The 66,010-nt window shown below is 37.4% G+C and overlaps 1 protein-coding gene, 2 long non-coding RNA genes and 2 pseudogenes across 4 annotated transcripts; 2 read left to right on the top strand and 3 right to left on the bottom strand.

Annotated features, from left to right (window-relative positions):
- Positions 1-10,541: 10,541 nt before the first annotated feature.
- On the bottom strand, positions 10,542-19,132 carry LOC121260208 (annotated as a pseudogene).
- Positions 19,133-24,331: 5,199 nt separating this feature from the next.
- On the bottom strand, positions 24,332-32,436 carry LOC121259848 (annotated as a pseudogene).
- Positions 25,333-26,335, top strand: LOC121259849. Its single transcript, XR_005939643.1, has 3 exons — positions 25,333-25,504; positions 25,599-25,645; positions 26,307-26,335. It is a non-coding gene; the product is annotated as an uncharacterized LOC121259849 (long non-coding RNA).
- A 17,253-nt stretch (positions 32,437-49,689) lies between the features above and the next one.
- Positions 49,690-52,291, top strand: LOC121260629. Its single transcript, XR_005939758.1, has 3 exons — positions 49,690-49,785; positions 49,900-50,143; positions 51,953-52,291. It is a non-coding gene; the product is annotated as an uncharacterized LOC121260629 (long non-coding RNA).
- Positions 52,292-59,029: 6,738 nt separating this feature from the next.
- Positions 59,030-61,566, bottom strand: LOC121260806 (FCS-Like Zinc finger 8-like). Of its 2 annotated transcripts, none has more exons than XM_041162838.1 (3): positions 60,664-61,566; positions 59,753-60,560; positions 59,030-59,425 (listed from the first exon to the last, which is right to left on the bottom strand). In XM_041162838.1, the coding sequence occupies exons 2-3, from the start codon at positions 60,502-60,504 to the stop codon at positions 59,323-59,325; spliced, it is 855 nt and encodes a 284-aa protein (XP_041018772.1). In that variant the 5' UTR covers positions 60,505-60,560; positions 60,664-61,566; the 3' UTR covers positions 59,030-59,322. The 2 variants fall into 2 exon arrangements, with proteins under 2 accessions (XP_041018772.1, XP_041018771.1); XM_041162837.1 differs by lacking the exon at positions 59,030-59,425 and adding an exon at positions 59,500-59,688 and having other exon boundaries at positions 59,727-60,560; positions 60,664-61,499.
- Positions 61,567-66,010: the final 4,444 nt, after the last annotated feature.

Raw genomic sequence — 66,010 nt, 5'->3', positions numbered from 1 at the left:
TAAATAAGTTAGAATTTAATATCTTAGTCGTGGATATTAATGGATTTGAGAAATGATGGTATTTTAGGGTTATGGAAATTTTAGGTATTGAGGAATTAAAATAGGTTAATTTTAGCATTTTTGGTTTAAATATCAAAATATGTGTCCAAATGAAAATTTACGAAATTACGTGATTATTTTAAAGGTGACAAGTAATTTTTGTTCATCATTATTGAGGATATTTTTTGCAAAGCTAAAAAGTCTAGGTAAGCAGAATTCCTATGCTAAATTTGCATAAAAAGAAATGAACCGATGTTAGTTTGTAAAAATGTGCATGTTGTTTTAAAGAGTGTTTGCAAAGTGTTGATTACGGATGCTTTTGCCCCTGTTCTAAAAACCTGCTCTGCTAGGGTTTTGAATCGATTGGTGATATGCCTACCGCCGGGGGCCCCACAGGCTCTTTGGCGTCATCTTTCTGTCGGTCCTTTGCCGACATGGTGGCTCAAACTCCAAAACCCTTACATGAGGTTGTGATTCCTCTACGGCTGTCTCAAATTCTGGATGGTGAAGTTTTCATCAGTTTCGCGAAGGAGGAGCTTGTGAGATCGGCTTCTCCATTTGCTTTTTCCTTAGTTCTCAAGTTCCTACGCCAGCGTCCTTCCTTGGACATCATTCGATCAATGATACGCAACAGATGGGTTTAGAATCCTAATCAGTGGTTTCGGCTATGGCGAAGCCCATATCGGTTTTCTTGAGATTTTCAAATGAAGATGTAACTCCCCCGCTAGGAGTGTCACGTGTTTTTCATAAAATAAATTCGGTAAGAGATCTCATATTTAATAAATGAAATTAGAATTTATTTTGTAGAAAAATATCTAATAAGATGGCTTCCAAAAATATTAAATGAATAGCTGAATAAAATTTATGTCATAAAAGCAATTTTATTCTAGAAGGTCTGAAACTAAATCAACTGCTTCTTTTAATCCTAGTCTGCCTGCTCATGTTCATCATATTCACCTGAGTGGTCAAAAACATAAAATAAACTAAAATGAGTCGAAGACTCTGCAAGAAATCCATCAAAACGTAAACATAATAAACATAAGGTTTTCATGGTAAAAACTTAAAATTCATGACTGTTCGTACTGATGTTTATGTAATGCATGACTGATTTATCTGAATTAACTGACTGATCTGACTGGCTAACACACTTAACCATGTGTGCAAGGTTGTGCATCGGCCCCACGTCTCGCAGCCGCGAGGGGAGCCGCTAATAGTAGTCTGGCATACTATGGTGGACCACGCTTGAGTCTGTGGCTTGCACATTCACTCTGAAACTGAACTGCATTGGTATCATGCATCTGAATGACCATCTGATTAACTGATATGTTCTTATCTTGCACTTGAACTTAAGATAGCTTACGTGTCTTATGCATTTGAGATGCATGACATAATACATACTTAATTATAAATCTAAATCTGAATATGATGCGGAATGACATGATTGTATGCTATGTTGGATGACATGTTTGAATATGACATGAGTGGTACATAAAAAATGGTTGTCAAAGAGCTGGCGCTAATAATAATCTATATAAGTTGAACTATGATGATCCTAATTTGTAATCAAATTACTTACCTCGTTGCACTTCTTCTTGAATATCACTTCATTGCTCGTCATAAAAATCTCAATTCTTAAAATAGGTTTCCTTTTTTAACATAAAAACTCATAACATATTCCTTAATTTTTCTATTTAAAGTATAATATAATAATTTTATTAAAAATCCGACTAAATAGATAAAGGAAATATTAACTAAAATATTAGGCTCAATAGTATACTCTAAAATATATTTCAAATTCTTTAAACACTTTCTTATAAAAATGAGCTTACGACTAATACATTTATTTAATAAAATTAAACTCAATTTGAAATATTAAACCCAACTCAACTACAAATAAAATGAAGTAATAATGTTCATAATTAACATATACTTAAACGTAAGGTTATAAATATAATTATACTTAAAACACTCCTTCAAGATACTATGGGAAGGGATTAAGAAGGACATAGAAGTAATCGCCTTTAACACCTGCACTTAGTATTTTAAAACCTAAAAGCAACTACTATATTCTGTAGAGAAACAAAGGGCAACGGGATAGGCGTCGAGGCAAGGGACTCACCGAGAGGAGGAGGAGCACGTGACAGAGATGGACTGGATGGCAGCTTTGGGTGGTTGGGAGTGAAGGCGGTGTAATTGGAGGCTCCTCTGTGGTGGTGCAACGCCGAGAGAGGGAGAGAGAGTTTTGTCATGCCGAAACACAACTGAGAGAGAGAGGAGGGTGGTGGACTACAGTGAGCTTATTGGAAAGGAGTGGGCTCGACTAGGTATAATCAACCGGTGATTTCTGTGTCGTCCAAGGGGTGCTCCGACGTCCTTGAGGTGGCTGGCGAAAACAACTTGGACTGGCCGCGTCAAGGTGCTCGTATACTAGTGCAAGAGGCTGCAACATGGTGCACATGTGATAGTGCTTGGAGGTCTTCAAAATCATGCATGGTCTGGCAGTGGAGTCACTGTGGTGGTTCTGGTTCCATCGCCGAGTCACAACCCCGTTTTCATTTTTGTTGTTGGTGCTCTATTTGAGGAGTGTAAAACAGGGCTATGTTCGTGCATGTTTTAGGCTCACGATGGTTGACTTTAAGAGCTGCTAGCGGCGGAGGTTTACGCGCATGGTGGGGTGTCAGAGTTCTTCGGCTACAATTCAGATCACGGGTGGCTCACTGGGGTGGTAATCGGTGTTTTCCATGGCATGGGTGTGCTCTATGTTTTGCTTGTCTGCGACAGTGGTTTGTTGTGTAGCAAGGCTGAGACGTGCATGAGGAAGGTCTGTTGTTTTGTGTTGTATTTAATACAGTGGCTTCGTGAGCTTTTATAGAGGGAAAAATGAGGATATATGGTAGGATTTTCTGATATGAGTTAGTCTCCTAATAGGATTTGGATTTATCAATTAGGAGATAAAGATGAGGGCTTGCGAGATAGGAAGAAATAAGGCTTAAAATACAAAACCAATTCCAGTGGCTATTGCAAAAATCGGGTCATAATAAATTACCAATAATAAAATGACAATAATCTTATTAAAATGAACAATGTAAAATCTGATAATAATAATAATAATAATATATTAATAGTTATATGAAAAATACATAAAACTTATCTTATGGCCTAATCTTAAGATCGGGTTGTTACAGAAGAGGACTTTAAGAAAGCTTTTTCCAGGGAAACACTTGATGTTAATGGAGTCCTATTCCGCATGTTCCATTGGTCCTTGGATTACAATGAAGCCAAAGAATCTTCAGTGGTGCCGGTGTGGATTTCGCTGCCAGACCTTCTCCCTAATTTCTACCATGAATCCTTTCTTCAGAATTTAACAATCCTAATCGGAAAATTTGTTCGACGTGATAATTGCATTCGATGTGAAACCCACACTAATGGAGCGCGAGTATGTATTGAAATGGATGCTACAAAAAAAAAAAAAAAAAAAAAAAACCGATTGAGTCATTCTGGATTGGAGTCCCTCATTAACCTGGTAGTAGGCTTCAACAAGTGATCTATGAAAATCTTCCGGCTTATTGTTGTCACTGCCAGGTGCAAGGTCACAACATTCAGAAATGTAAATGGGTGAAACAAAATGGTGCACAATCTGTGCCGGACACAACCAAGGATGGTAAACAATGGATTCGAAGAGAGACGGAGAAAAAGCCTGTTGAGCCTTCCCCTACTTGTATTGAAACATAGTCCCATCCGATGCTTCAAGACCTGTTGATGGTGAGAATCAGCAGGTCCAGATCATTTCTATAGAGGAGATAGAGGAAGATCCTGAACCGATTATTGCTGATATGATTTTTCAGAATGGTGTTCTGAGTACTAATGGCCAAATGAATGAGTCCCCAAAAATTAAGGCTAATGAAGCTTTGCGTGAGGCTAATTTCGACGCTGGAAGGAATTTTTCTGGAGACGCAGTGGTGAGTACGCCTCCACCGACTGATAGCAATGGAATCCATGACATGGGGATTTTATTAATCAATAAGTCAGAACCCGAGACGATGAACACGAATCAAAAGCTTGACATGTAGCATGCCTCTACAGCTTTGACAGCGTCGAAGAATGTTGATGAGGTAGAGTGTGCTAACTTTGTTGAACATGTTTTGACATTGGTCCTTTTTTCTTTTATGGAATTTTCTTCACTTGAAAGTAACAAGGCAAAGGGGGGGGGGGTTGTGGAAATTCTACCTGAGGTTGAGGGTGACTTGGTGCAACTAGTTGAAGACATCATTGTAAAGGGATCTTGTTCAGGAGATGGGAAAGAGAATGATATCCATATATGTGCTGGCTCTGAAAATGATCTGGATGATAAAATAGAACACATAGCAAAAGGAAAAAAATTATGCCTCTGATACTGATAAACAAATCAAAGGTGGGAAAGTTACATAATTCAGGAGCTCTACCAGGTCCCAAAGTAGCCTCCCAAATTTAATCAATGTTAAGTTCCATTTTGTATTGGAATTTAAAAGGTCCTGGCACCTCTATGATGAGGCTTCGTAAGTTGGTCCGTAAATTTAAACCTGGTATGATTGCTATTGCTAAGCCTTTCTTGTCTGATAGTAGAATGTGGAGTCTTCAGCTATCTCTCCATTTGTTGAATGGTATTTCTAATGAATTTGAGAATGGAAAATTATGGGTTCTATGGAAGGAGGCCTCAAATATCAAAGTTCTTCATCAGGGCTCTCAACACATTTTAGTGGAATATTCGAAAGCAGGGAAAGTGATTTGCATTTCGTTTGTATATGCTCGATGTACGCATATAGACCATAGAGAACTTTGGGCTACTTTAGCTACTAATATTCCGAGCGGGTCTTCTTGGCTCATTTCTAGTGATTTCAACATTATTTGGGTGGATTCTGAACGTCAAGGAGATCGACATAGATCACCTTTAGCTATGGAAGAGTTCAATTCTTTTATTGATTCAGTGGGATTATCAGAAATGGGGTCCTCTGGAAATTCTCTTTCATGGTGTAATGGTCAATCTGGCTTGTCACGTAGCTGGGCACGATTAGACAGATCATTACTGAACTCGCCAGCTATTGTGAATTTCCCAAGTGACATGCAATATTTACCCTAGACCAACTTTGATAATGCTCCAATGATAATCTAGATGGAAAAGGTGATGGCTCGATATGGGTTCCCTTCCTTTAAATTCTAACAAATGTGGATTTCACATGAAACTTTTTTTGATTGTGTAAAAAAAGCTTGGAAAGATGATGATATTAATGATAAGGGGTTGTTTAGACTGGTTCAGAAGCTTAAAAAGACTAAGCGTTGTTTGAGTGCATGGAATAAAACATCCTTTGGGCGAATGGACCTTAATATAAATTTACTAGAGGCTCGTATTGAAAATCTTGAGGAAGCCTTACAACACGGGTACTCAGAAGGTGATGAAAGTCATTTATTGATTTCTCGGTTGGAGTTAAATTTATGGCAACAAAGGGAAGCCACTCGGTTAGCTCAACAATGCAAACAAAACTGGTTATCGAATGGTGATCCTAATATACAGTTCTTCCAAAAGAGTCAGAATAACACTATAGTGCATGGATGTCTCTCTGGTATGGTCATCGGCTTACTTCTCCAGAAGACATTCACAACGAGGTTGTGAATTATTTTGCAGATTTTCTTGCTTTTAAACAAGGTGGTCCGCTCTCGGTTTTGTCACATTTGGTAAGCCTGATGTTCTCTAAAAGTGACAATATTGATTTTTGTAAGCTCCCTTCGATCCAAGAAATAAAAGAGACTATTTTCTCTATCCTGGTGGATAGTAGTCTAGGTGCTGATGGATTTGGCTCGGGTTTTTTTCGTTCTTGCTGGAATATTGTTGGTAAAGATGTTGTTGATGCGATTCAATATTTCTTTAAAGGAACATCTCTCCTGAGATACTATTCGGCTACGGCTTTGGTTCTTATTCAAAAGGTAGATCATCCAACGGGTTTTGATAAGTTCAGACCCATTACGTTGTGCACCGTGATATATAAGGTTTGTTCCCAAACTCTGGTTAGACGCCGTTTGCCTCTTCTCTCCAAGTTTATCTCTCTAGAGTAAGGTGCATTTATTCCTGGAAGAAGCATTTTTTATAATATAAGTTTGACTCAAGAAATGATCCACAGTATTAATAAGCCTCATCGGGGGGGCAATATAGTTTTGAAAATTGATATTGGCAAGGCTTATGATAGCATCAATTGTGATTTTCTTTTACATCTTCTTAAACACTTGGGTATCTCGGAAATGGCCTGTGGTCTTATAAATCAATGTGTTCGTTCTCTGTGGTTCTCTGTATTGATGAATGGAGTTTCAAAAGGTTTTTTCCTAGCTGGGTGAGGTTTATGCCAAGGCGATCCAATCTCGCCATATCTCTTTATTATGGTGGAGGAGATTCTCTCCCACATGATTAAGAAAGCCTTTCTAGATGGCAAGATATTACCTTTCTATCACCTCGAAGTACGCCTATTATCTCTCATCTCATTTATGCCAATGACATTGTGATTTTTGCAAATGGGAATAAAGCATCTATGAAGTCGATCTCTGATATTTTAGAGCTCTATGAAGATTGGTCGGGCCAAACAGTGAGTAAAGTTAAATCTTCTATTATTTTTTCCAAGAGGATTTCTCTGCATAGGAGAAGATCTACTCTTAGTGTTACTGGCTTTGTTCAGGGTACATTACTATTCAAGTATCTTGGCATTCCTATTATATCTTGAAGACTTAAGGCTATTCATCTTGATGATCTGGTGTGTAGGAGTCGATGTCGAGTAGGGGGTTGGCAAAATAAGTTTTTGTCTAATGGGGATCGGCTATTACTTATTAAGCATATTCTTACAAGTATTCCCATTCACACTCTCTCCATTATTCATGCTCTTTCGTCAGTTCTAACCATGATTCAAAAATGTATGTCGAATTTCTTCTGGGGTACTAGGGAGGGCAAACCAAAGAAACATTGGTGTTCTTGGCAGAATATTAGCAAGCTTTGTTAAGAGGGAGGGTTAGGTATAAAGGGCCTCAAAGAGGTTTAAAAATCTCTTCATATGAAGTTTGCTTGGAAAGTCATTAAGGAGAACTCCTTGTGGTCGAATTTCTTTCGGGGCAAATACATGAAAGATAATAATATCTCTCTTTTCAACCAGGCGAAAGGAAGTAGATTTTGGAAAAGTATTATGTCTTGCAAGCTAAAGGTTCTAAAAAACTCCAAATGGAAACTAAAGGATGGCAATATTTCCATTTAGAGGGACAATTGGCTTGAAGAGGGCCTGCTTTGTGAAATAGTTCCTATTTCTGATTGTCCAAAGCTTAGAGTGGAGGATTGTAGAGTGGAGGCTGGGTGGGATGTCTCTGTGATTCAAAGATTAATTGGGGAGAGACATTTGGTTGTTATTCTTAGTACACTTTGTAATGCTAAAGCAGGGGAAGACATTTTAGTGTGGACAAGTAATTCTGATGGTAAATTTTCTACTCACAATGCGTGGGACATTCTGAGAGTTCAATCTCCCAAGGTACCGTGGTCGCACTGGGTTTAGAATTCTATTTTACCTCACAATATTTCTATTATTGTTTGGAAGGCTCTCAATTTTTTGTTAAGTGTTGATGATCGGTTGAGAAAGGTGGGCATTCCCATAGCCTCCAAATGTGATTGATGCGTTAATGGCAGCTATGAAGATCAAAACCATGTTTTGGTGGGTGGGGATTTTGCTCGAGAGATATGGAAGAAAGCTGCTGTGATTGTTGGTTTGAATTATGTTCCTTGACAAGATTGGCATAATACTATTTCTATGTGGTTTGGTAAGGCTTCTAAGCGTTCTCAGTTTGGCCAACTTTTGGAAATTATTCCTATGATTATCACTTGGCGACTCTGGCTTCGAAGATGTAAATGTCATATGGAAAGTCTTTACAGTTCGATTAATGTAGTTTGGAGGGAGATTTTATATTGGATTGGACGTGCGGGTGAAAACCTAAAAGCAAGTACGTCCCCAATATCTCATGATGATGAAGTTATTTTACAAAGCCTCAAAATTCCTATTAAACCACCGAAAACAAAACCCATGCACATTGTCAAGTGGCTTACTCCTATTCAAGATCGTGTGAATCTAAATGTGGATGGCAGTTCGTTAGGCAATCCAGGCCGCTCGAGTGCTGGAGGGGTAATTAGAGATCATAGTGGGAAGTTGATTAGATGTTTTGGGAACGTATTGGCCTCGGATCAAGTAACTATGTCGAAAGGATGGGGCTCCTTTTTGGATTACGAACTGTGGAAAGTTTGAATTTAGTTAATGTTGATATTGAGCTTGATTCTATGATTGTTTTCTAGTGGGTGCTGAAATCTCATTGTGGTCTATGGTATTTTGAAGATTTTTGGGAAGAAATTCTTGAGATTCTTGGTACATTGAACTATTCTATTTCTCATGTGTATAGACAAGGTAATGCTCCTCCGAATTTTTTGGCTCGGATGGGTTCAGACGATAATAGTATTATATGGGAGGATTTCTCTTTATTTCCACACTTACTAAAAGGAATGTTGAAGACGGACGAAATGGGTGATTTGCTTAATTATGGTTTTATTGTTTTTCTTATAATATTTTGTTGCTCTTGTTGGATTTTGGTTATAGAGTATAAGGTTTTTTTGTGACACTTGGGCTTTGGGTGGTCTTTTATTCCTATCTTGTAACCCCCCAAGTGTGTTGTTATTACTACGGTTTTCCTCCGCCATAAATGAGTGTTTATGAATAAAATTTGGGGAAGGGTCACTCTTGAACATGTGGCCCTAACTCTTTAAAAAAATGTTGTTTTAAAAAGAAAAGTGAAAAACAACCTCTGTATATGTTTTGCATTCACTTATGAAATATGTATGAAAGAGAAAAGAAATATTTTTGACATGAATAGTATAGACATGAGTAATATTTGACATGTTTATGAAATATACAAAAGAGTGAATATGATATCTGTGAATTTTTGTACATGTGATATGAAAATGACTTGGATCTATTTTTTATCATATGGAAATGATATGAATATGTTCAGCAGTGGTTTGATATGATATGCATCTGAAAAACCTTTGGCATGACTTATCTATTTTTACTCTGATTTTGATTCTAGTTTTGATATGACGATACTAGTTCACGTGACATGGTTGATACCAACATGATATGAGTGCACCCACTTTGGAAATAAAGTGGTCTTTTATGTATTCTTTCCTGTGTGCATACTCGGGACTCTGAGAATGAATAAGAGGAAGTTTCATAATATGATACTGCCTTCTAGTTTGGCCACCGGGGATAGCACAACTCTACCACGGAGGTTAAATATGGTATATAATACCATATAATACGATATGATATAATACGATATGAAAATATGAAGATATTCAGTTATGTTATGCCAATGTGTTTTTGATTATGAACAATTGGTTTTTGAATATGAACAAAGCATTTTTGAATAAGAAAATGATTTTTGAATATGAAAATGGTTTTTGAATATGAAATTATCTTTAAATATGAAAAGCTGGTTTTTGAGTATGAAAAGATTGAAAAGTCGCTCTGATTTTCTGATAACACGTTTATGAGATTTACATATAAAAATAAAATGTTTTGTTTCTGCATACCGAACTTTCTGAAAATGCTCATGTTTACATATTAGTATATGTTCTCTGCTTACTGAGTTGTTGATAACTCACCCCTTATCTCCATAACATTTTTTAAATAATTTTAATGGTATAGCGAGGGGTCAAGACTAAAAATCATGTATAAGGCTACGTGAGTATAGTGGAATAAGTACAAAGATGATACTTTAGTTATCTGAGCATTTTATTCAATATTTCTGTTTTACATTGTCGATTGGGTATCTTGAAAGGTTGAGGTTTATTTTGAGATTTTGTGGTGTTTAAGATTAATCATATTGGAGTAATTGATTTGAAACAATGAGTTGGATGTGTTATTGAAAATTTTGGAGTATATAATTATATGATTGAGACAATATTTTGAGTGACAAATAATAACTCTCTGACCCATCCGAAACCGGTGCATTACAATATATATATAGAAAAATTAAACCAAACAAATCGTGCATGTACACATCTGCATGTCAATTGCGAGCAATATATAGTACTATATATACATATCTTGTATAATATGGATCAGTGGATCCAGTTAAAAAACAGGAAAATTACAGCCGCTTACTTCTTATATTGTATCAGACCTCGAACTTTTACATGATTACATTCAACACAGATATCTAGCGATAGCTAGCTATAGATAGACTCTCTCTCTCTCTCTCTCTATATATATATATGCATGCTCTTCGCGGCCTACAACAATTGAGTAAAACTAAGCTTAAACGATAGAACCAACTTCTTAAAGTGATTACCTCCCAAAAACCCCCAAAACGGAAAAAGGTACTGATACAAAGGGGAAAAAAAAAGACCAATAAGATTAACTCGTATATATACACAAGTAGTGAAGTACACTCGAGTATTAATATTTGTTCTGGTTGAGTCTAGCAACTGAGGCCGTAGACTCGGCTACTCCTCCAGGGGTTGTGCTTATATCACGCTTGTTCCTTATCTCCGCACCAATTACCCCTTCGGCATCTTCTCAAGTGACTGCTTTGTCCCCCGGCAGCCTTGCCGACGCATCCTGCACATATTTATGTATGCATCCAAAAGGTAACAAATTTATAGGCCAAATAAAAAAAGAGAGCTGCTGAATATATTTTAACATGAACCCCCACCAAGAGCACGATAATCAAGACAAGAAAACCGGTACAATTACCCATAGAATATCTGAGAGCCTTGTCTTAGCTTGGTCGGGCATTATTCGAGGGTTTATATCGGCCGCAGATTGCGCCATAGCAGCAACACCACCGGGTTTTACTTCATTTTTGCCGGTTGCTCTCATTTCCGCAGCTTGTATTGCAGCAGCATCGCTTTGCTCAACCGGTTTGTTACCTGCTGAAAGAGCGCTCGCCTCCAGTGCTTCTCCAATGGTTTTCGCATCTTTATGATCTAGAGTTGTTGCTGGAGTCCTGGATGGCACATCCGGGGTAATGTATCGTCCCACCACCTTTCTCAGGATCATATACAAATATATGTTAGGTCCATACCAATACTGCCTAACTAAGAATAGTACACCATTACCAAAACTTAAAAAAAAAAAAAAAAAAAAAAAAAAAAAAAAACCATGTTCTACTATCAATTTCTTAGTGGGAAATAATCCTGTGTCACATGAAATAGTAATTAGTCGCGATAGAAAATTGAGAAAATTAATTAAGCCTGTCCAGCAACTTCCTCGATGATGACACGGGTACCACCTACGTCAATTTCCCTTACGGTGACACCATGGTCTCCGGCAATATCAGTGGCATCGCGGTGGCCGACAGCACCAACTCTCTCGTTCACTACCGCTGCAGATTGCATGACAGTCGCAGGGCCACCCTTTTGGGTGTAACACCCTGGCCCAAAGCTTGCGTTCAATTTTTATCAGATCAATGTTTTATTTTATTTATTTTAAGTTCATTTACCATCAAGACGTAGGTCCAACCTTTTTTTTTTTTTTTTTTGACCCAAAGCCACGTATCTCATTCTCTCCCTCGAAGTCGTTTCTTCCAGCCAACCACCATGCACGTAGGAAAAGCTCAGTAACCGTTGCCATGCACGTCGATTTCCTCCTTTTCCTTTTTCATTCCCCCACGCTATTTCGGTTCCAAATCTCCGTTCTCTCCCTCACATCAGTGTTCCACAACTACTTCCCCAATGCTTTCATTTCCCCTCTACACCGAACCTTCTCTTCCCCATGTCTGTCCTTCCCCTGCACCAACGGTTTCTTTTATCAGCTGTTTCTGTTATGCACGTTAGCTCTCTATTCTCCGTGTGCCTTATTTTTCTCTCAACCTTTTCCCTTCTCACTCATCTTATTTCCTTTCTGATCATATCTCTCATTTTTGTTTTAACCGGCACATTGCTCAGACTTACCTCTCCCTCTCCCTCACATCAGTTTCTCACCCTCGCCCCCAAAGCCCACGGTCCCAGATCATAAGGACAACGCCACTGCTGCAAATCACCAAGCACTGAAGCCCAGCCTCCTGCCAACCAGCCGCCTCCCAACACCTCACTAGACCACCGTTGGAAGCCACCAATCGTGCCTAGCTACAGCAAGATGGGACAGCCCCCACGGCCCAGCCCGTCCGTGTCCTCAAACGGAAACCAACACATGGCATGCTCCTCCACGCCAACAGTGCCATTTCCACCGGGGACCACCATGGGAACAACCGACGGCAAACCCATGAAAACTGAGAGGGTCCACCCCACGGACATGCACCACCCACCGTAAATTTTAAACCAGAAAATGTTTCAAGCACCCAAAAACAGAGTAGCGCCGAGACTGTTTATCCATTCATCCATCGTGCAATAGAAACCACCCCGTCCCCGACCACCTCCACGTCGCCTCCACTTGTAGAGAAGGTACCGCCGACCACCTCCCATCACCCAGTTGCTTTTCCTCTAGGTGAGACCACGACATCTCGTTGCTTTTCCCCCACGGTCTCCTCTCCGATACCTCTTTCTCTCAAAACTTTCTCTCTGATCTTAGTGCAGTGCCGCCGCGTGACCACCTTCGACCGCCGTCCACCTCCCTGCTCTTCGCGTCACGCCTCCTCTCTCGGTGAGTATTGGAATCCTCAGTCGCATATTTTTTTTGGTTTAGAGCATTTCACAACTCAATTTTCCTTTTGTTTTCATAGTTTTTCCCAATAAGCCCATTTCACAAACTTTAGGTTCTAGATTAACCTAAAATTTGTGTTGGTATCTTTTTTTTAATTATATAGATTTTAAAGAAAATAGATAATGTTTTGAATTATATTATTAGTAATATTATTTTTCTAAAATATGAATTTTTGAAGTGATTAGTAAGTTCAAAATTTTATTTTATTTTGAACCCATGTATTATATGAATATTTTCCAAAATACCCCTGGTTATACGTTGGGATTGGTTTTTTTTAATTTACTATGTGAAGGCATGGTTTTAAGTATAAATTTTATTATAGAAGATAATTAGGGTTTTAAAGTATATTACTTTTATTATATTATCTAGTATTAAATTTTATAATTTGATTTCAATAGTAAATAAGTTAGAATTTAATATCTTAGTTGAAGATATTAAGCGGATATTGAGGAATTTGGGAAGTGATGGTATTTTTGGGATTATGAGAATTTTAGGTCTTGAGGTATTAAAATAGGTATTTTAGGTGTAATTACGAAGTAATTGTTTAAATTGCAGATATTCAAGTTACATGAATTTTTCTATAAGTGACAATTGATGTTCGTTTGGCACTATTGTGAGGATTTTCTGAAAAGCTAAAAAGTTCAGGTAAGCAGGGTTCTTATATTAGATTTGCATAAAAAGAAAAATGAACTAAGGTTGGTTTGTAAAATGTGCATGATATGTTTTTAAAAGAAAACGTGAAAACTACCTAAGTATATGTGTTTTGCATTCAATCATGAAAATCTATATGAAAGAGAAAAATGTTTTTTGACATGAATAGTGTGGACATGAGCAATATTTGACATATTTCTGAAATGTACAAAAGAGCGAATATGAAAATTGAGATTTGTATACATGTGATATGAAATATTTTGGTTCTGTTATTGATCATCTGAAAATTCTATAAATGTGTTCGGCACGTGGTTTGATATGATATGGATATAAAAAACCTTTGGCATACTTATTTGTTTTGATTCAGATTCTAAATATGGTTCTAATATGATGATACTAGTTCGCGTGATATGGTTGGTACCAAAATGACATGATATGATATGATAAGAGTGCACCCATTTTGGAAACAAAGTGGTCTTTTAAGTGTTCTTTCTGGTGTGCATACTCGGGACTCCGAGAATGAATAAGGGAAAGTTTCACAATATGATATTGTCTGGTTTGGCCACCAGGAATAGCACAACCCAACCACGATTGTTAAACATGGTATACGATATGATACAATACGATACGATAAGATGAAGATGTTCAGTTATGTTATGCCAAAGTATTTTTTAATATGAAAATGGTCTTTAAATATGAAAATGATATTTGAATATGAATAGTTGGGTTTTGAGTATGAAAAGTCTTTCTGATTTTCTGATAACACATTTTTGAGATCTGCATATGAAAATGAAATGTTTTGTTTCTGCATACCGAACTTTCTAAAAGGCTCATGTTTATATACTAGTATATGTTCTCTACTTACTGAGTTGTTGATAACTCACCCCTTATCTCCATAAATGCTTTTAGATAATTTTGATAGTATAGCTAGGAATCAAGATTAGAAATCATGTATAAGGTTGTTGTGTGTATGGATTTGTAATGGATGAAAGTGGATTGCACAGAATGTAAAATGAAAGTAAAAAGGAAATGTAGACAACCTGTTTGATAAAAGGCAACTGGGATTTTCAGATTGCCAATAGGGTGCTTTGATGGATCCCTTAACCTCCAAAATGAAGAACAATTCTGCAACTAGTGTTTTTCAAGATGATTCCCTACCAGTGCCTTTACAGTTTACATACCCACGCTGCCTAACAAACTGCTCTACTAAGCTTCTTACATATGTCCATATTATAATAGAAAGCAAATACAACATCAAATGAAATGACATTCTAAAAAGACATAAACAACAGTGTTTGTAAAATGCAATGAAACGACAGTCTTCTATGGCAAAACGGCAAGTCTCCTTAATACCAAACTGTGCGTATCCTTCTTTTGTTCAAACGGTGCGTTCCGAGCAAAACATCCAAACGGTGCGTATTGAGTTCTTCATAACCCTTCTTCTATTTTAATTCACTTAGTTCCCGAATGTTCCTTTCCTTACCTCAGAGCTCACCCTTCGTCTTCCACCTCTCTCATTCAAGGAACCCTAACAATCCTCTTCCTTTAGAGCACCTTGCCCACAAGGTGTGGGTAAAGGGCTTGCAGCTTTCACAAAGATTCCCAGCTGTCATCCTCATGGCCAGTACCGACGCATTTGATTAACACCTCTTTGGTGGCGTAATGGCTCGTTTTCTTCAAAAACCTGTCAACAACTTCCTTAGGCTTTGGCAAAATTTCGCTGTGAGTATTAGTGGGTGGAAGGCTTGGCAAAGGGCAAACCTGAGCCCCGAGTTTTTGTTTCAAACATGAAACGTGAAAAATCGAGTGGATCCGTGAGCTTGGGGGCAGATCAAGCATGTAGGCCACTTGGTCAATACGTTGGAGTACATGGAAGGGGCCATAAAACTGCGGAGAGAGCTTCAAATTCTATTGAGCAACCACTAATTTTTGGCGATAAGGTTGTAAATGGAGGTAAGCATAGTCTCCCACTAAAAATTCCCTCTCTGTACATTTTTTATCAGCTTAAAGTTTCATCCTTGATTGGGCTACTGTAAGATTGTGCTTACGTAGAGTCTTAAGTTGTTCTCTTATGCATAGTTGGTTGTCCACTGAAGCATCTGGGGTAGTGCCTAGGATGTAAGTAGTCAGCTTAGGAGGAAAGTAGCTGTAGAGGGCTTCGAATGGTGATACCTTAGTTGCTAAGTGATAAGATATGTTATACTAGTACTGGGCCATGGATAACCACTTAGCCCAAGTCTTAGGCTTAGCCCTTGCGTAGCACCTATGGTATCCTTCTAAGGTTTTGTCCAGGGCCTCTGTTTGGTCATCAGTCTCAGGGTCATATGTTGAGCTATAGTTTAGTGTGGATCCCTGCATTTTGAAGAGAGATTTCCAAAATGAGTTGAGAAATATAGGATCTTTGTCCGAGACTATGGTCTTCGGCATGCCATGATGCTTGAAAACTTCCTGAAAAATTTTTTGAGCCACCATGACTGTAGTATAAGGATGAGAGAGGGCAATAAAATGACCATACTTGGTCAGTTGATCTACCACAACTAGTATAGCAGAAACCCCTTGTGACTTAGGTAATCGTTCCACAAAATCAAGAGAAATGGCTTCCCAAGCTTGCTCAGGTATAGGAATTGGTTAGCCTAGACCAAGATAAGCGATAGTCTCATTTTTATTGGTATGACAGAATGGCCAGCATGAGTCATGTATAAATTTCATAACCTTGCTCTTAAAGGCAGATTGTGAATTATTCTCCCCTTCTTTAATATTAAGCCTTGCTGAATAGAATAACTCTTAGGACGCTCTTGGCCTGAATTAAACTTGGCCAATAATTCCTGTAGGTCCTGAGAAGCTGCATACGTGCCCTTAAGTTCTTCAATCCACAATGGGGTAGGAAAGGTAATAGTTGCCAAGGAGTCTTCCCTAATGTGATCATTTTCATGCCTTCTAGACAAGGCACCTACAACTTTGTTTTCCTTCCCTTGTTTCTAATCAATGGTGAAGTCATACCCTAGGAGTTTTGTAATCCATTTTTGTTGGGCCATCATGCCCACTTTTTGCTCCAATAAGTATTTGAGGGCTTGTTGGTTTGTCTTGACCTTAAAAGTTTGACCCAATAAGTATGGGTGCCACTTATGAACTGCTGTGACTAGAGCTAAAAGCTCTTTGTCATAAGTGGGTAAGTTTAAGGCTCTGCCCTTTAAAGCTTTGTAAAGAAAAGCTATTGGTTGCCCCTGTTGCATAAGTACAGCACCAATGCCTCATTCACTTGCATCACACTCTAAAGTGAAGGTTTGAGAAAAATCTGGAAGCCTTAAAACAGGTGGTGAAGTGACAACCTATTTAAGATCCATAAAAGTCTTGGTAGCCCCTTCTGACAATCAATCCATAGCCTTTAATGAATTTATAGTAGTACTCTGTTAACCCCAGAAAACCTCTTAAGGCTTTAATATTTTTAGGGACTGGCCATTCTAGCAAAGTAGCTAGTTTCTTAGGATCTGCCTTGACCCTCTTACCCATGACAATGTGGCCTAAATATTCAACTCTTGGTACCCCAAATAGACACTTAGATCTCTTAGCAAATAGGCAATGGTTCTGAAGGGTTCTTAAGACCTGTTTTAAGTGGCCAAGATGATCCTCCATGCATTTGTTGTATACTAGTATGTCGTCGAAGAAAACCAATACAAATCTTCTCAGAAATGGTTTCAAAACTGTGTTCATGAGCCGTTGGAAAGTGGAGGGGGCATTGGTATGCCCAAAGGGCATTACCAAAAATTCGTAATGGCCTTCGTGTGTATGAAATGCCGTCTTGGGCACATCTTTAGAAACAACCCGTATTTTATGGTAGCCAGACCTTAGATCTAGTTTAGAGAACACTAGTGAACCATGTAGCTCATCCAGTAATTTATCAATCACTGGAATTGGAAATCTGTCCCTTATAGCCGTTGGTTTAGTGCTCTATAATTAACACAAAGGCGCCAACTCCCATCATGCTTTCTGACCAACAAAACTGGTGATGAAAAGGACTATTGCTAGGTCTAATAACCCTTGGGTGAGTAAAGTAGACACAATTTTTTCAATCTCGATCTTCTGGTAGTTAGGATATCTGTATGGTCGAGTGGAAATAGGATTAGTGCCTTCCTTCAGCACTATTTTGTGGTCATGGGATCTGACAGGTGGAAGTCCCACAGGCTCCTGAAAAACCAAGTGAAACTGGTCCAGTAATTGGGTGATTGCTAGGCAACAACTATTTGTTGGCCTTTCTACTTCCACAACCATTAAATGCAAAAGAAGTCCCTTACCCTTGTGAAATGTACTCACTAATGACTTATCATCATCTTTTGCGAAAGTAACATCATTGGGCTACAACCCATTTAGTTCTACCCCTTTGTGCTCCCACAGAAACTTCATACTTAGACTGGAAAAATCCCAGGTAATAGAGCCTAACCCTTTCAGCTACTGTATCCCTAACACAGCATCACAACCACCTAGGGGTAAAATAAAAAAATGAGAAGCTAAATGTAATTCCCTGGACAGAGGTTAATATGCTGGTACAGCTACCTGGACTTTGTAAAATCTCCCTATTAGCTTCCTTAATCTTGAGTTGACCAGACCCATCCATACATAGGCTATTTTTTGACACAATGGAGAGATCCAGGAAGTTATGTGTGCTTTTCGTATCCACCAAAATTACCACCATGGAGGAGCCAATTTTGCCCTTCAATCTCCTAGTGTTGGGCCAAGAGGTACCCATGAGGGCATTCAATGAAATTTCTGGGTTGGTTTCAGCGTGCAAATTTGGTATATTATCCACTAATTCATGTAAATCATAAAAAACCTCTTCTGTCTTCTCATCAGAATTTTCATCAACAACATGCATAAAGTAAATTTTAGGGAATTTGCAATTGTGTAAAGGGTTCCACTTTTCTTCACAGTGGTAACATAGCCTTTTGCGCCTCTTCTCATCCATTTGTGTGGAATAAACATTTGTTGGCAGAACTGTTGGCAGAATTATTGGCTTATTAGATCTGATGTAATTGGTACTGGTATAACTCCCTTGGCCCCCATGAAAGGTATATGAACTGCTTCATTCTCCCCACTATTTGTTTGGTTTGCTGGAACTAACCAAGAACTCCTCCTAAATCTGTGCGGGGCCATATGCTGCATTCAAGTTGATGGTGTTGAACATGCGAAGAGGGAGTCTGATCTCACCTTTAAACCCACTGAGAATGCAACTCAACTTATGAGCATCAGGTAAACCTTTCAGTTGATTGGAGAGGGCTTCAAACTGGCATTTATAGTCAGCGAGAGAGGAGGTTTGCTTCAACCTTGTGATAGCCTCCATGGGGTCATCATAAGTAGTGGGGGCCAAGCCTCAGTTGGAGGGCCTTAATGAAGGTTTGCCAACATTGAAATTGCCCTGTGTCAGCAGCATCCTGATACCAAACAAGAGCTTCACCATTCATGTGGTATGATGCCATAAGGAGGCGATGAGCAGGAGCTGTTTGATGGAAGTTGAAGTAGCGAGAAGCCTTGAAGATCCAACTTGTCGGATCCTGACCATCAAAATGAGAGAACTCGAGCTTGATACCTCGCTGCATTGGCCTTCTATTGTCATTTTCTGCTTCGGGTGGTGGCTCATGGAAAGCCAACTGGGCTTGTAATTGTGTTTGAGTTCCCATCATTGTTCTGAGTATGTCATTCATTTGCGTCATCTGATCTTTTAATTCATGTATACTCTGGTCATGGTGGTTTAGAATCTCCTGGGTTTGCTTGTTGGAATGTGTATTTTCTGCCATTAGAATCGTAGGCTCTGGATACCAATTGTAAGGGTGTTGTGTGTATGGGTTTGTAGTGGATGAAAATGGATTGCACAGAATGTAAAATGAAAGTAAAAAGGAAATGTTGACAAACTATTTGATAAAAGGCAACTGAGATTTTTAGATTGCTAATAGGATGCTTCGAGGGATCCTTAACCTCCAAAATGAAGAACAATTCTGCAATAATGTTTTTCCAGATGATTCTCTACCAGTGCCTCTACGGTTTACATACCCACACAGCCTAACAAACTGCTCTACTAAGCTTCTTACACGTGTTCTTATTATAACAGAAAGCAAATACAACATCAAATGAAACGACATTAAAAAAAGACATAAACGATAGTGTTTGTAAAATGCAATGAAACGGCAGTCTTCTATGGCAAAACGACAAGTCTCCTTAATTCCAAATGATGTGTATCCTTCTCTTCTTCAAACGGTGCGTTCCGAGCAAAACATCCAAACGGTGCATATTGAGTTCTTTATAACCCTTCTTCTACTTCAATTCACTTAGTTCCCGAATGTTCCTTCCCTTACCTCAGAGTTCACCCTTCATATTCCACCTCTCTCCCTCAAGGAACCCAAACACAATATTTAGGAGTGATCTGTCCCTCTTCTTTAAACCGATTGATGGTGATAATATAAGTTAGATAGGGATAAGTACTTGCTACTATATATTTAGTGGAACCAGAAAACTACACAGCATGCAACTTGCAGATAGATACAGATGCGTCTTTTTTTTTTTTTTTTTTTTGAAACAATCTCATTCATTGATAACGTGATCACTACAAGGATTGAAGATAGTTTGGAGTTTCCTCCATGTCAACTATGCAATCAAATATTGATGCATATTAGGATAAGGACTACCAATACATAAAAATTCATCATCCGTCCATAATTTAAAACAAAAATTACAATAAGAAATATAGTTTTTTGCGGCACTGCAAATCGTTGCAAGTAATGTCATTGCAAAAAATTATTCAGGTACTTTTCTTGCCGCCACTAGGTGGATGCAATAGTGTCTCAAAACATACATTGTGGTAAAAATTTTCCCGATCACAAATTCAATTTAAGTTTGTGTTATGACCTTTCTAATTCCGTGTAATGAAAATGATGTGACATAGTAAAATAAGGAAGATGAATATAGAAGATTGAGATGGAATGGTAATGGAGTCATATGCCTTGGGGTATTCGAGGTCCCCAATTCCTCCCAAAAGAAATAACAAACTGTTTTTGCAATTTTCCAGATTCAAGATGCCCTCCCACTAGGCCTGTAACCCAACCAATCTGGCCTATGTTTGGGCCCGAACCAGCCCGACTTTCAGGCTAACACTAACCAGTCCGACCCAACCCGAGTCGGGTCAACCCTTTATAACAGCTACTAATTAAAAAGCCTCAGTCTGGCTGCATGCATGCCCAACTTTATTGAAAACCGAGTTTTTATCAATATATTTGGCTTGACAAGATCTGGATATCTCTCTCTCTCTCTCTCTCCCTCCCCCCTTAAAATTACTTCAATGCCTCGTAATAATCCCTGACTGCCAGTTGAGAAAAAAGAGAAATGCTTCGGGACCCAAAAAGTGTCCTGAATGACTTTTTATTATTATTATTTAGTGATTAAGAAAGTGTTTTTTAATGATGTTGTGAATTCTTTTATTTTTTTAAAAAATGTTTATGATGATTAAAAAAATACATGAAAAAAAAAAGAAAAATAAATAAGTGAAATGTGCTTTTTGGAACACCTATTTGGGACATATTTTCAGTAAATGTAGTGTTGCTCGAGAAAAAAAGATCCTTGACTGCCATCTCATCACCACAATTTCAAACTACTCTGCATGCAACTGAGAGCTCGAGCTCTAATAATCTTCATTATTGTTCAACAAAAGTCAGTCGTTCAATCCTACCGCCACATCTCCATAAGGTTCCATCTCATTCTTGCCCGAGGTCTGAGAGGTTGACTTTTCCCACTACAGCACTCCATTTCTCTCTGTCACTTCATCGCTACCATTTTCTGCCTAGCAAGATAGAAACAATTAAACAAAGATCAAGGGAGGAGTGAAAGAGACCCTTTTTGTTTTGAGAGAGAGAGAGAGAGAGATAAAAACCAGCGCTGCTTCTACTAGTCCAAGCATGCACCAAAAATGGGTTCCACTACGTTTCTATTCTATGTTAATGTCATCTTTTTTTTAATGAGCCCAACATGGGTTTGTGCAAATCCAGAGCTTAGAGCGCTCATGGACATTAAGGTAGATTTGGACCCACGAAGCCGATACCTATCTTCATGGACCATCGATGGTAACCCATGTGATGGTTCTTTCAAAGGTGTTGCCTGCAATGAGAGAGGTCAAGTGGCTAACATTTCGTTGCTGGGAAATGGGCTCTCTAGCAAGATCTCTCTAGCCATTGCTGGGCTCAGGCACTTAATGGGGTACTTGCATTATAACTCTCTTTACGGAGAGATACCAAGAGAAATAGCAAATTTGACTGGATTGAGTGATTTGTATCTGAATGTAAATAATCTCTGAGGAGATACCTCCTAAGGTCAAAAACATAGCCGATTTACAAGGTTAGTACTGGTGGATTTCAATAAAAATTGAAGACTTCATCATGAACGAACGTAAAGAATCGATGATGAACAGAGGCGACGGCCATGACAATGATCATAGAGAGAAATAGGGAGGGATGGTAGCAAGGGGTGAGTTTTGGAGAGGACCAGAGGGCTGGCGGCTAGGGATTGAAATCCCTTGAGCTGTTAAAACAAAGAAGACGACGATGACGATGATCATAGAAAGAAATGGGGAGGGATGGCAGCAAGGGGGTGAGATTTGGAGAGCGCCAAAGGGTTGGCGGCTAGGGATTGAAATCCTTAAGCTGTTAAAACATGTAGTCGGATAGTTTTTACTTTTAACGGGTTGGACCGCAAGCTAGTTGAAACCGCATTTCTCAATTGGGTCTGGTCGGGACGGATCGGATCATCAGCTTTTTTTTCTGCACAAGCCTACCTCCCACAAGGACTCCCCAGTACATATACTCGGAGCGAGACCTCTAATCGACTCTAACCAAAGTAAGGCCATGGACTAATTTCCTACTGCACTAACTAAGCCCATTGGCCACTAAAGAAATTAATAACTCAAATACAATAAAAAAGTAACAACTAATTTGGAAGCCCATCAAGTCCAGCCCAATTTAATTGGTTTATAACACTTCTCCACCCCTCCCCCCCCGCTGCTGTTAAAGAACCTTGTCCTCAAGGTTGAGATATTGATGCAACTTTATAATATTGGTTCCAATTTAGCATTTCGTACTCCATAACCTGCTTCTTTTCCACCCTTTGACAACAGCTATATTGTCCTCATTGCCATGGAGGGTCATAACATCCTCTCCCTCATGAAAGAACCTTGTCCACAAGGTTAATAGCGATGGCGCAAACATTGATCCTCTCCTCTAAGAACGACTACCTTGCCCTTAAAGCTGAGAGGATCCTCTGAGATAGCTGCAAACATGGATTTTTCTCCCTCAATTATAAGTGCAGGACCAGAGAAATATAGCCCTTCTTTTCTAGTGATAGTCTATAACACCCAATTCCCGTAGTCTAGGAGATGTCACGTGTTTTCATAAAAATATCTCGGCAAGAGATCTCATTTTTCTAATAAAATAAAAACTTACATTTATTTCATAAAAAAATTTATTTAATAAAAACATGCCTCCAAACAATATTAATTAAATAAACTGAATAAAATTTATGTCATAAAAAAATAGTTTATTCTATAAAGTCTAGAATTTAATCAATCGCTTCATCTAAGCCTAGCCCGCTTGCTAGTTCTCATCATCATGCTTACTTGGGATGGTCTAAAAATATAAAAGAAACTAAAGATGAGTTGATAACTCAGTAAGAACCCATCATAACGTAAACATACTTAATATAAGATTTTTTTCATAAAATATTTATGTTGAGAACTTAAAATCATGATAATTCATGTTGATGCTTATGCTATGCATATGATTGATTTATCTGAATTAACTGACTGATCTGATTTATCTGATTGGCCAACACACTTAATCCTGTATGCAAGGTTGTGCACTAACTTCTCCTGCTGCAGTAAAGGAAGCCGACTATGCAATACTCTGGCGTACTACGTGGACCACACTTGAGTCCGTGGCTTGCACGCCCATCCTGAAATCGCATTGGTACCATGCATCTGAATGACTATCTAATTAATTGTTATGAGCTTATTTTACACTTGATCTTATGAAAATTTACGTGTCTTATGTAACGTGAGATACATAATACAAACATAACTATAATATGCGGAATGAAATATGATGAATCACATGCTTGCAAATATCATGACATGCATGTTACGTAAACACTGGTTTCGAAAGAACTAGCTTTAATAACAATATATATAACTAGTTAACGTATGCTAATCCTAATTTATGGTCAAGCTACTTACCTCTTAATGTCGTTTTCAAATTTTTGCTTCATGGCTTGTCACCTATACGAAGTACCATAAAATTTATTCATACTACAGAGAACAATATAACAATTATTCTACCATACTAAATCTAATAATTACTAATTTTATTTAAAAATTATAATATATGCTATCTAATTCTATACCTAATAGTGGAAAATATTGGATTCCTAACTAAACTTAAAAATTCTTAAAACTCTTGAAAACTATTAATATAATCTAATTTTATTTAATAATTGATAAGATAGTTTTAACTTTAGTAAAAACATGTGTCATTCAGAGTCCAATTTCAACAAGTTTACGTGAAGTAGAACCCCACCTAAAGGACATCACATGCTCTCAATTTAGAAGGGCAATAACGTAATGTCACAATGATTTAAAAGTGGGGAGTGGCTGGCAGCAGGACTTTGTGTATTTATACCTTTTACACCATCCAATTACAAGGTGACACGTAAGAGTTCTTTTAAAAGTGGAATAGAATTGATTATAGTGAATTCGTAGAACTTTTGGTAGGACCGATGCCTTTTTCCCCTCTTTAGTATTTTCACTTTTCACCCATCTCTCTCCCTCTCTCCTTCGAAGCACCTGATGATAAATTGGACCCCGATTCTACCAAAGCTCAAATCCTCAAACCACAAGCAACCAGGTTACATAGTATAAAAGATGGTTATATTTATTACTCAACAAACATGAGATGAGAGAAATTTGATGAGAAATTATGCTGAACTGAAACAAGTTGGTGGAAGAATCAATAACCCTAGTAATCATTACGAATTTCATCATCAAACTTTTTCTTCAGCTCAGGATGTAATACCCTGTATTTTTTTAACGTATTTATTTATTTTATTTGGAAGATTTTTTTTATATAATTAATTTAAATATTATTGTTCTTGTTTTAAAAATTTATCGAATTTTTCTCGTTGGATTTATTTTATAATTTTTAAGTTGTAAAATTTATTTGGATGTACTTTGGTGTTATTATTTAATGTTTGTTTTTAAATTTGCATTTTGCTTTAATGAATAATTTTATTGTTGGAATTTAATTGTTATTGTTTTATTTTATTTTTTTCTTTTTCTTTTTCTTTTCTGTTTTTTTTTCTCCCACGCACGGCACTACACGGTGCACGTCTATCTCTTTTCTTTCTCTAGGGTTTTCTTAGCACCCGTATATTTTCACACTTACACCCTAGACCTTCGAAACTACCCTGTGCCGTCGCTACCACCAGCCTCCAGAGTTCACCATCGTGCAGCCCCTCCTAGTTCGACGTCAACTTCCATCTCCACGCACGTAAAACTGACGCCACCGTTAGCGTCCTTCACCTAGGCTCAATGCCTCTCTGTGCGCCATCGTGTCCGTCTCGGCCTCAGCCGCAGCAGCATGCCGTTACCGTGAGAGCGTCCCGCTCATACAAGGAGGTCAGGAACCGCGGGAAACCATTGCACCACGTGAGACGCTGAGCAAGCGGGTCGCACGGCAAGAGACTCGCCTGTGCACGGCCAAAAGCCATCCTGCATCTTCACGGTTTTATCCAACCGACTCCTGGAAAACCGCAGCCTCCCAAGGAAGTCAAGTCGCCGCTTGCTCCTCCTCAACGCTGCCATGTGCTTCCACCGTGACCCAGCCGTGAACCCGTAGCCTTCGATAGCCATCCCGCAGCCTCTGTTTTTCACTCCCGAAACAGAGGATGGTTCTCCTCCTACCGTGAGCCATTGCAACCTTTAACCACCGTGAGCTTCTTCACGTTGCGGCTCCAGAAACCGACGGCAAAGTTTTCCGTCACCCCAGGTATCGCCCTCTCTGTTTTCTGTCTCTCACGTTGGTTTACTCTCCCGTAAGCTCTCTCTCACCGTGCATCTTTCTCTCTCTCTTTCTCGTCCAGTGCATAGCCACCGAGTGCACCACCTCCCGTCGCACTTCACCATCTCGGTGAGTCCCTGCAGCCGCTGCATGTTTTTCGTTTATTCTGTTGTTTGTTTATCGTCTGTTTTACGTATAGGGTGCTTATATATATATATTTATATATATATATGTGTGTGTGTGTGTGTGTGTGTGTATTTATAAGTAAAGTTTTAACTTGGGCACTTACTAGTTTTAACCTAATATATATTAGGAAAGTTCACGGTTTGAGTTTCGGCTGAGAAGAAATTTTTGTGTGTTGAGTTTATATTTAATTAGGATTTTGTTTTCAGTTTTAATAAATATTATATTGTATTTTCATGATATTGTTAGTTAAAGTAAGTAAATCTATTTTTCATAAGAAGTGAGTTTTTCATGAATTATTTTAGGAAAAGTTTAGTAATCAATGTATTCTTTTTATTTATAAAATATTGTTGGTATTTTAGATATTTTGAATATTAATTTTTGTTGAGTTCTATAAGTATCATAATTATTTTTCGATAAATTTTCTTCTCCAGTACAATTTCGATTAAGTGAATATTGTTGGTATTAGAAAATGTTGGTATTTTAGGTATTATGAGAATTTTAAGTTTTGAGGTTCTTAAAATAGGTTCTTTTAGCATTTTTAAGTTTTAATATCGAAATACGTGGTTGATTGGAAATTTATGGAAGTTATGTGATTATTTTATAGGTGACGATTAATATTTGTTCTGTATTTTTTAGGAAAGTTCTGAAAAGCTAAGAAGTCCAGGTAAGCGGGGCTCCTATGCTAGACTTTGCATTAAAATAAAATGAACTAAGGTCCTTCTTGGAAAATGTGCATGTTTGGTTATGAAAAGAAATCTGAAAACAACCTCAGATATTTGTTCTGCATTACTCATAAGATTCTGTTTAAGAAGAAAGTATTTTCTGTCATGACTGGTGTAGACATGAGCTTATTTCTGATATTCTGTTTCTGAACTTTGAAAAAGAGAGCGAATATGAAATTTTGTGCATAAAGTATGTTTTTTGATCTGATTCTATTCTGCTTTGTACTCTGTTATGATGTGGCATCTGAAAAACCTTTGGCATGACTTTCTGACTCTGATTTTGACTCTGATATGGTGATTCTGATTCTGTTTTGCTCTGATATCTGGCCCTGTCACGGGATATAATAGTGACCTCTGGCCCTGTCACGGGAGATAATAGTGACCTCTGGCCCGCCACGGGATATAATAGTGGTTTTCTGTTCTGAGTGCAATCACTTTGGTAACACGGTGATTTATGTTCTGCTTGGCTTTCCGCAGGATGCACAACCCTACCACGGGGGTTAAACATGGTCTCTGTTCTGATATGATATGATATGATAAGACGAAATTGTTCAGTCGTGTTATGCCAAAGGAGTCTTTGAACATGAAAAGTTGGTTTCTGAATATGAAATATTTGAGAAGTCGCTCTGATTTTCTGATAAAATGTATTTGTTTGAGATTTGCATATTGATACTGAAATGTTTTGTTTCTGCATTCCGAACTCTATGAAAATGCTCATGTTTACACACTAGTATATGTCCTCTGCTTACTGAGTTGTTGATAACTCGCCCCTTATCTCCATTCATTTTTCAGATGATTTTTTAATAGACCAGCTAAGGATCAGGATTATGGAGTATCGGTGAGATGATTTTTAAGCGTGGATTACTCATAGAAGATTTTTGAGAAGTGGCGGATTTTATTAAGAGACTTTGTAGTATTCTGATGACGTTATATTTTAGAGTTTATAAATTTGTTGATTATCAGGTTATATGAGTTAACTCTCCGGACCCTCGAGGACGGGGCGTTACAGTTGGTATCAGAGCCAGGTTTGAATTCTGTATACTATAAACCTTGGAGGTTTAGATATCTGTGGGTTTAGGAAGAAACTTCAAATTTGAGGTGTAGAAATCCTAGGACTAAGGGATGATGAAATTTGTATTTAAGGTTTTAGAATCTTTTAGGCTTTTAGGCTTATATTCTAGGAAATTTGAGGTATTAAACTTTGTAAATTTCAAGAACCGATCTTCAGGACGTTTAAGGTCTTAGATCCTTTCGGTTTTTAATGGAATGTAGAAAATGATTTTGATAAGATTTAAGGGTTAGATTTTATAGGCGTAAATAAGCTTGATCAAAGGCCAAATTTGAAGTTCCGTAGACTCTGATATATGAGGTCTTGAAATTTTGGACTTTAGGAAATAAATTTTTGAATTGGGGTTTAGAATTCTACGAACTACAAGTAATAGATTATTGATTCGTGATTTATAGCTTAAGTAGTAGTTATATTTTTCGCGCAGTTATTACTTTATTATTTTCTTCCTTTGAAGTGTTTAACCATGGATGAGTCTTCCAGGATGGCTGCTCGACGTAATGTTCGAAGTCTTGGGGGCTTGAATGCAGGAAATGAAGAGGACGGATGCACCATAGAGCAGTTCAATCAGATGCACCCTCCCACTTTTGATGGTCGTGGCGACCCGACCTTAGCTGAGGATTGGATCCAGGACATTAAGGAGATACTCTGTGTCTTGAATTGTACTGACAGACAGAAAGTATTATACTCTGCCTTCAAGCTGACCGGTGAGGCTAAACGATGGTGGATATCAGAGAGAACCATCAGGGAAGCTGATGGGAGGGGAGTGGTTAGCTGGCTCCACTTCAAGCAGATTTTCTTTGATCGTTTCTTCCTAAGATCGATTAGAGACACTAGGGCCAAGGACTTTGCTGACTTAGTGCAAGGTACTATGACGGTGCACCAGTATGCGGCCAGATATATTGAACTATCACGCTTTGCCTTATATCTTATACCCGATGAGGAGAAGAAGACCCGAATATTTGAGGAGGGACTGAATAACAATATTTATGAGCGAGTTGTTACCTTTCAGATCCAAAACTTCTCAGAATTAGTATATAAGGCCACAATAGTCGAGCAAGGCCTCAAGAGGAGAGTTGAACTTCAGGAGCAGAGGAAGGGGCCGATGCCGTTGGGGTTTCCCTCGAACGAGAATCAAGGACCATGGAAGAGGATGAAGCTAGTGAACAAACCAAGCCAGAGATAGGTGCAGGACAATAACTCCTGCAAGTCATGCAACGTAGTACACTTTGGAGATTGTAGAAGGAGAACTGGACGGTGTTTTCGATGTGGGAAGCACAGCCACCTCGTCAAAGATTGTCCAAAGCAACCAGATGGGAGTATGAACCCCAAACTGCCTCAGAGGACTGATTTCACAGCACGAGGCAGGAATCAACACAAAGCAATGTAGGCTCGAATTCAACTCCTTAGAGTGCGCAGCGGATGCGTGACTAACCCTTTGGAGGTAGCAGCAGTTAGCTAAGCAAATTTCGAGGACGAAATTTTTTTTTTAAGGGGGGGAGGATGTAATACCCCGTATTTTTTTAGCGTATTTATTTATTTTATGTGGAAGACTTTTTTTATATAATTAATTTAAATATTATTGTTCTTGTTTTAAAAATTTATCGAATTTTTCTCGTTGGATTTACTTTATAATTTTTAAGTTGTAAAATTTATTTGGATGTGCTTTGGTGTTATTATTTAATGTTTGTTTTTAAATTTGCGTTTTGCTTTAATTTTATTGTTGGACTTTAATTGTTATTGTTTTATTTTATTTTTTTCTTTTTCTTTTTCTTTTCTATTTTTTTTCTCCCACGCACGGCACTACACGGTGCACGTCTATCTCTTTTCTTTCTCTAGGGTTTTCTTAGCACCTGTATATTTTCACACTTACACCCTAGACCTTCGAAACTACCTTGTGCCGTCGCTGCCACCAGCCTCCAGAGTTCACCATCGTGCAGCCCCGCCAAGTTCGACGTCAACTTCCATCTCCACGCACGTAAAACCGACGCCACCGTTAGTGTCCTTCACCTAGGCTCAACGCCTCTCTGTGCGCCATCGTGTCCGTCTCGGCCTCAGCCGCAACAGCATGCCATTACCATGAGAGCGTCCCGCTCATACAAGGAGGTCAGCAACCGCGGGAAACCATTGCACCACGTGAGACGCTGAGCAAGCGGATCGCACGGCAAGAGACTCGCCCGCGCACGGCCAAAAGCCATCCTGCATCTTCACGGTTTTATCCAACCGACTCCTAGAAAACCGCAGCCTCCCAAGGAAGTCAAGTCGCCGCTTGCTCCTCCTCAACGCTGCCATGCGCCGCCACCGTGACCCAGCCGTGAACCCGTAGCCTTCGATAGCCATCCCCGCAGCCTCTGTTTTTCACTCCCGAAACAGAGGATGGTTCTCCTCCTACCGTGAGCCATTGCAACCTTTAACCACCGTGAGCTTCTTCACGTTGTGGCTCCAGAAACCGCCGGTGAAGTTTTCCGTCACCCCAGGTCCGCCTCTTGCCGCCCCGCCGCACGGTATCTCCCTCTCTGTTTTCTGTCTCTCACGTTGGTTTACTCTCCTGTAAGCTCTCTCTCACCGTGCATCTCTCTCTCTCTTTCTCATCCAGTGCATAGCCACCGAGTGCACCACCTCCCGTCACACTTCACCATCTCGGTGAGTCCCTGCCGGCGCTGCATGTTTTTCGTTTATTCTGTTGTTTGTTTATCGTCTGTTTTACGTATAGGGTGCTTATATATATATTTATATATATATATATGTGTGTGTGTGTGTGTGTGTGTGTGTGTGTGTATTTATAAGTAAAGTTTTAACTTGGGCACTTACTAGTTTTAACCTAATATATATTAGGAAAGTTCACGGTTTGAGTTTCGGCTGAGAAGAAATTTTTGTGTTGAGTTTATATTTAATTAGGATTTTGTTTTCAGTTTTAATAAATATTATATTGTATTTTGATGATATTGTTTGTTAAAGTAAGTAAATCTATTTTTCATAAGAGGTGAGATTTTCATGAATTATTTTAGGAAAAGTTTAGTAATCAATGTATTCTTTTTATTTATAAAATATTGTTGGTATTTTAGATATTTTGAATATTAATTTTTATTGAGTTCTATAAGTATCATAATACTCTTTCGATAAATTTCTTCTCCAGTACGATTTTGATTAAGTGAATATTGTTGGTATTAGAAAATGTTGGTATTTTAGGTATTATGAGAATTTTAGGTTTTGAGATTCTTAAAATAGGTTCTTTTAGCATTTTTAAGTTTTAATATCGAAATACATGGTTGATTGGAAATTTATGAAAGTTACGTGATTATTTTATAGGTGACGATTAATATTTGTTCTGTATTTTTTAGGAAAGTTCTGAAAAGTTAAGAAGTTCTCGTAAGCGGGGTTCCTATGCTAGACTTTGCATTAAAATAAAATGAAGGTCCTTCTTGGAAAATGTGCATGTTTGGTTATGAAAAGAAATCTGAAAACAACCTCAGATATTTGTTCTGCATTACTCATAAGATTTTGTTTAAGAAGAAAGTATTTTCTGTCATGACTGGTGTAGACATGAGCTTATTTCTGATATTCTGTTTCTGAACTTTGAAAAAGAGAGCGAATATGAAATTTTGTGCATAAAGTATGTTTTGTGATCTGATTCTGTTTTGTTTTGTACTCTGTTATGATGTGGCATCTGAAAAACCTTTGGCATGACTTTCTGACTCTGATTCTGACACTGATATGGTGATTCTGATTCTATTTTGCTCTGATATCTGGCCCTGTCACGAGATATAATAGTGACCTCTGGCCCTGTCACGGGATATAATAGTGACCTCTGGCCCGCCACAGGATATAATAGTGGTTTTCTGTTCTGAGTGCAATGGCTTTGGTAACACGGTGATTTATGTTCTGCTTGGCTTTCCGCAGGATGCACAATCCTACCACGGGGGTTAAACATGGTCTCTGTTCTGATATGATATGATATGATATGATAAGACGAAGTTGTTCAATCATATTGTGCCAAAGGAGTCTTTGAACATGAAAAGTTGGTTTCTGAATATGAAATATTTGAGAAGTCACTCTGATTTTCTGATAAAACATATTTGTTTGAGATTTGCATATTGGTACTGAAATATTTTGTTTCTGCATTCCGAACTTTGTGAAAATGCTCATGTTTACACTCTAGTATATGTCCTCTGCTTACTGAGTTGTTGATAACTCACTCCTTATCTCCATTCATTTTTCAGATGATTTTTGAATAGACCAGCTAAGGATCAGGATTATGGAGTATCGGTGAGATGATTTTTAAGCATAGTGGATTACTCATAGAAGATTTTTGAGAAGTGGCGGATTTTATTAGGAGACTTTGTAGTATTCTGATGACGTTATATTTTGGAGTCTATAAATTTGTTGATTATCAGGTTATATGAGTTAACTCTCCGGACCCTTGGGGACGGGGCGTTACACAGGATGCTTCTCAAAGTATTCATTTGCAGTCATGGTGCTAATCTTTTTCTTCATCTCTTGTACTTCAATAACTTCCTTTTCCAAACGCTCAGACTCCTTCACGGATTTCTCTTCTGCTTCTTTCAATTCCACTAATAGTGCATCGAATTTAGGCTTGTACTGAGGAGTTACTGTGTCTACATACTTGGGGATCTCTATGTTGTCGTAAGCCTCTTTGTACATATCCACCAAGCTAGACCCAATTCCATTTCTATATTACTCCCAATCTATGGGTTCAGATTCCTGACTGAATTTGGTCTGGAGGGTGGAGTTGACCTCGTCAAATGCACGGCGGAGAGTGGCGAACCTCTCTTTGCGAGCCCCATCGGCGACCAGAAGCTTCGCCATCCCATCCCAGTATGGCCCTTGATGCCTTCAGTGCGACATCGGCAACTTTCTTACCCGCTCCGCTCATTGTCTTGCTCACTTTCTTAGAAAATCTCAGAGCTTAACAGACGGTTTGTGCTGCCAGATACCTATCTCTGAGAATGAGAAGTACTACTACTTTCATTGAACTCATGACCTCATCTAGAGAAAGGGCTTCTTAAGACTAACATTGAAAGGGTTCTTCTGAAAAAATATTGTAAATTGGATCTGTTCGAATAGAGAGATAGTGCTGAGAAATATTATAAATTGGATTTGTTTGGATAGAGAGAGAGAGAGCACGAGAGAGGGAGAGATACAAGATTAAAGGAATGTTTCTGGAGAATTGAGAAAGGAATAGTCTCAGTGCACATTCATTATAAATTAAATGAATCTCTTATGTGTTCCTTTTTTATTGATTGGTGGTTCTAACTTGAAACTTTTCTCTTAAAAGTGATCTACACCTACCTCTAGGGGTGTGCAAAATTCTGAAAATTCCGACTCCGTCTGACTTCCGCTCCGACTCCGACTCCGACTTCGTCGGAGTCATCGAAATTCGGAGTCGGAATTCGGAGTAGCTCAGAATATGTATTCGGAGTCGGAGTCAGAGTCGGAGCTCCAAGAAGCTCCGATTCCGACTCCGAAATATTTTTTACTGTACACTTGCGCTCGAACGAGGTGTCGAGCGCAAGTCGAGCACACGTTGTATTGAACATTTGCTCGAGCGACATGTCGAGCGGAAGTCGAGCGAACCTCTCTGGAAGAGTTCTGCTCGAGCGACATATCGAGCGGAAGTCGAGCAAACCTCTTCCAGAGAGGTTTGCTCGAGCGACATGTTAAGCGGAAGTCGAGCGAACCTCTCTGAAAGAGTTCCCCTCGAGCGCCACGTCGAGCGCACATCGAGCTTCGATCTTATGTCGGAGCTCCTATAGGAGGTTGGAGCTCCGATAGGATGTCGGAGCTCCGACCTCCGATCGGAGTCGGAGTCGAAGTTCCAATTTGGCTCCGACTCTTGTCGAAGTCGGAGGTTGGAAACGAGCACTCTGATTCCGTCGGAGTCGGAGCCCAGCCCTACCTACCTCAAATAAGTTAAGAAAGTTTACTTTATTGGAAGAAGGAAAGACCATCTCTCTGCTGTAATTGATAAAGTATAAAGTAATTAAGTCAGGGAAATACAGAGAGAGGGTAGCTAAGAGAGCGGCAACTTGGAGAAATTGAGAGAGTAAAAAATTGCAAGATTCAAATCGAGGCTACACAAAAAATAGAAGGAAACGAGCAGATGGAGTACAGGTCGATGCTGCGATTCTGAGATAGAAAAGTGAGAGGAACCAAAAAGGAGTTGAGAGAGGAGGCTGAACGTGGTGGTGACTCTGGCAGCTGGGAGTCACGGCGGCGCTACAAAAAAAGCGATGGTGAAAGGGAAGACTAGGGTGGAGCTATGGGGAAGGTATGCTGTGAAAGGAAAGTTTTGATTTATTTCTCTCTAGGTATGAGATGCACTCGGGTTGAGGGAGGTAGGCTATGGTGTCTTGTTGTTGAATTTGCAGAGCAATGGTTGAATATATATACACGACGTGATTGTGTTGGGGTCAAACAATGGCTGCTAAAAATAAGATTTGATAGAGTTTGATTTCATGTGTGAGTTTGATGATTAATCTGTAAACAGGAAGGGACTTAAAGAGGTTGTGATTGATATGGATTGTCTGTATAATGGGTTCTGAATGGAGATGATGGTTGAGTGATTGGTATTGGGAATTTGAGACTAAGATAAACGCTTAAAATTTATCTAATCACTAAGAGTTTAAGATAAAAATTAGAAGTACATTTTAAGGGAAATTGTTCAGTGGTTTAATGTAAAAAAAAATTAAAAAAAAAAAGAAAAGAAAACAACTTAGCAAAAATACATTTATCCCTTAAATGATATTAATAGTATTCGAAAATGTTGAATAAGAACTAGACTAAAATTAAAAAAATAGAAAAACTATTTTATATCCTAATTTGAGGATTCGTAGTTACATAATCATACAATCCCCATCTAGAAGCCAGTGCTCCAAAAGGTAACGAAGGACCGCAGGTGTTCCTCCAATCTTGTGTACATCCTCCATGACATATTTGCTACTAGGCTTAAGATCTACAAGAAATGGAACGTCATCGCTGACCTTTTGAAATTCATCAAGAGTTAGTTCCAGACCAACAGACCTTGCAATAGAAATCAAGTGTAATACAACATGTGTAGAGCCACCTAGTGCCATGACAATAACCATCGCATTACGTAGGAATTTTGGAGTGATAAGATCTCCGGGTTTCAACTTCATCTTTAGTAATTCCAAAGGATACCTTCCTACTAAACGGCACTCATCCAACTTCAATGGATATTCAGCAGGTGTCGAATAGTTGTAAGGCAGACACATTCCCATTGTTTCAATAGCAGAAACCATGGTGTTGGCCGTATACATCCCACCACAAGCCCCTACTCCAGGGCATGAGTTACGAACAACAATCTTCCTCTGCTCATCAGTTATGGATCCACTAACACATTCTCCAGAACACTGAAAGATAGACAATATCCATTGAAGTTGGACTCGGAGCGAACACCTCTAATCGACTCTAACCAAAGTAAGGTCATGGACTAATTTACTACCCCACTAACTAAGCCCACAGGCCACTAAACAAATTAACAACTCAAATACAATAAAAAGTAACAACTAATTTAGAGGCCTATCAAGTCCGACCCAATTTAATTGAGTGCATAACAGTTTGGGACGATATTTGTAGCAGCAAATGTGGAGAGCTTCTACCAGAAAGACCCAACAAGATGGTAGGAAAAATGCAAAATTTCCGTCTAAGTAGTGGTACTGTAGATTAGGGGTGTAACCGGTCCAGTTTTGGACAAAATGTAGGACCGAACCGGTATTTACCGGTTTTGTATTTTTCAAAACCGATTACGCACCAATTACTCTCCTAAACCGGTACTTCCAGTTTTACCGGTTTCCGGTCCAGTCCGGTCTGGTTTTCTAGATTTTTAAAATCTAAGTTTCACAATTTGTCATTAAAAATTTGTTTATAAAAAAAAATGATTTAAAAAAATTGTTTTATACTTTTATTAATATATTAGACTATATAATAGTATTAATATTAGACTATTGGTATAGTTATAAGTTATATATTAGTATTAGTTATAAACTATATATTTAATATTAGTACGTATTATTTATAAACTTTTAGTAAAAACTTGTAGTTTTAATTATAAGCATAACTATAGTCATTAGTCTATATTAGACTATTAGTATTAGTTATAAATTTTTAGTGATTTAGTATTAACATTTTATGTAATAATTTATAAATTATAATAAGAAATTATTTCATATATGAATATATATAATTATATATATTATATATAAAAATTTCACATAAAAATTTATAATTATACATAATATATAAAACTTATATATATATTAATATATATATATATATAATATTTTGTATAAAACTTATATATACAATAATACAAATATTATTTTTTATATATATTTTTTATCAATCGGTCCGGTCTAGTCTGAAAAATCCTAAAACCGGAATCAGACCGGAACAGGCCGGTTTTCACATTCTAAGAACCGGTCCGGTCCAGTTTTCCAATTTGAATTTACACCCCAACTGTAGATACTTCAATATCACCGTAAAAGCGTTCCTGTTGCCGGCGGCATTTGTGTTGTCGCAAATATTCTTTGTTGCCGCAAATAGTTGATGTTTTTGTGGTGAGCTATACAATTTGTCGCAAATGCTAGTGTATAGATCTATTTTTCTATAAACTTTGATTTAAATCTGTAACACTCTGCTCCCCAATAAAGTCCATTTTTAAAATTTTCGAGAAACCGGTGTCTATTAAACTTGACTTAAAAACTTTTCTTACTATTCAACTGCTTAAGTGTGGATGACCAAGTTCGTAAGATTGGTATTCCTATTGTGTTTTGTTGTAACTGTTGTTCAGGTGGTCAAGTTGAAGATTTGGAGCATGTGTTGGGTGGTGGGGAGTTTGCGAGAGAAGTATGGAGGAAGGTGTCGGTTGAGGTGGGTATTCCGTTCATGGCTCAGCAGAGATGGAAGGAACGAGTTTTATCTTGGTTCCAAAGAGCAAATCGGCAATCTCAAATTGGGCAACTAGGGGGATTGATACCTACGATAGTGGTGTGGGGATTATGGCAGAGGAGATGCCGTGCTCGTATGGAAGGGAAGATGGAATCGTTAAATGAGGTTTGGCATTCTATTAGATACTGGGTGCAGGTGGTAGCGGGTAAGGTTACGAAGGTGAATAAATTGACAGAAGAGGATGTGCGTCTGTTGTCTCGGATGGGTGTGCAAATTACTAAGACCAGAAGGAGTAAAATTCAACTAGTGCGGTGGACCAAACCAAGGCCAGGCAGAGTAAAATTAAATGTGGATGGATGTAGTTTGGGAAATCCTAGTATTAGTGGAGGGGGTGGATTTATTCGAGATGAGTTTGGGTTGCTTATTGCTGCATTTTCAAAGGGTTTTGGATATGGGTCTAACACTGAGGTTGAGCTACGTGCGCTATTGGAAGGCTTGGTTCTTTGTAAGCAACTTGGCTATGAATCGGTGGACATTGAGTGTGATTCATTAGTGGTGGTTTCCTGGATTTTAGCAAAACGTTGTACAGTTTGATATTTATGGGATTTTTAGGATAAGTAATTGCCTCTATTAGATGAGATGAATCTTTCTATTATTCATTGTTTTGGGGAAGGTAATAAAGTTGCTGATTTCTTGGCTAAAATGGGTGCTTTGGGTGAGAATAAGTTGTATAGAGAGGTCGGGCAATTTCAAAGAGAGTTAAAAGGATTGTATAGGTTGGATAAGTTGGGTTTGGCTTCGATTCGTAGTAGGTAAGTGGTTTCTATTTTGTTGAGTGTTCTTCTTTGAATAAGTGTGGGCTATTAATGAATAAGGTTTTTAACCAAAAAAAAAAGCACTTAAAATCTAAAAGAGAATCTGCAGAAACACTTATTTAAAATCAATAACGTCTCATGTTTTATCAAAATAACTAATTAAACTAAAATGTAAAACTAAGCATAATATATACTGGCTCTGATACCAACTGTAACACCGGCCCACTCCCCTCGATTGATAATAAAGTCACGTTTAAAAATTCTTGGGAGCCGGAGTGCTACTACTGAACTTTGACTTAAAAATATTTTCTTTTGTTCTAAAGGAAGTGCCATATACAAAGATTCTATAAATAAAATAATTTTTTATTAAAATACTGAGGTCCTAAAAGATAGTGCTCGGAAGTATTTATTAAAATTTCTCAAAGCTCATGCCATACAAATCATAACTTCAAATCTATGTACATGATCTAGGCCACTGTCACGCCTCCTAGTCTAAATCTCGTCACATACAGCAAGTTTCATAGTGATTTTCACATACAGTACAGGGACTATATACTGGTAGGTTTAAGACTTTTAAACTGAAGATGAATGTGGAATTGTAATCCCATTGTGAGAGCTCTTTTAAGTGAATTCTAGTGGAATTTGAGTCATGGATGGTTGGAGTTTATAAAAAGTAGTCGGTTAGGAATTGTATTATGGAGAGGAATGTAGAATGGTAACTATGTTTGAAGTTGAACACTTTCACAGGCTTGGAGTTTATAATAAACCAAGCCTAAATTGTCAAAGCTCAAATTAAACATAACTCGTCCAATAAAATTTTTATGAGCTTTTAGAAAGGTTCTTGAGCTATTACTAATTAATTAGTGCCCATTTGGTCTATTAAATGAGCTTTAACTCATTTATTGAGCCCCATGAAAATTTCATACTTTGGGTGAATAATTTATGGACTGTGGTTTATCTAAAATAATCTAATAAATCTCAATTGGGCTTTTATAATGACCATTAACCTAATTTAGGTCCAATGAAATTATCCATAATTTATCTTTAATAATACTGGATTGGATTTTTACAAAACCTGATGGTAATTTTTTCTGTTGAATAATGATTATAGTGAGACATATCGGCACACACTCTCAATTGAATACACTGCCGATTTTAGATCTGTGGTTTCTGGTTTGTCTAATTCTGTGCAAGCTCTCGTTTCCATTTCCCATGGCATTCTGCTCCTAAACAGTTTCACAGACGACAAGCATAGCTTAGACAATCAGTAGGAACAATCACCACGCTCTTTGATCTAACAATCTGCGCAAACAGCCCCTCTAAGATCCCCATCTTTGCTCACTAATGAACTCTCTCACACTTATAGATAATTTATACTCTAGTTTTCTCGTGAAAATCACAATGAAAATGAAAACCGAAGCTTTCAAGTCTTCCACCCCTTTATGAGATTTTATTGAGTATCTGGTACATCATTTTTTTTTTCCTTTTGCTCTTATTCTATTTAACAATGATTGTAATTGTTTTCCTGGAAGATCTTGTCACGTGCATTAGGGCATGGCAAGTTGAGGAAGGTTTGGGTTATTCATGGGCCAGGCCACAGAAGGCTTGGATTAGGCACAACGAGCTGGATTTGCTATCATGGGCTCGGCCTAATTACTTTTCTTAATGATTGTAAAGCCTTACATGGCTCAGTAGATGTCTTAGTTAAATTCTTTATTTTACATTTTTTTCTATGTTACCCTTAAGTTGATTACTAGTATTGCAATATTATTGGACGATGCTTTATAAGTCGGTAGTGGGATCCCATTGCAATAAGGCTGGAGATGCAAAGGGACAGTTATCAAAGAATCATTTTAATCGAAATACAATTTCTATCCAAACCCCTTCTTTCCTTCCATGTGTTTCTGGAGGATTCTCACCCTCTAAGCGAGTAAACCCAATTTCATCAATCACATCAACTTTTGTGTTACAAATCTAGTATAAGAGATTTCGATCTCACTGTGCTAACAATGGCAAACGGTGCAAGATTGAGTCAATTATAAGATGGTTTAGCAAATCTCACTAGGTCTACAGATTCTTTATTTAAAATAGTGGAGACTGAAATGCTGGCCTTGAACGCCAATCTGATGCCATTGTGCAATAGCTGGCTGCGATGAATGCTGAACTGCAGAAGCTGAACCACAACTCCCGATAAGGAGAGTCTTCTAACCATCACCACCGCCGTGAAGAGTCCTAGGAATCTGGAGAAGAAGCAATGGCAAGGTAAGTACATATAGATTTTCCAAGTTTTAATGGGGAAGACCCCACGAGATGGCTCTAGGCCAACCATTTCTTTAATTTCTACAACACATTACCCCAACAGAAGCTGAGGTTGACATCATCTTATACGGAGGGCTAGGCTCTCATCTGGTTCCAAGACTTAGAAGAGTCTGGAAACTTGGACCACTGGGAGGGATTCACCTAAGCACTCTTGGCTCGGTTTGGTCATAGTTCATATAATGACCTCATGGAACCCTTGACACGGTTAAAACAACTGGGAACCATAGTTATTTTTTGAGTGGCCTCCGGGATGATATAAGGCTGCTAGTCAAGATTTTTAAACCAGAGAACCTACTCACTGCTTATAGCCTAGTAAAAATTCAGGAGGAACACCTAGGAGTGATAAGGAGAAATTCTAGAGGGTTGCTACCCTTACCAGAATACCACCCAAACACCCATACAATAACACAACTACAACCTCAAAAGGGCCCCCAAAAGTATTAGTTCTTGTCCAGAAGAGAAACTGATTTTAGATGAAGGATAGAAGAGAGAAGGGACTTTGTTATTATTGTGATTCCAAATGGAACCCAAATCACAAATGTTCCAACCCTAAATTGTTCTTAATTAAGGAAGTCAAAGAGGACTTGGGGGAGGAAGGTAACTTAGGGGAAAACAATGTTGAAGAATAAGTGTTAGAGGTCCAAAAACAGAATACCCAACCAGAAATATCATTACACACCTTAGTGGGTTCCCAAAATCCTAAAACTATGAGGATTAAGGGGAAGGTGGGGGATCAAGAGGTGGTCATACTTATTGACTCGGGTAGTACCCATAATTTCCTAGACCCTCTGGTGGTAAGAAATGGGAACATTTCTGTGCAAGGTGAGGACAAGGTTAAAGTTAAAGTGACCAATGGGGAATTAATCTCTAGTGAGGGGAAATTTCCTAAGTTGAGATTCAGGGTGCAAGGGAATAATTTCCTCACTAAAGTACATGTTCTTATGTTGGTTGGCTATGATATGGTACTAGGGGTGCACTGGTTAAGGGAGTTGGGACCTAGGAACTTTGCAGATTTGACAATGGATTTTCAGCAAGGTGGAAAGCCTATTAAGTTGAAAGGCTTGAGCCCTACAACCAGAATTGAGCTGGGGGGACTTAATAAATGTAACAAGTTGGAAAAAAAGGAGTCTGTTGTTACAGTTAATGGAGCAGAAAACAATTTTTGAGGGGGAACAGATTTCTGAGCCTATCTAGACACTGTTAAACCAGTTCTCTAATGTGTTTGGGGAACCACAAGGGCTGCCACCTCATAGGACACATGACCACTCTATTAGCCTATTACCAAACACCCCACCTGTGTCAATTAGACCCTACAGGTATTCCCATTTTTAGACAGATGAAATAGAGAAGATCATCTAGGAGTTACTAAGGATTGGGTGATTCAACCCAGTCAAAGTCTCTATTCCTCCCCCGTGTTATTGGTAAGGAAAGCTGATGGGTCGTGGAGGATGTGTGTGGATTATAGGACGTTTAACAAAGCCACAATCCAAGACAAATACCATATACCAGTAGTTGAGGAGCTACTGGATGAGTTGAGTGGTGCAAGGGTATTTTCAAAAGAGAAGGATATCCCTAAAACGGGCCTTTAGAACATATGAGGGCCACTACGAATTTCTAGTTATGCCTTATGAGCTAACTAATACCCCATCAACCTTCCAAAGCCTAATGAATGAAATATTTAGGCCCTACTTGAGAAGGTTCATTCTGGTTTTTTTATGACATTTTAGTATATAGTAAGACTGCTGAATCACATGTACAACATCTAAAACTGACTATGGAGATATTAAGGTTACACAGCCTGCTTGCTAAGCCCTCAAAATGCATATTTGCTTGTGCTGAAGTAGCCTACTTGGGACACTTGATATCAGTAGAGGTGGTGAAGGTAGACCCAGAAAAAATTAGAGCTATGGAGGAATGACCCTTTCCCACTTCATTTAAGGCTCCAAGGGGTTTCCTAAGCCTCATAGGATATTACAGGAGGTTCATGAAGGGGTATGGGGGCATTGTTGGACCCCTAACCAGCTTGTTAAAAAAGAATTAGTTCAGCTGGAATCAAGAGGCTAGAGAGGCCTTTTTAAAATTGAAGGTAGCAGTGACTAACCCTCCAATTTTAGCAGCACCCCTACTTCACACTTCCTTTTTTCATTGAGTGTGATGCATCGGGGAGGGCCATTGGGGCTGTGTTGATGCAGAAAAATAGGTCAATTGCCTAGTTAGTCAAGCCTTTAACGGGAGAGTGTTGGCTTGGTCTACATACGAGAATGAGTTGTTTGCCTTGGTGGCTGCCATACAAAAATGGAGACTTTATTTGATTGGGCAGATTTTTACAGTGAGGACAGATCATCAAAGTCTCAAATTCCTACTTGGGCAGAAGATTGGCACTCCTATGCAACAAAAATGGGCATCTAAACTGTTGGGTTATGATATAAGGGTGGATTACAAAAATGGGACAGACAACTGAGCGGCGGATGCTTTATCAAGAAGGGATGAAGGCATCAAAGAAGAACTAGAAGTGAGTACACTCACTTCTACCTTGTCAGTACCTACCATTGATTGGTGGGATGAAGTAAAAAAGGTGTACACACAAGACCCTTACACAACCAATCTACCCACTCAGTTTGAGGAAGTGAAACTTCCCTGAAATATTTCTGTAAGAGATGGACTGTTATATTATAAACAAAGGTTGTGTAGCTGATCATGGGGATTTGTAACAAAAGGTGTTACAAACCCTTCACAGTGGACCTTTACGGGGGCACTCAGGGTTTGACAAAACCCTCTATCGTGTGAAGAGGGAATTTTATTGGCCAAGGCTAAGATCTGTTTTTAAAAAGTTCATAAGTTTGCCAAGGGATTAAAGCAAACCAGTCAAAACCTATGGCTACTAAAGCCCCTTTCCATTCCTTCACAACCACGAATACACATCACCATGGATTTTCTAGTGGGGTAGCCTACCACCCAAGGATTTAACAGTGTGTCAGTGGTGGTAGACAGATTTATGAAATACGCACACTTTGTTTCCCTAACCCATTCCTTTTTGGCCAAAACAGTGGCACTACTTTTTGTCAAACATGTGCTCAAATTGCTTGGCACACCCCAATCAATTGTATCCGACAGAGGTAGCATATTTACCAGCTTGTTTTGGCAGGAACTATTTAAGATACAAGGTATCCAATTGGCTTTCAACACCTCCTATCACCCCCAAACCAACAACCAGATTAAAGCAGTGAACAAGTATTTAGAAAACTACTTGAGATGCTTTGTTAGGGACCAACCTAAGTCTTGGGCACACTGGATACCCTTAGCTGAGTGGTGGTGCAACACTAACCACCAATCTTCGACTCGAACCACCCCTTTTGAAGCCTTATATGGGTATGGCTCTTCTACGCTACTGCCCTATGTCCCTGGGACAACTAAGGTCGAAGTAGTGGAGGAAAACCTCAAGTCCAAGGACCAAATTCTACAATTGTTACGACACAACTTACACGGCATAACAACGAATGAAAAGGTATGCAGATTTGAAGCGGAATGAGCAATCTTTTGAAGAGAGATAGTGGGTTTACCTCAAACTCCAACCCTATAGGCAGTTATCAGTGGCTCGACGGTAAATTTTGAAGCCTTCACCCCGATTCTATGGTCCCTTTCAGATCACACATAGAATCGGCCGTCTTCTTCCATCCATCCACTATTCCATGTGTCGCAGCCTATGAGGAAGTTAGGATAGCGGGCGATGACCCTCCCAACCCTGCCTCCAGTCAACTCTGACGGTGTGATCAAACCCGAACCCGAGGAGGTTTTGGCCAGGAGATTAGGGAAGATAAAAAAAAAACCAGCCCTTGGTTGAGCTCTTAGTTTGTTGGTAGGGGCAACACATTGAAGACGTGACCTAAGAGCCTTATCATGAGCTGAAGGGAACCTACCCACACCTTGTGGCAAGGTGTTCTAAGGGAGGAGGCTCCTGACACACGCATTAAGGCATGGCAAGCTGAAGAAGGTTTGAGATGTTCGTGGGCTAGGGCATAGAAGGCTTGGATCAGGCGCAACGAGCTGGATTGCTATCGTGGGCTTGATCCAGTTACTTTTCTTTATTATTGTAAAGCCATACATGGCTCAGTAGATGTCTTAGTTAAATTCTCTATTTTATCCTTAAGTTGGTTACTAGTCTTGCAATATTATTGGAAGATGCTATGTAAGTCGGTAGTGGAATCCCATTGCTATAAGGATTGGAGACACAAAGGGACAATTATTGAAGAATCATCTTAATCGAAATACAATTTCTATCCAAACCCCTTCTTTCCTACTATGTGTTTCTGGAGGATTTTCAATTTCATCAATCACAGCAACCTGTGTGTTACAGATCTAGTTTGATTTCGAGTCAATTGCGCTTGTGAACAAATCGAACACTTTGATATTGCTGAACTTGCAGCGTTTGATGCTCGATCTCCCTTTACTATGCAGAAGGTCCGTAATTTTCAGTGGTTTCCTTAGAGTTTGAATCCCTAAAGTTCTGGTTTTTGCTTTGGGCAGAGGCATTCAGCTGAGTTGCAGTGGTGGGTTACTTTGAGAGAAAGGGCATGACCCGGGCGAGTAACTACAACCTAATCAATGAGTTGCACCATGGAGACCTTTCATGCGTTGGCTCAGTATAGGAACCAATACCACGGCCGGAGTAAATAGGATTGGCCAACACGGTTGGGTTTGTCCACCTCTAGAGACTTTGGGGTATCAATTGTTGGAGTTTCCAACCCGAGGCTAGTATACTTTTGACCCCATTGAAGGCTTGTTCTACTTGCGTTACCAAACGGGAATGTTCTTCTTCTTCTTCTTTGCCCAAAACACCATCTACCTCGCACACTGATACAACCGTGGATTTCAAAACGACTATGAAAAGCACTCTCATTAATATCAATATTAAGGTTTGCAAGGAAAAGGCTTTTAGCAAAGAAGTAGCTAAAGAAAGCTTCTGATTTTCTGAGCTTTGGGCTGACCCCACATACTCTAACTCGCCGCTGCTGAGTTCTTTACCAATACCAAAATTCTTGATCCGGCCAGAAAAACTGTGTCCCTTGATTTTCGCGATTCGGCCCCTGAAATCATAATCATCACCCAATTGCCAAGTCTGCACCCTCATCCCCTATTAGAGAGCATGACAATTCTATGAGGGATATCTTTCATTCTGCCGACTCTGCGACCAAGACTTTATGTCGCATTCTCAGTCTTGATGTGATGAGTGAAGTAGTTGGAGTCTTTTGGGCTCCTATATATAAATCTACTTTGAAAACCTGCTTTAGTGTTAGTTCACATATAGAGTGAATAAATTGGTTGGTAGAGTGAGTCTGTGTGAGTTTGGTTAGCTCAGTAGGTGGTGGCACAAGTGGTTGTAAGGATCTTGTGGGCCAACAATCTCCAGGTTTTACATTAGGGTTAGATGTGGAGTCGGAATTGGAGTGATGGACTTGGTTTTTGGTCATGGGCATATCATAGTGAGAGGGGATGGATACATGTAGTATGGGTTTTGTGGCATCGATGGAAAGATAACTTGAGATATTTAGGAAGTAGAAGGGAAGCAGTGGGTGATAATTCGCTAGATTAGTTTACAGCGTTGCTCTTTGGCATGAGATATTATAATTGAGAGCTATTTAATTTATCGGCGGAAGGAAACCTCATTTCTAGTTTAATGACGAAGTTATGATATCAAGGTCTTGGTTTAAGTTCCTCATAGAATTTTTAGTTCTTTATAATCTATTCTTAGGTCAATGGCTCCGGTTTAAGAAGCGAAAAATGCTACTCTCACCGACAGCCGACAGTTGGGTCCCGACAATTTTTTTTTTTTTTTTTTTTTATCTTTTTTATTAAAGTAGTGTTTTTTAATGATGTTGTAAATTTCTTTTTAAAATTTTTAAGGGTATAAAAAAATGAATGAAAAAAAAAACTTTTTGCCCTTATCGGCACCCGTCTCGTGCTACACCCTCGGTGGGTGTAGCACTGCTCTTAAGAAGCTGTATATACGGTAGATTCTTGAACTGACTCCTTATACAAATTCTATAGGCTTCTATTTCATTCTTTTCATTGGCAGCTTCTTTCATTGTTCTTAAACTTTAGCATCCTTCTATTTCTCATAATCTTATGATTCATTACTTTTTTTTTATCGGTACTTATGATTCATTACTCCCTGTACTCAATAGATCGAATGTTGCCTAAATTGGCTGCTCGAAAGATCTGCCTTCCTATAACTCTTTACCCACTTCACAACATCTCCATATTCGTACACATTGTTTCCTACGTTTTGCTAGGATCTACTCCTCAGTACAATCTGGGAGGTATGGCTCCCTTCACCTTTTTCCTATTTTTTAAGAGGGAAAGTGAGAAGGGTTAGAGATACTCGTGGTTCGCTAGTTCTGCTTCTTCAGTTCGTCGGCATTATCTATGTTGCTCTATCATGTTGTAAGCCTTGTAGTTTCTTGTTCTTGGTAGTGTATAGTGTCACATTCATCTCAATCTTGGCAAGGCTTATCTTCCTTGGAGGTTGAAGTTCGATCCAAGCCATGATCATGGTAATAACTTTGTGAAGTTTTGTGTTTTTTATGCTATAAAATATATATCTAAATACCATTAATTGTTATTTCTTCTTCTTTTCTTTTTTTAACAGTCAATAAAGGGAGCTTGTAAAAGAAGAATCTAATAGTGAGCCTTACCAAGATACATTAATGCTGGACCTCGTGTTTCTATGCAAGTCTTGTGAGGGGCTGCATGCGGTTTCTTCTTCTTAACAGTTATGTTGAAAAACTCATAATATCCATGTTTGGTGGTTTGGTCTTTTGTTCCAATCTCCCTAATGTAGTGGAGTCACTATGTAGTGCTCGATCAGGTTGTTGTCTCGTCCCTTATCATGTTGTTATCAGCTCTGATGTTAGCATCTTGACATTTTACATTTATGCCAGTGTTTGTGCCATCCTTCTGCATTGTGATTTATGACATTACTAGCAAAACAATTATTTGTTTGTATTTGGCCTACCATATTATTGCTTGTGGTTCCCAAGCTTGATTTGGCACCTTCTTGGTGTAAGTTTTCATTGTTTTGAAGATGTACTTAATTTTTTGGAATCTTGAAGTTGGATTAAACTCTAAGTGGTTATGATGGCCATTTGTATTGGAGATATCATCGAGTCTTTATCAGCTATATTGATCAACAAATGATTGTTATAACCATCGTGCTAACTTAAGGATTTGAATTGATGGTTGATATGTTATTTTGCAATTAGTGGTTTGAACACTTTCAAGTTTCATGCCACATACAACTTTCAGCTGGTCTCTGCACGGGTTGCCGGAAAGCCAACCTATCCGTCGGAACCTGCTAGAGTTGCAGGAAGACGAATTGTTGAATTAAATTAAATAAAACTAATAGGTAGGTGGGGTCAAACTTAGATAAAAATCCATCAGGTATATATTCGCTTGCATCCATAAGTATATAACCATATCCCCATGAAACTGCTCATCCTCCTCCCCCTTTTCATTAGCATCGGGTGTATATGTGACTTTGCAAGTGTATATTAGATCATTTGATTAGAGAGTTGCCCTCATCCTCTTTTGACTTATTTACTGTTATAAGTATGAAGGCTTTTGAGTTTTCATCAAAAACATAGAGGTCCTCGATAAAAATTGTGGAGAATAGCAAAAGGGTTTGAAGGTCGTGAGTTATGGGTCTTAGTGGTATAGGGTGGTTGGTGGCTACAGTGGAAGTAGTGTTACAGGCAAAGAAAAAAAATCAGAATTTATAACACTTGCACGAAGGAAATAGAGCCTTCGTGGCTCAACAATACTCCAACGTACATGGTAGATATCTATGTGACGCCCCTAGCCCCCACTTGGGATTGGACGGTGACTGAAGCGTCAGGACATGCAACACAAGACTACATATCCCTTGTACATGATATATAAGATGCAATGCACTTATGTATACTAGTAGTATGCAATAACTATCGCAACGGAAAAACTAAAGTTCATGTAAAACTAAGCAACGCCCAAAGCAGTTGCATTATCACATGGTACCGTAAACTAAATAGCCCAAACATTGTCTTAACATAACATAATTTTCAAAAGTACTAGACAATATATTCATTGTCTCCCAAAATATAAGTACTCATTCCAAAAACAAGAGACCATTTCTCAAAATTAAGAATTAAACCTTAATCCATTTCCTAGTACAAGCAGCATGGTCCCTTTTCAGAACAGCAGGGTTCCCCTCCCCCTCCCCCTCCCCCCTCCCCCACCCTTTTCATGTTTCCTTACCCTAATTAAGCAACCTCCTCAGCTCCTAGAAAAGCTACAAAACCTCGGTGATAAATTGGTCGGCAGCCTCTAGAATATTTACCAGAGAGGGCTCTGATGAGCTCTCGGTGCTCTTCGGTGCCTCCTTGACTATCGGGGGTACCGACCTCTTGCGCTTCCCCACAAGAGATTTCTTCATGCCTTGTTACAACTTCAACCATTCCGAGTGGGGAATGGTAGTGAAAACTACCACAATGAGATTTTGAGAAATCTCAGCAAGTAAACATATAACAATTAAAATAAGCATATAATTATAAATCATGAAATGCGTGCATGGACATGTACTTGACATAAAACTTGACTTATGAAACTTGATCTTTTTTAAAACATGAGACAGAGATCCTTAGACTTTTCAGAAAAATATCTTCGATAGAATTTTCATGTTGATCATTACACATTCATATCATAAAATTTCATGTTAGCTCATGGCCTTGTTCATTTCATATAACATATGGTGGACACATCACGGCTCTCCTATGCACCACGTGTTCTTGCTAGTTACCACACCACCAATGATCTGTACATCGTGATGAATACGTCTTATTCATATCATGATAATACGACAGTACTTTGCCAAGTCATTTTCTTTAGTCATGGCACTCACTAGCGTTAGGTGCTACCTCACTCTAGCGTCCTTTCCAAAAAGATCTATTTGAAGCATGCCGACGGTTTTTTGTTAACCCAGAGATTACCACTCCATTCTTAAGCACTGCAAAGTGGACATAAGAGTTCCACTAGGACATTCCATAATCCTAGCATTTGGGGTCGTCATAAAATATGTACTTGACTTTTAAAAATATCATTTACCCAAATGTATGTGATATGAGACTTAAGACGTCCTTTTCCTTACATAAGACATGTGACGTATGAAATTGTATGCATGAACAAGCATATCACATTCGGTTTCATGGCACGGTAACATATGAGCATAACATGATACATAGGCAATATCTGGAACATATTACAAATAAAACATCAAAACGCTCAAACCAAACATAAACAAACATGCTTGGCTGAAATTTATAGGGTTCATTACCAAGTGAAATTCATCTTTAACATGCATCAAATCCGAAACACAATAGACTATACATCATGGCAAAGATAATCACATAATCCGAATCTTGAAAAACATGACAAATCATCACACAAGTCGAAACCCTAATACACATATGATCTTAGCATGGCATCATACTGTGATACCCCGTATTTTAATGTATTTATTTTTTTGTGAATGATTATTTTAATTAACTTAAAGATTGGTTCTCTTGTTTTAAATTTATCGGATTTCTCGTTGGATTTATTTTATATTCTTAAGTTGTGAAATTTACTTTGATATGCTTTCTTGATATTAATTAGTGTTTACATTTAAATTTGCTCTTTGCTTTAATAAATAATTTTATTGTTGGACTTTAATTATTTTATTTTATTAATTTAGAGTTGCAGTGTTTTTATTTGGCTCTTATTTATATATTTATTTATTTATTTTTATTTTTTATTTCTTTTGTTGGACTCTTATATTTTCGGACTGGGCGTTTTTGTGTGTTTTATTTTTTTTTCTTTTGGGCCTAGCCCTTTTGGTCCCCAGCCCAACCCATGACAACCCAACCCAGTAATTCCCCCCCCCCCCCCAAATGGCATCGTTTGGTCCAGCCCTTAGGGCTTCTTCATCTATTTCCTTCTCCTACGCCGTTGCTTCTCCTCCCTTCCATTTCAGATTTCATTTTCCCCTTCCTTCAACCCATGCGGCTACTGCTTCTCCTCTTCTCCTTCATTTTATGTCATTTTTTTCCTCCTCTGTTTTTCATGGAGTTGCTGTCTACAGTGTTTCTTCTTCCTCTCCATCTTATTTTCGGATCTTCCCTTCTACAAGTCAGCAAACGCCACCACTCATTTCTCCATCTTCGGCTAGTAATGTTTCCATTTCCATCCCTTTAATTTTCGGTTTCCCTTTTTGCTGTAAAACCGTGCAAATCTCTTCCTCTTTAGCATATATTTTTCATCTATTTTTCTTTCCATTTGCAGGTCTATCCATGAGCCTCCATTGTTGTGCTTTCTCTTAAATCTTCCTTACTAATTTCGTGGCTCATACTTGTGATTTATTTCCATTGCATTCCCTTTTTTTTGGTCTTTAACTGCTCTGTTTTGCCTTATTGTCGTGCCCTATTTTTGCCATAAAAGCCGTGAGCTTCACTTGTTTCTTGGTGATTTTGGTGCTTGCCGTGAGTGCATCTTCTGCCATCGCTTGTTGCCTCTCGGTTTCCCTTGGGTAAGCCGCTGCCCATCTCCTCATTTTCTTTTGTTTTGTGGTAGTTTTCATAATAAGGAAATATACATATGTTTGTGTATCTCGGTTACTCTAATAATATTCGGTGTTTGTTTTTTTTTTTTACCATTTTGCCTTCTTTGGAACACGAGTTAATATTATGCTTATTGAATCTAGAAGCTTGAGTTTTGTTTTACGTGGGTTATCGTCTATTTTGGGCATAGATGTATGGGCTTATAAACTAAGCCATTATACCGGTGCTTTAAACAAAATATTTACAAGTTGATCATGTTGTAGTTTTTGTATGTTAAATTCACTTTGTATGAGTTTTGTTTTAAATACAAATTGAATAAATATTTGAAAGATATTATAAGTATAAATATTTTTAGAAGTACATAGTGGTGCAAGATTTCTATTTCAAACTCTTTAAAGAGATACTAATTAGTCTATTTTTATTAAATGAAATATTTGCGCTCCTACTTTAATCAGTTTTGTTTAATGAGCCTTTAAACCAAATATGTATTTTATGACATAATTGTATCTATTACTAATATTATTATGCAATTTCAGAAATATTCTGAGTTTTATAGTTATGAGGATATTGAGGAATTTAGGAAGCGATGGTATTTTAGAATTAAGAGAAATCTTAAGTTTTTTAGGAACTAAAATAGGTACTTCAAGTGTAATATGAGATTTATCTATTCACTGGAGATTTATTTGAGTTACATGAATTTTTATAGGTGACGATTGACAATTGTTCAGCACTGTTGTGGAGAATTTCTGAATAAGTTAAGAAGCTCAGGTAAGCGGGGTTCCTATGCTAGGCTTTATACGAATTATTGAGACTGAGGTTAACTTTCTGAAAACTTTGCATATTTTGTGATGAAATGAGAACTTGGGAAAAACCAACCTCGGTCGTTTATTTGCATTACTCATGAAATATGACGAAAAGGAAAAATATTTTCTGACATGCATTGTGTAGACATGAGCTAAATCTTGTCATGCTGTCTCTGAAATCTGAAAAAGAACTTTATTGAGGATACGCATTGATTTAGAAAGATGTTCCGACTTTTGTTTTCAGTATGTGAGAATGATCTGAATTTCAATACTCTGTTTTGATATAATGTGGCATATGAAAAACCTTTGGCATGACTTTTTGATTTTGTTCTGACTCTAACTTTGATTCTGATATGTGATTCTGATTCTGTTTTGCTCTGATATGTGGTCCAGTCATGGGATACAATAGTGACCTATGGCCCAGTCACGGGATATAATAGTGACCTATGGCCCTGTCACGAGATACAATAGTGACCTCTGGCCCTGTCACAAGATACAATAGTAACCTTTGACTTTGTCACAGGATATAATAGTGACATCGGGTCCTTCCAAGGGATATAATAGTGGATTTCTGTTCTGAGTGCAATCACTTTGATATTCATAGTGATTTTATGTTCTGATTGGCTTTCCGCAGAATACACAACCCTACCACGGGGGTTAAACATAGCCCTTTGTTTTGATATGATGTTCTGATATGGCATGATAAGATGAAGATGTTCAGTCATATTGTGCCAAATGAGTCTTAGAATATGAAAAGTTAGTTTCTGAATATGAAATGTTTGAAATATGACTCTGATTTTCTGATAATATGTATTTTTGAGATATGCATAATGAAAACTGAAATGTTTTGTTTCTGCATTCTGAACTCTGTGAAAATGTTCATGTTTACATACTAGTATATGTCATCTGCTTACTGAGTTGTTGATAACTTACTCCTTATCTCCATAACATTTTTCAGATATTTTTATAGTCCAGATGGAGAACAAGAATATGAAGTATTGGAACAATCTGATGATCATAGATGAATGAGCGCTAAGGGTACGAGTATTTTGGAGGATCATATTTAGTAGTTTTATCTCTAGCGGTTATTTTGGTACGTCAAGTTATGATTAATTTGGGTCTTTGTGGAGACGTTATTTGTTATATTGAGGTTTTTGTTTAGTATTTATGTGGAAGGATACAGATTTTTGGATCGAACAAATAAGTTACGTATTTTGGGGAGTTTTTGTTTATTTATTACTGATTATTGGAGATGTTCTTGAGAAATAAGAGCTAACTCTCCAGACCTCCAGGAACGGGGCGTTACACATACAAACCGAAACATATAATCATGGTATGTTCTTATACAACTCACAACAAGATATTTGTTCACAAAATCATGAAATAACTAACATACACAATACCAAACAAGATGAAAGATTCACACAAATATATACATACATTAACCGAAAATAGATTGAGGGTTTACTTATAAAAATCCTTCAAAATATTCACTAGCAAATTGTAATAAATTGATACAACTTATTAGAACAACGGTCTAACCCTACTCCGTGTGTGCGTGTGTTATGAAATTACTAGGGTTGGTCATTTGCTCATGGTGAGGCTTCAAGCGTTCGGTTCAAGGGTTTAGAACACAAAGACCTTCAAGTTCATGTGACCGTGGCTAGGTCATGAACATGTGAGTAGTGCGCATGTGCTATGGCCGAATGCCTTAAGGATATGAGTCCTCAAACTTTCAGTCTCCCCCCTTGGACAAGCCTAGGGTATTTCAAAGATGAAATGACCCTCCATGTGGGTACGTGTGTGTTCTAGGTGACATCCCATTTGAGATTTTCATCTTTATGGTGTAGGCATGTATGTTTTTGTGAGAAAGATGATGGAAACGTGAGTCTCACCGTGAGGTTTCTTCTTAGCTTAGAGCTGTGGCCTTCCTTGTGAGTGGAGAGTGTATGGTTGTCGTTTGGTTGGAAAGAAAGTGTGAGAAAATCCACTATGTGTTGTGTAGAGAGAAAACACTTGGAATCTAAAATTGGCAAGAAGAAAAAGGTATGGGCGTGTGGCTTGAGGCTTGCAGCCTTCTTATAGCCTCTCACTCTTGAAACCAATTGATCACTCAAAAGCCATTGCATGTTGGACATGTGGCATAGCCTTCTTCCTCTTTGCCCGAAATCCTCATCATTGGGTGGCTTTGGGAAGTGCAAATGCCACCTTGGAAAGTGTCGTGTGCTTTGCCCTAGGTCAGCCTAAAGTCTCTCTTTCCCCTCCCTAAGACGTTTAGGTTCATTGAACCTCAAGTGCAAAAACATAATTAGCCTCAAAGCCCCTTCATCTTCCCAAGAAAGTGGGTGGTGTATGCATGCCAAATGGCATGGACATGTGGAGGGTGTGTGTATGCCGCCCCCTTTATCTTTTCCCAATGAGGATCATTCCTCTTCCCCATGTGTGTCTCTTCCTTTCCCCCATGGGTGTCTTTTCCTTTTTCCCATGCGTGTTCCCTAGGTGACTTCTCCCAATTCCTAAAGTCTTCTAGAATCCCTAAACATAACATGTGGCAAGTGAGTGATGGTTGGGCGAGTGTGGTGGCCGAAACCCTAGGGTTAGGAGGGTAATTTCGTGTGGTGCCTCTTCTAGGATCTTTCCTCCACCAATGAATAACTAACAAATGGCATAATGATCTAGAAATGCCCTTGGGTGGGCATGTGGCCTAAGAATTTGAAATTCTCATTTGTGTTCCCCATGCAAATCATTAGGAAGATCAACCTTTGCTCTTCCCAAAGTGGCATTCCCCATGAAAAATCTCTTGGAACTCTTCACAATGACAAATGGCATGAGGTGAAGGTGCTTGGAGTGTGAGTGGCGTGTTAACCAAGTGGTCATTTGCCTCCCCTAGGTGATCCTATGATTACCTTCTAGATCCTCCATGTATGGATGACAAGTGGCAAGCCCAATGGCTTGTCACTAGGGTAGGGGTGCAAGCCTCCCTTGGATTTCCTAAAACCCTATTCTCTCTCCCCTTAGCCCACTATCACGTCGAGATATATTAAGTTGTTCATGCGCGACAAGTGGTACAAGCCACATGGTGTTGGGCGTGACCTATGGTCCTTTTGGGCTTAAGCCCACCTAGTTGGCCGAAAAATGTAAGGGCTTAAGTGGCCCTTCTCTTGGGTTTTGGATGCCTAATATTGAGGCTCAATGCCTTAATCACTCTATGTGTAATCCATGGCCCTTAATAAAATAAAACTTAAGCAACGAAATACGGATGAAAAATCTAGTTAAGTCCGGGTTACCACAATCTAATTGTTATTGAATAATGTGAAGGAGGCCGGTGGGGTGTTCTAGCCATTCCAAAAGAGTATGAAGGTCCAGGTTGGGAGAAATTTGATGTCAAGTTACGCAGAGCTGCTGCTCTTTTTTTCTCCATTCACGATGAACGATCATGGAGGCAAAGCTAGAAGAATACATCCGGTCATGAGAACATCAATTTGGAGTTGAAACAAAAGGCCCAAGCACAACCACAGTGGCGAGGTGATCATATGCGGCAGCTCTAAATGTGGGTCATGCTTCGGTGACTCAGTTTGATTGCAGCGGCAAGATGGGGAACTATGAAAGTAGTTTGAAGCCTCTGCAGATCATGCATGGACAGAACCAGTAGAAGGGGCCTAACTCCTCTAAAAGCATAAGAGTCGTTTCTTACACAACAAGGGATGGTATTGGTCTTCCTAATGGCAGTATGGCTGAAAGAGAGATGCATAGTACATTAAAAGAGATGAAAAAATACTTGTCGAGTTAAAGCCATCAATTGCCTTTTTATCTATGAAAAAAGAATTGCTTTCAGCTGGTGGTAATAGGGTCGTAAGGCCCAATAAGAGGGAGTCCAAGATAGGCTCGAATCCCTTAAAACCAAAAAAAGAAAGTTGGGTTCGGCCTAGTCCCTATAACTAAATCTAGGAGAGTATGGCAGGTCAAAAGTAAAATCAGATCATCTATATTCGAAGTAGGTTCTACGTCGAGTATCAGTGTAGAGACAGCTGAAATGGAATGCCTTCCACCACGTGTGACACAAAAAAGACTGATGGTCAATGCTCTCCCCGAAGAAATGATGGCACCCACGCCGGAGTTGAATGAAAATGGTGTAAAGCTAAGGCCTGAGGAAGGTGTAGGGTCTGTCGGAGTGGCACAAAAAGGATCGTCAGGGGTGGCGCACCTCCAGTTAATGTTTTCTCTAACAAAACGATGGCACCCATGTCGGAGGTGAAGGAACTTGATGTACTGCTGAGACTCGGGAGATTTTACAGGTTTGCCACCAACCCAGAATCTCCAATAGTGATTGTGGTCTCACCACTCATGACAGAGAGAACCAGTTTGTCAGTATCTCTTTAGGCAACTTGTGACAGCAACAATGGAGCTGTTGAGGAGGTGCGGGATTTGAATGTAGGAGATGGTGTGGAGAAAATTATGGGTTTGTCGTTGGTGCCTTGCGAGGAGGAACACTTAAGGCCTGGTGTACAATTGAGAGTTGAGTCTAGGGTAGATGTTGTCACCTTGTTATCTCTTCTACCGATAAACAATATAGCTAGTTAATCATCAGATTGGATTTTGTAAAAGGTTAGCAAGATACAATAGTGTGTGGGGATTACATGAGGAGGATTTGACAACCAGTTCACAGCACTACTCACTACAATTGAGGCGGGTCACTTGAAACAAAATCAAGATATAAGAAGAGTAGGGAGTTAAAGCGTCTTAGTTAGGCAATCAACTACAACGTTAAGGGAGGTAGTCCAAGTCGAGGGAGGACTAGAGAGAGGGCAGAACAAGTTGTATTATGAAGTCTTCTTCCATTCTAGTAGAGTTTCATTTGGATTACATAGAATAGTCCTATATATTTACCTTCTAAGGGAGTTTCAGGTGAAGTATTAGTTATGTGCGAAACTAGGGATTGGAGTATTTACATTGACTTGCTTTGCTTTGGGGAGGTGCATTTTGTTCTAATAAGGCCCGGTGTAGAATAGATACGTTTTTATTTTCTCACTCTTTTTTGGCATTGTTCCCTATCATGGGCTTATCATGGGCTTACTTTTCATTAGGGGCTTACTATTATCGGATATGTTTTTCTCTTGAATACATCCAATCTACTTATTTACACCTATTGATATTAATAAGTTTTTATTTATAAAAAAAAAAAAATAGAAAGTTTTTCCAGTCCAATGGACATTAGAAGTTATAGGTACTTAAGAAGATTCGAGCCTTATACCTAGATGAAGTATACCACCAAAACCAAGGCTATTACCACTTGCACCAATTCCTATGGGTTAATCTTAAGACCAACCGGCCTTCTATTAATTAAGATAAAAAGCTTTTTTAATCTGAGTTTTTCACAATCTAATTAACTATTATTTTCTCATATAAACCATACATGTAACATCGTTCAAATTAATTAGATAAACTTTTTTTTTTTATGAACTTATAAAAATTAAATTTCCCAATTCCAAATATCTTTTATTCTTTAATCTTCGTTGAATGAAAGAATCGAATTTAGCTATAACTTTTCAAGAACATTTCGATTTGTCTGTAAGTCCTAAAAATGGAATTGCAATTAACTGTAGCCTCCGAACGACATACAGTTGATAAAAATGTCATGCCGCCAGGCTAGCAATTGCTGCTAAAAAATTGTCTAATTGCTACTTTCACTGGCCAATCCGTACATGCAATAATAGGCCTCGATTGTTTTTAAAATTTAATAATAATAATTGTTAAAAAAAAAAATCAAATTTTAAAAAACCTTGACCGTTGGGAGAAAATGAGTATTTAAAAATATGTCCACTAAAAAAAAAAAATGGAAAATATACGGGTGTGGAAAAAACTTGAGAACTATATATAGAAAGTATACAACAAAATTTTAAATGAATAAATAAATAACTAAAAATAGATAACAATGGAGTACTGTAGACATTTTGTGTATAAAGATGGCTAAGATAAAAATAAATAAATAAATAAATAAATATTCAGTCGAGTATGAACACTCTAGCTAGAATATGCTTTCTTAATTTAGAGGATAGCTAGGAAAATTGTGATGACATTTGATGATCAAATATTGACTTACGGTACGGAAGCTTTGAAAACTGAAACAGAAGATAAGAAAAGTAAAGCATAGCTTATAAATATTTTTATTTTTTATGCTTCCTTCAATCCGTAATTCTTCTCGTTTGCTATTATTATATATAGAAATCGTTGCCATAGTTTAAACTACTAGTTGGTGGTCATGTTAATTGACCGACCATTTGACAATACGGAGGTAATTTCTATATTCTACCATCATATATATTTGAGTATTTATTTTTAATTTATGAATATTATGTAGAAGTTGTTGATCATGATCCCATGACTGTTGAAGCCACACGCTCAGCTGCATGCCATGTCTACAGTTAGCGGCCCCCAAAGACAGCAGTCTCGTTCATCTTCAGCTTCCATGATGATTGTCAGCACTATATATCTTGATCAGCTGACCATTTTCCAGCTACTGATCTTTCCAATCCAATATAAATTAAGTTGGAACAGAAATTGAAAAACATGATCTCTGTCCTTGTTTAGAGAGCTGAATTTCCTGAATTAGGCTGGCTGCCGCGAAATTCGGTCGAGCTAGCTAGCCCGAGCAAATTGCAATAATATTGCAACATTTTCCCTCCTTGTTAATTAGTTGGTATAGTAGAGACGTGAAGGAAAAAAAAAGGGTCGAGGTCTCTTTCTTTTCATTTGACTTGAGCCGAAAGATCAAGAAAGGTGGCAAACTTGCAGATTGGACATTTTAGAAAATGATAGAAAACAGACGAAGTTAAGATCATCAGTAGAACAGGAGTTAATAATGATGAAAGGGACATGAAACTTGGCTTAGTAGACAACATATATGACTTTGTATCACCCTCCCTGACCTCACGTTTTTCATTCTCTCTTCTTTTCTTTTCTTTCTTCACTGTTTCCTCTCTTTTTCTGTAACAAATATAAAGATAATTTGAGAAATTAAGAACTGAACCCATAGCTAATAAAAAGTCCAATTAGGTACATATATATATATATATATCAAAAGTAAGCCTCATCAATTAGCAGGCCATGACAGACAAGCTTGGTGATCACATTACCAAAAGATTCTTAATATCTCCTCCTCCACTTGTTTAAACAGTAACAAACGTCCCAAAAAAGCAGCTTGTTCGAGAAACACATCAGCTTAATTATGATTAAAAAAATGCATGATCATGGGGTTTGCTAAAGCAAGTTAATATACAATCAGAATCACTAGTACCTTTTTCCTTTGGCCTTGACATTATTAGAATAATCAATGTAAATATTTAAAGGATAGGGATGCATGGTTTGACAATATATTTTAACAACCAATTACTCTTTTTTGGTGGGTAAGAGTCACTAATCCTACCTCCTGCATCTCTATGCATATATATTGCCTTTAGCTCTTGATCATCACCTCTATGTTAGATTAGGTTTGGTAACCCTACCATGTTTTAGGTATTTATTAATTCTCCTAGCTTTAATTCCCGGCTGTGACAAAGGCAAGTACCCTATATATGCATGATCTGTGGCCATGATGAACCTGCATGAATTAGCTTGCTGCTGATCATAAATCACCCTAAAATACTTCCAAAAGTTTTCCTCTCCTCTTCATAAGGATGTTAACTACAAGGATTAAAGAGGGGGGGAATTAAGTTTGATGATGTGGGATGGGTAAGACAGTCGAGTTGGGATCCATTCCCTTGAAAAAGTCAGTTTTAGATTTTTATTTTAAAAAAAAAAAAAAAAAAAAAACCAATATAATAATTCTTCAGTCGTTGAACACAACCTCCTAGATAGACAAAAATGGGTATGAGCATACAGAAAGGATAAGTCATGACTGGAGAGGAGAGAATCTTTATGGATGAAATAATTGGTCCCCATGTATAATAATGTTCGTGATGATAATGGGACAAATAAACAAAGATGACCCAAGTTTTCAATCATTCATGATCATCATCATCAACTGCAAACAAAAAATCCTTGGGAATAAGGCTAAAAGCACTCAAATTAGTCGTCACTTCGAGCAAAAACAACTCTACATTAATGTCCCACCCTCCTCTCTTATCTCTATCTGCTCGGGAGAGGGTAAAAAGCAAATACAAATCCAAAAACTAAAAGCCCAGAAAAAAAAAATATACAAAAGAAAAGTTAAAAGGAAAACCCACTCTGATCTAACAGCTTTTTTTCCCTAAATAAATCATCCCCAAGTGATCGATTCATAGTCAACTATGGGGACAAAAAGAGTGACGATATCTTTCTGAAAACACAGGCTTTTTGAGAGCTGCTGATCAAGAAAATTCTTTATGGCCATCCTCAAATTCTGAATTCTCCAATCCGTCTAACAGCATTTCTTGGTAGCGGCAATCATGACTGCAAAAGGCTTTCTCACCCCTGCATATGTCAGAGGCGAACAGTAGTACTTAGTCTTTTAGCTAGTCATAAGCTAGAAATATAGAAGAATTCATGATTTAATTAGGTACAGCCTGATTAAGGCCTACAAAAACAAATATATATATATATATATATATATACACACACGCGCGTAAGAGTTTTCTGTAAAAATCTATCTCGTCCAGTTTCTATATTCTCGGTCGTAGCACCATATTTGGATTCAAGACCAAAATATAGCAGAAACGACATTTTCTGGATCCTTACAAATCCATACATTTTTCCACTATCCCTGGGATTGTTAATTCAAAAGAAGGAACTGGACCAAACCTGTAAATGTAAATGTCTTCAGTCTGTTCAAGATTCTTCTTGCAGGTGTAGCAGAAGCTGAGGAAATTCTCCGAGGAAGACTTATGCTCACCCGGCAAAGAATAATAGGTCTCCACAATGCAGTTATTAAATATACGAGTGGTTCTTGGAATAGGCCCGTGAGATATCACGCATGTATAATCCTCAGACAGCTCCATCTCTCTCACAGAGAGACTAGCCTTGACAACTCGTGGAGAATCCTTTGTTTGAATGCCAGAACTGGTAGAAGCAAATTCTGATAATTGCAAATTCCGGGTCTTGATTCCAAAATCACCCGGAGATATTGGAGACTCATTTGGAGAATGTGTAGTGAGTGTCAGGGGAGGAATTTGAACTCTAAGCCTTGTACCAAAGAGAACCTTTCCATTGCTGGGTTTAGAAGAATTCTCTTCATTACTTCCATCGTTGATAGTATCTAAAAGAGCAAGTGCAATGCCTTTTGAGTCCATTTTATCCCATGAGTGTTTGTTTTCTGAGAAAGTTTTTCCGGATTTTGGTTGGCTTCCGTCGTATGAGAAAGTGTCGAGAATTGAGGTTGGACTCATCACTGCTTCACTCTCAGAGAGACCCTTTGCTGTGAAAGCTCTGAATCTTGGAGAGCCAAAGAAAGATGGGATTGGCCTGGTGCGTTTTTGGGTGGGATATTGTTGAGAGCTGTGATCAGCCATTAAAGATTGCTTGCTGGTCACTGCTCTGGATCTATTTCTCAGCATAACTCCCTCTTCTCGGATAGTCCTCGGCGCAGTAAAATAGTTTTAATTTGCAGTGTCTAAGAGAAAACAAAAATCTTTTTAGTTTTATACGATAGAAAATTAATTTACATAGAAAGTGATGCAGAGAACAATATCAGAGATATACAATTGAGAGCTCACATGTTATTATTAGGGTAAATATAGCCCAGTGACGGCCATGATCAGTTGCTGCAGCTGAAAGTCTCGGACCAAACCTTGGAGCTTTGAAGGTAGAAGAAAAACGCACTCTTTCTTTCTTGAAAAACACTACTCCATTGCCCTTAGCTCCGTCAATAAAACCCGGAAATAAAAGAAACAAAACAGGTTTACACTGTCCGAAAATTGTAAAGCCTCTTAGATCTTTGTAGCCTGATCCATTTATTGGCATTAATGGAACTTGACTGGTAAACGTACAAAAGCAGGGTGCCCTTATTTGGCCGTGTTCCCCCAAGAAGAACAAAGACCAATTACCATCGTAACTACTTGCATGCAAGCCATGTGATCAAGAACAGACATGGACAAGAGGCCTGCCATTTATAACAACGGAACTGTATTTTTATACTCTAGTGCGCGCTTCTCATGAAAGAAATGGCATAAATTGTTTCCCTACTCCTCATGAAAAAGAAAACCCATCAATATCATCACCATGTAGTAAATGAAAGATAAGACACTTTATCTCTCGCACTCTCCAAGACTCAAAACTTTGCTTTCTGTTCGTGGGTGCTTAATTCACTCCTACCATTAATTCCTCTATCTCGGTCGCATCTTCTTTCTTCACTGTCTGTTCTTGCAATAATCGCAACGAACTTGCAAACAGATCAAAAAGTGAAAGTTAAAAAACCAAAAAACAAAAAGTGAAAAAGGATAGCCTACAACTCAAAAGGGAAGAGTTTGTGTTGGGGGCGTGCCCCTTTTAAAAGAGCGGAGACGAAGAGAAGACGAGAGGAGAGGGAAGGTTGTGCTTGAGAATCGGTTGTTTTCTTATCTTTTCTTTTTTTTTTTTTTTTTTTTCTTCTTCTTCTGGGAAGATAATGATCAGCTGTTTGAGTCTTTTGACAATACCCTTATAACTTCCAAATTAACATCGTTCTTTTCTTAATTTTGGATAATAGTCATCCCTAATTTTCTCTCCCTGCAAAATAGTTTTGTCTTTTTGTGGGTACTTTGTCCAGACTCTCGGACGAATCTCTCAGTACTGTACGTACGCTGAGGAGTTATGAATGCAGAAATAAACGCGCGCGCGCTTGTACGGAAATTTATTAAATTTTTGAATTGACAATTTTGTAAAAAATAAAAAAAAACTGAACTTTTGAAATATAACCTTATTAATAAGAAATAATTTTAAGAAAAGTCACTGTTTAAGCAGCTACTTTATATATCTTATGTGATATCATTTCAGTCATCTATTTAGAGAGAAGAAATTAATAAATTATAATGTGTGCATTATATATACCACTGTAGTAGATGCTATATAGCAGTATTCTATTAATAACTCTAGTTCAACTAAGTTATGTTCTATTTTCAAAAAAAAAAACAAAAGAAAATTTGTATGTCAAACGAGACATGATCACGTGACAAGAAAAAAAATATATTAATGGAAAAACATCGTAAGACCCAAGGGAAACCACTGTGTATTTATATATATTTGGAAACGGTGTGCATTTTCGGAGCGCATCTATTTAAATAAAAATAAATAAATAAATCAGTAACTTATTTATGTGAAAAAAATTTATAGGATTAAAGAAAAATAAAAAATAAGATTAAAATAAATTTAAATTTTTGTAAAATATGAATATTGGTCTGCATCATTATCTATTTACTCTCTATATAATAATAAAATATTATTAATTTAATAATTTTTTTAATTTTTATTTTTATCACATTTTATAGTTCTACTAATTAAAATATTAATAATAATTATATTCTAATTAAATTAATAATTAATATTATATATTAAGTGTTTTGAGTATTTTATTAGTTAAATTTACTTAAAGTTAAATTTTACAACGAGAATGCTCTAAAGCATTTCTATTCTAAAGAGTAAAGTCATTTTAATTTTTTTATTTAAAACAAATTGAAACAAAAGAAAGGAAAATGAGTATACTGTCAGAACAAAAAAGACATGAAAAATAGATGTCAATTCATGTGCACCGCGGGACTATAAAGGGTCTTTTGATAAAGCATGATCTTTCATTAAATTCTACAAGAAAGCTACACGTCAAATAGTCAAGGGTCTTAATAACCTTTTGGTAAAACATGATCCTTCGTTAAATTCTACAAGGGAGTTACACGTCAAATTGTCAAGGGTTTTAAGGATCTTTTGGTAAAACATGATCCTTCATTAAATTCTACAAGAGAGCTACACATCAAATGGTCAAGGATTTTAGTGGTCTTTTGGTAAAACAAGACTTGAAGAAAAAATTTTAAAAAATTACTATTCACAATTAGATAGTTACTTATTATAATAGAGAATATATACATATATATATATTATATATGGTCAGGCTGGTGTTCCTAGCTATGATTGATCTTGCTTGCATTTTTTATTTTTATTTTTTTGTCTTGTTCAGGAAGTGGTTTGGATTTAGAGATGAGTTGAGATAAATTATGAATAGTAGAATAAAAATTAAATTATTTATTATATTTTGTATAAAAATTTGATAACGTTGTTTTGAAATTTGAAAATGTTGAATTGTTTATTATATTTTGTGTTAAAATTTGAAAAAATTATAATAATATGATAAGATAAGATGAATTATTTTTTATTTTTATTTTTTTATCTTGTCTAGGGAGTGTTAGATTCAGAAATGAGTTGAGATAATTTGTGAATAGTAGAATAAAAGTTAAATTATTTATTATATTTTATGTAAAAATTTGAAAAAGTTATTTTGGAATTTAAAAAAGTTGAATTATTTATTATATTTTGTGTGAAAATTTAAAAAAATTATAATAATATGATAAGATAAGATGAATTAAAATAAATTAAGGTAAATTTTAAATACAAATAAGGCCACCTCTATCTTGTCTTTTTGGAAAAGTTTGGGATTTGGAAAGCTAGGAGTAAGGTTTTAGATTAGAGTGGACAACCAAGCTGCTAGCTATCAGCTTAATTTGTCTTGTAATTAATTGCTCTGGGATTAAATTGTTTTTAAGATCAAAAAAAAAAAAAAAATTGAAAATTAAGAATATAATATTATTCAGCAAGCTGTAACAAGCTGCCATGCACATCCAATAAATGCAGCTTGATATAGAGGAGAACTTTGGTAGCCAACTAAGAGCATTTTTAATGGATTAATTAAAAATTAAATTGATTCAATATTTAATTATTGAAAAATACTAAGCGTTTCGCTCCCAACTCTTATTGGAATTATCGTTTGTATTAGTGTATATTTTTTTATGTGTTTTAATTAGTTCCTTTTTTATATAGATTTTGTTAAATATTTATTTTTTAACTTTTTGATTAAAGAAGTATTTTTTAATAATGTTCTAAATTTATTTTATTTTTTAAAATATGTAAAAGTCTTAAAAAATATGTATAATAAATAACTTAAAAAAAACACTTGAAAGAACAATGCGAGACTCCCAGAGAGGGTTGTAGCACTATCGTTAATTATTAGAAGGTAAAATATGCTCACAATAGATTAGCTAAATTCTAAATATTATTTAGCTATAATGACTTTCAAAAGTTTTTTTAAATTTAAAAGTTATTGTACATACTTAAATACATATTTTATTAATTATTTCTTTCTCACTTTCTTTCTATAACATATTTTATCACAATTGGTATATTAATTTGAGGTAGTGATATATTAATTTAATAAGAATATAATTATTAATTAGTAATAGGTAGAAAAGTAAAATATGATAAAATTAAAAAAATTATTAATTAAAAAAATTAAATATTTTTTAAATTATTAATTATTCATTACTATATAATGAATAAATAGATAATCTAATGTAAAGATTTAATGTGAATAATCAAAATTAAATTTATCTTATATTATTTTATTATAATATAATAAAAAAATAACTATTTCAATATAAAAATTTATATAAATAAAATAACTAAAAGTTAAATTTCTTTTACATTTATAAAAAAAAATCAACTATCTCATGTAGTTTACGTCTTGGAATGCATATACGACTAGCTAGCTAGTACGTCGGACCTATCAGCCACCTCTTGACCTCGTGACCACCGATCGATCGATCTAGCTAGCAACGTAACAAAGGCGATCGATGATATATCACCGATAACTAATTAAATAGCTAGGCTCTCAACAGTCCGATGGCGATCGAGCAACATTTCATGAGGATCATGTACAAAATTAACCATAGCTAGCCGGTAACATAAGATATATTTTCAATAACCTCCTCTATATATAATATAGCAATCGAGAGTACTGGTTGATCATAAAAATTATGGGTAACTATATATTGAGTTCAATGTTTAGTAAGAAATGATAGTTACAATTATAAGTATGTAATGTCGCGTAATTATTTAAAAAAAATAAATAAATACAGAATCTATATAAGAAATTAATTTTTTAATAATAAATTTTATTTTTTTAAAATAACTGTACGATATTTACACATTCAACAAGTATAAATAACATTACTCGTATTTAATTAGCCGTGCTGCATGGTCCATTAAAGTCGCTTTAATTATACCCAAATCCTTACTCCACTTGAGAAGCGATGGGACGAGACCATCACTTTGGAGACAGAATTAAGCCTCGAGTGGACTAGTCTCTCAATCTTAAACACAATCATGTACAGCGCGCTCTTAATTATCCCTAGTTCTTTTTTATAAATTTTAATATCCAACCACGTAAATCTTCTATTTTTCCTTTATTCAACGTCTAGCTTCTCCACTCTAATTGACATTATGGACTAATTAACCCTATATAAATATATTTCTTATATCTTAAAAGTGTCTATCCTCATATGAATAGTAAGATAAATAGTAATAAATAGTATTTTCTTTAGATATTTTTTATTCCATATATACCCCTATGTAACTTACTCTTATTACAATTATGCCCTTTTCGGTCTTCAATTTTACAGTTTTACAAAAAAGTACATAAATAGCTTATTATAATTACAAAAATTACCATTAAAAATCATTTGCGGTATAGTATCTTTCAAGAGTAATTCTACATACAACCGTGAAGTATGTAAACGTCGCGTAATCGCTTTAAAAAAGAGTGGGGTCTATTATTAAAAAATTAATTTTTTTATGTAGGTCATATGTTTTATTTATTTATTTCAAAATAATTACACGACGGTTGCACAATTTACAATTATAAATATATTTTCTCATCTTCTAAAAGTTTTGAACTCTTTTAATATATTAACAAAAAATGACCCTGACTTTTTTAGATGGGTTGGCGTGTATGCAGTATGACATAGTCATATAAGCTCATACGTATATATAAATATATATATATATATATATATATATATATATATATATATACATACTAGGCAG

The sequence above is a fragment of the Juglans microcarpa x Juglans regia genome, chromosome 4D, assembly GCF_004785595.1.
Source record: "Juglans microcarpa x Juglans regia isolate MS1-56 chromosome 4D, Jm3101_v1.0, whole genome shotgun sequence".
In the NCBI taxonomy this organism is placed as follows: domain Eukaryota; kingdom Viridiplantae; phylum Streptophyta; class Magnoliopsida; order Fagales; family Juglandaceae; genus Juglans; species Juglans microcarpa x Juglans regia.
The sequence above is the reverse complement of the archived record's forward strand: the minus strand, read 5'-3'. Positions and strand labels throughout refer to the sequence as shown.

Coding starts and splice junctions, on each gene's coding strand:
- LOC121260806 (XM_041162837.1), bottom strand. CDS start 60,504: ATGCTGAGAAATAGATCCAGAGCAGTGACCAGCAAGCAATCTTTAATG. Junction 59,689..59,726: donor TCCAGTTCCTTCTTTTGAAT/TAACAATCCCAG, acceptor TGTATGGATTTG/TAAGGATCCAGAAAATGTCG.